This window comes from Schistocerca nitens, chromosome 1, assembly GCF_023898315.1.
Source record: "Schistocerca nitens isolate TAMUIC-IGC-003100 chromosome 1, iqSchNite1.1, whole genome shotgun sequence".
Classification (NCBI taxonomy): domain Eukaryota; kingdom Metazoa; phylum Arthropoda; class Insecta; order Orthoptera; family Acrididae; genus Schistocerca; species Schistocerca nitens.
The window spans coordinates 184243700-184315788 of NC_064614.1; positions in this window are offsets into that span (position 1 = coordinate 184243700).

Here is a 72089-nt window from a genome sequence, read left to right on the forward strand (position 1 = left end):
CACGTGTGCATGTCCATTCAGTGTCTTCTCTGAGTTTTGAAGAATCGCCACCTGTGTCTTTTTTTAACTTTCTGGTGACTTTTTTTAACTGTCCTCCATGAATGTCTCCGTGTTAGTCTATATTTTTACCTCCATTTTCTACCATTATTCTGTTCTAAGTTCCCCTTTATCGCCTTATGTATGTACCATTTTATTCTTCTTTTAAGTTCATGTCACTCGGCTGAAGAGCGGCGGATTGTGACGCTGACAGCCCTCCCCCTGCCCATATGGGGCAGGGGAATGAAATCACAATAAAGAAAAGAAAAGTGTGCTCGCCAGTACTACTACAGTGGCACTCACCTGAAGATGGCCAGAAGACTCTACACCGAAATATCGTGGCAGGACGTTACTGATATCCGGCAGTTCTCCCATGTTTTTATGGAACAATCAGTACGCCAGGAAAGCTTTAAACATCACATGTTGCAGTTAACTTCTGCTGCTTTCACGCCCCTCATTGTTCCATGGCGCTCTCTTCTGCAGTGCTTGTCTTGCTTCATGGTCATCGATGAATTGTAGCATGCCCTGCCACGTCACCTTATGAGATGACTGAATCCGATCCCATGGACAGCCACGTCGATGTGGAGATAAGTTCAATGTCACGTCAACAAGACGCCGACAATGTCCCACGACTAGTAGGCCACTGCTCCTGGTAACCTCTAGCGCTGGCAGAAGACAATGTGCTTTTCTCCTACTCCTTACTGCCTACTTCCGATCTTTCTGATGACTTGTTTCCTACACCGTCGTCTTGGGCAGACGATGATGACGCAAAACGCATGTAGTCATCACGCCATGCAAGGACCCAGCAACACCCCACAACTTGTCCTCCAATGCCGCCAGTGACCTCCGGCGCTGCCTATTGGTAATGTTCACTCACAAGCACTTGGTTGCGTCCCGTAATCAAACGTCGCCACGGCGCTACGTCTGCAAACATACCTTCACAGATGCCTCTTGCGAGACTTACACCTTACCCACACTGATGTTAAATGCAAGATGGACCCGAATAGAACCGTGGTGCAAAATTTCAGTTCCACGACACAATTATTTTTATTGTTCCTTCTTACTGCTTAACCATCTTTTACATTACCAGTTTTTCCATACCCATGTCGCTAAAGATTTAGAGCATCACGTACCACCCTGTATCGTTGAAGACTTATTGTATGTCGATAAAAATTTTCAAAATAACTAAATTGCTGACGTTTCGACCGACTTGTTGCAGTCCACTTCCACGCAGTTGACTGCTGTGTGCTGGTGAATGTCTTCAATTATGTATTGTATTTTTCGATCATCTGGCGGCTACCTACGCCACATATGTGAGATGTCTTTGAACAGTCTGAAGAGTCTGTTATGGGGGGGTGACTGTACGTTGCGCTGTTGTCTGTGCTACCCTGCTGGGTGATTGGAAGGCAACTCTAGTAGCCTAGGTTATTGGTGAGAGTTAGCATATTGGCTCTATGTTGCCTGTGCCACTCTGGTAAGTGATTGGTGAGCAACCTCTCGTTAGTGATTATAAGACAATAGCAAATCGGCAGCTTCTATCCAAGGGATTGTGTTTTCCTGCTGCGAGGCGTCAAGGCCGCACGGCAGTTCCCTCGCGGCCGCCGTTTACACTGACAAAGCCGGGCCAAGTTGCGCCGTCGGCCTACGAACTTATATCTTTCACAGTATTCTGACTTTTCTCACGCTTTGCAACTGCTATTAAGGGTAACGTCAGAACTGCCTCTCTTCTCTTCCTAGACGCAAACTGATCGTCGCCTAACAGATTCTCAACTGCCTTTTACATTTTTCGCAGTACACAGCTCATGAGACTACATTCCCTCTAGAGCCTCGAAAGAAGCTCACACAATCACTATTCTTGCAGCTCTTAATAGTAGTGACGGTGCTCGGTAACTACTGGGAAGAATGACGAACGAGATGCTTTTATGACGTTCGTTTTTTTGCTATCACCGAATCCTATGTCAAATTATCTTGGTCTCGTTGCCTTTACTCTCAGTCCTGCTAAATATCGGCATCTCTTCATATTTGTCTTAGACTTTAACACTTAATTCTCAGAACCATTGCAAAAATACTCGTTCACTTCCATACTTAATGGTTTCTGTAGCAGTCTGTAACACCAGGCTCTTTTTATTTGCACAAATATCTGAGTTTCGCAGCAAAAAGGTTGTACCCACAGGAGAAGTTAAAAGGCAAAATCAGCTTACAGCCGCGTAAGTAACTTCAGGCTTTGGGGAAAATGTAGAACGAATGGAGGTATCCCAATCTTCAAACATTCCCTGACATTTGCAAATCTTTCCATCCGTATTACTTCAAACATCATATTCATTCTGTTTTTTTTTTCTGCCTCTGCTATTCTGATCGCCATGGCACCCCCCTCCACCCCCCCCCCCTCTCTTCGCTTATAATTCTCCTTTAAGCACAAATTCAACTTTTCTTGCTCCTTTTTCTGGTAAAGTCTACCTGAATATATATCCTGACTCTTTACTTTCAGCACTTGTTCATTCCACTCTTATCTGTACACTTAATTTCCTACTTTTTGATATCTTAAAATTTAAAATATTTCTAGATTCATTACCTGGGTTTCCAATGAGACACGTTTCAGTTCCGTAGGCTATTATGCAGCATACTAGACATACCATTTCAGAGTCTTCTTCTTGAATTTCATACCATTAGGCAGTACTAGAAGAATTTTGTTTTTGAGAACAACTTTCACCTCCAGCGCCTACTTGCTTCACATACACTACTTACTTCCACTCTCTCCTGTAAGCTTGCTTCGCAGATAGAATAATTCTTTCAGTTCTCCACTAGTCTGTCATCCTTAATTTTGGTATTAAACCAGTCATTCTCTTTCTGTTGTGTCTCATATTGCGCGTTTGTATGCTGGCTGCTCTTTCAGTGGATCTTTTAAGTTTTCCTTCGGTCTGGCCAGAAGGGCTTTGTCGCCTGAGAAACTTAATCATTTGTTACCCCTGCTCATTCAGTTCTCTCTCTTGCTTCTAGGACGTACAAGCTGAATAAAAGTTGTAAAAACTGCTCCCCTGCCTGACGCTTTTCCTAACATGAACTTGCCTTTTCTAATCATCCACATTTTTACTCGCACGTGACTTTTGCATTTGAACATAATTGATCTGCCTTTGTACTTCAGTACCAATGTACTAAGGAGTGTGGGCGTTCTGCTATGTAGTTAGGTTAGGTTAGATGAAGGTTAAACTGACTTTTCTACAGTCAGGCCTCCACTAGTAAGCGCAGTGTCCGGATTGCTACCTTATGAGCATGAATCGACGTAGCCGATGCAGCTGTGCTTACTGAGAGAGTGACGTTGTGCTGCTAAACGTTTCTTACTCGGTAATTTATGGACTAGGCACGACAGTGTTGATGACCACTTCTCAAGCAAATAACCTTAGCGATACCGTATTGTCAGCCTGTTGGAAGCTGTATAGCCCTTCCAAACGCTTTCCAACGAAGTAAGTTACATGCAATTACGTACGTGTTCTACATTGTTAATGATGTCATCGAGTGTACCTTGTAATCCCACCTTCCTCCCTCCCCATATACTGTACAAAAGTGCTCACTCAGTTGGAGGAGTGAAAAGAGTTTGTTACACTACATGCTAAGTGGCTATAGAACTGAACGGTTTGCCTAAGTCAGCCTGTGCATTTCATCTTATAATTGCAGGGAGACACATTTAACAATTGTTCTAAAATTATTAAAGTCGATTTAAGTATAATTTTAGTTCACCGAGAGCAATTTTATGGGCCTTGCTGAGTCTCTGTCAGTCCAACATCGCTCGTTCATCATAGCCGCATGAGGCAATTTCTTTCATCTACAGGGTGAACATTAATAAAACAAACTGCAGGGACATACTCCTAACTGGAAATGGAAGAGAAAAGGTCCTACAAACGTGTGTCCGGAAACGGGGCGTAAGGAAATAAAAATTATGCTGAATGGAGAAATACTAGAACAGGTGCAAAAGTTTAAGTATCTTGGAAGCAGGATATACACCGACTGGAAGCGCACCACAGAAATTAAAACAAGGATAGCAATGGCAAAAGAGGCATTTTATAGCAATAGGAGAATTTTCTGCAGCGGTCTGGACAGAGAACTCAGGAAGAGACTCATAAAATGTCTTTCATGGAGTGTTCTATGTGGCGCTGAAACATGGACTATGAGGAAGTAAGACACAGAAAGGCTGGAGGCTTTTGAGATCTGGACATGGCGGAGGATGGAAAGAATAAGTTGAATGGACAGAGTAAGAAATGAAGAGGAACTGAGAAGAGTGGGACAGAAAAGACAGTTACTAGACGTAATAAAGAGAAGAAAAAGAAATTGGATTGGCCATCTATTAAGAAAGATTGACTGACTGATAAAAACAGTTTTAGAAGGTTATGTAGAAGGGAAAAGGGAGCGAGGAAGGAAGAGATTGGAGATACTGGATGACATGATGGACGGTACAACACAGAACAGCCTTAAGAAGGAAGCAATGGATCACAGAAAATGGAGAGGCAAAGGACCTGCTAATATAGCAGATAACTGATGATGAAACTTTGGAGAGAGAGAAAAATTGAATATAAACGGAAGAGGCAGTGAGGTGTCTTGCACGTTTAAAAACAAAATCAAATATTCAGAGACAGCGTTTAAATAAACCTTAGTGAAAAGGTAGGTGATGTAGTTTCTCGCACCTCTTGAGAGCTTTGCTCACTAACAGTTACAGTTAAGTGAACTTCTGGCGTAGTCTTGAAATACAAAATAAGTGGGTTTCCACATTTAATCACACCGATGTTTCCGCGGCAGAGTGTGCAGATTTCTGGCAGGTTTACATATTTCAGTGGCAGCCTGGTGGTGAACACGATCCGTCCCACTGTGCATGTCGCTATTATTTATTTTTCAGCGCCCTCGTCCCTCGGGCCGTGATCTATATTTAATGAGCGTCTGTACTGCGGCTGCCTTACACAGGCGGTGGAAAAAGCGGCAGCAGGGCCCTGGGGGCGACGCCTGCCGACGACCGGAAGCAGAACGGCCGCCGCGACAATGCACAGTGGTTTAGGGGGAAGCGTCGGTGGCGGCGTCGAGGGCACGGTGGGTGGGCAGGAGGGTGGTGGGGGCGTTCGGAACGGGCGGTAGCGCCAAGAAAATAACGCACCAAGGCCGGTGGTGGCAGGCGCCTGCAGGTGCTCCTCAAGGCTTTCTTTTTGCGTCTCGGTCCCCTCACAGCAACCCCAACACACACACACACACACACACACACAGGGCGAGAGATAGAGAGAGAGAGAGAGAGAGAGATTTTCGTACAGGTAGGCAAGTGGAATCGGCATTGAAGCGAAAAGAAAAGAAAGGGCATCAAGAAGAGACAAAGTGAAAGGAAATAAGTCGTGTGATGGAAATGGGTTACGGGAAGTGGGCGTTTATATCAGTAGTTAGAGATATTTGTTGGAAAGTAAAGTTTCTGAGGGGAACTATAGGAGCTATCTTTACCTGAAACGACAGTGAAGCAATCAAGGAGTATAGATATGGGCCTATTGTATCTAGTGCATATTGCAAGAGTACCTCTCCATATTATGTTGATACACCGTTTATTTTTTTTTATTTTTATTTTTTTTATCAGTCTACTGACTGGTTTGATGCGGCCTGCCACGAATTCCTTTCCTGCGCTAACCTCTTCATCTCAGAGTAGCACTTGCAACCTACGTCCTCAATTATTTGCTTGACGTATTCCAATCTCTGTCTTCCTCTACAGTTTTTGCCCTCTACAGCTCCCTCTAGTACCATGGAAGTCATTCCATCATGTCTTAGCAGATGTCCTATCATCCTGTCCCTTCTGCTTATCAGTGTTTTCCACATATTCCTTTCCTCTCCGATTCTGCGTAGAACCTCCTCATTCCTTACCTTATCAGTCCACCTAATTTTCAACATTCTAGCACCACATCTCAAATGCTTCGATTCTCTTCTTTTCCGGTTTTCCCACAGTCCATGTTTCACTACCATACAATGCTGTACTCCAGACGTACATCCTCAGAAATTTCTTCCTCAAATTAAGGCCAGTATTTGATATTAGTAGACTTCTCTTGGCCAGAAATGCCTTTTTTGCCATAGCGAGTCTGCTTTTGATGTCCTCCTTGCTCCGTCCGTCATTGGTTATTTTACTGCCTAGGTAGCAGAATTCCTTAACTTCATTGACTTCGTGACCATCAATCCTGATGTTAAGTTTCTCGCTGTTCTCATTTCTACCACTTCTCATTACCTTCGTCTTTCTCCGATTTACTCTCGAACCATACTGTGTACTCATTAGACTGTTCATTCCGTTCAGCAGATCATTTCATTCTTCTTCACTTTCACTCAGGATAGCAATGTCATCAGCGAATCGCATGATTGATATCCTTTCACCTTGTATTTTAATTCCACTCCAGAACCTTTCCTTTATTTCCATCATTGCTTCCTCGATGTACAGATTGAAGAGTAGGGGCGAAAGGCTACAGCCTTGTCTTACATCCTTCGCAATACGAGCACTTCGTTCTTGATCGTCCACTCTTATTATTCCCTCTTGGTTGTTGTACATATTGTATATGACCCGTCTCTCCCTGTAGCTTACCCCTACTTTTTTCAGAATCTCGAACAGCTTGCACCATTTTATATTATCGAACGCTTTTTCCAGGTCGACAAATCCTATGAAAGTGTCTTGACTTTTCTTTAGCCTTGCTTCCATTTTTAGCCGTAACGTCAGAATTGCCTCTCTCGTCCCTTTACTTTTCCTAAAGCCAAACTGATCGTCACTTAGCGCATTCTCAATTTTCTTTTCCATTCTTCTGCATATTATTCTTGTAAGCAGCTTCGATGCATGACCTGTTAAGCTGATTGTGCGATAATTCTCGCACTTGTCAGCTCTTGCCGTCTTCGGAATTGTGTGGATGATGCTTTTCCGAAAGTCAGATGGTATGTCGCCAGTCTCATATATTCTACACACCAACGTGAATAGTCGTTTTGTTGCCACTTCCCCTAGAGATTTTAGAAATTTTGATGGAATGTTATCTATCCCTTCTCCCTTATTTGATCTTAAGTCTGCCAAAGCTATCTTAAATTCTGATTCTAATACCGTATATCCTGTTTCTTCTAAATCGACTCCTGTTTCTTCTTCTATCACATCCGCCAAATCTTCAACCTCATAGAGGCTTTCAATGTATTCTTTCCACCTATCTGCTCTCTCCTCTGCATTTAACAGTGGAATTCCCGTTGCACTCTTAATGTTACCACCGTTGCTTTTAATGTCACCAAAGGTTGTTTTGACTTTCCTGTATGCTGAGTCTGTCCTTCCGACAATCATATCTTTTTCGATGTCTTCACATTTTTCCTGCTGCCATTTCGTCTTCGCTTCCCTGCACTTCCTATTTATTTCATTCCTCAGCGACTTGTATTTCTGTATTCGTGATTTTCCCGGAACATGTTTGTACTTCCTCCTTTCATCAATCAACTGAAGTATTTCTTCTGTTACCCATGGTTTCTTCGCAGCTACCTTCTTTGTACCTATGTTTTCCTTCCCAACTTCTGTGATGGCCCTTTTTAGAGATGTCCATTCCGCTTCAACTGTACTGCCTACTGCGCTATTCCTTATTGCTGTATCTATAGCGTTAGAGAACTTCAAACGTATCTCGTCATTCCTTAGTACTTCCGTATCCCACTTCTTTGCGTATTGATTCTTCCTGACTAATGTCTTGAACTTCAGCCTACTCTTCATCACTACTATATTGTGATTTGAGTCTATATCTGCTCCTGGGTACGCCTTACAATCCAGTATCTGATTTCGGAATCTCTATTTGACCATGATGTAATCAAACTGAAATCTTCCCGTATCTCCCGGCCTTTTCCAAGTATACCTCCTCCTCTTGTGATTCTTGAACAGGGTATTCGCTATTACTAGCTGAAACTTGTTACAGAACTCAATTAGTCTTTCTCCTCTTTCATTCCTTGTCCCAAGCCCATATTCTCCTGTAAACTTTTCTTCTACTCCTTCCCCTACAACTGCATTCCAGTCGCCCATGACTATGATTTTCGTCCCCCTTTACATACTGCATTACCCTTTCAATATCCTCATACTCTTTCTCTATCTGTTCATCTTCAGCTTGCGACGTCGGCATGTATACCTGAACTATCATTGTCAGTGTTGGTCTGCTGTCGATTCTGATTAGAACAACCCGGTCACTAAACTGTTTACAGTAACACACCCTCTGCCCTACCTTCCTATTCATAACGAATCCTACACCTGTTATACCATTTTCTGCTGCTGCTGATATTACCCGATTCTCATCTGACCAGAAATCCTTTTCTTCCTCCCACTTCACTTCACTGACCCCTACTATATCTAGATTGAGCCTTTGCATTTCCCTTTTAAGATTTTCTAGTTTCCCTACCACGTTCAAGCTTCTGACATTCCACGCCCCGACTCGTAGAACGTTATCCTTTCGTTGATTATTCAATCTTTTTCTCATGGTAACCTCCCCCTTGGCAGTCCCCTCCCGGAGATCCGAATGGGGGACTATTCCGGAATCTTTTGCCAATGGAGAGATCATCATGACACTTCTTTAATTACAGGCCACATGTCCTGTGGATACACGTTACGTGTCTTTAATGCAGTGGTTTCCATTGCCTTCTGCATCCTCATGTCGTTGATCATTGCTGATTCTTCTGCCTTTAGGGGCAATTTCCCACCCCTAGGACAAGAGAGTGCCCTGAACCTCTATCCGCTCCTCCGCCCTCTTTGACAAGGCCGTTGGTAGAAGTAGTCTGACTTCTTATGCCGGAAGTCTTCGGCCGCCAATGCTGATTATTTATCAGAATTTAGGCAGTGTCGGGGATCGAATCCGGGACCGAAACGTTTCGATTATGAATCAAAGACGCTACCCCTAGACCACGGGTGCACTTGATAAACCGTTATATAATGCTAAAAAAGAATAATTTTCCCATGAAACCTCAAATTTAATACATGATTTCTCTGAGAATCATTAATTATTTTGAAACTGGCAGATTAAAACTGTGTGCCTGACCGAGACTCGGAACTCGGGACCTTTGCCTTTCGCGGGCAAGTGTTCTACCGACTGAGCTACCCAAGCACGACTCACGCCCCGTCCTCACAGCTCGTCTGCTACCTTCTGCTCGTCTGCTAACTTCACAGAAGCCCTCCTACGATCCTTGCAGGACTAGCACTCCTTGAAGAAAGGATATTGTGGAGACATGGCTTAGGCACAGCCTGGGGCATGTTTCTAGAATGAAATTTTCACTTCATAGCGGAGTGTGCGCTGATATGAAGTTTCCTGGCAGATTGAAACTGTGTGCCGGACAGAGACTCGAACTCGGGACCTTTGCCTTTCGCGGGCAAGTGCTCTACCAACTGAGCTACCCAAGCACGACTCACGCCAAATACTCGCAGCTTTACTTCTGCCAGTACCTCGTGTCCTACCTTCCAAACTTTACAGAAATTATTTTCTTTTCCTGTTTCTTTTCTTTTTTAATTTCAACCTAGGATTAATAAATACATTTGACCAGCTCAGCCGGCTGGAATGGCCGAGCGGTTCTAGGCTCTTCAGTCTGGAACCGAGAGACCGCTACGGTCGCAGGTTCGAATCCTGCGTCGGGCATGGATGTGTGTGATGTCCTTAGGTTACTTAGGTTTAAGTAGTTCTAAGTTCTGGGGGCTGATGACCTCAGCAGTCAAGTCCCATAGTGCTCAGAGCCATTTGAACCATCTGATCAGCTCATTTTTATATTTGCTGGAATGAGACAAAGTTCATTTCAGTTTCGCTAATGCTGTTATTGATATGAAGCCAGTCCACCATTAAACCTGTAGAAGACACACATCGCTGTGGGACAGGGCGCAGTGAAAGAGTTTAAATTATGGAAGATTTCCATGACGTTGGAATAATTCATATAAAGTGAGTCCAGAGTACAAGGTCCACCCCGATAGCTGAGTGGTCAGCGGGGCGGTCTGTCACGCCAAGGTGCCTGGTTCGATTCCCAGCTGGGTCGGAGATTTTCTCCGCTTAGGGACTGGGTGTGGTGTCGTCCCCATTATCATTCCATCATCATCATTGGAAGGCAACGAGAAACAACCACTGGAATCACTTCCCGAGACGCTCATGCGGCGGACCTCTCAGACGAGGCTTCCCCCATGACCAGACCTGTTGTAAGGCAGAACACAAAGTTAGTTAGAGTACAAGCAATTGAAAGTAACAAAAAAGAAGCTAATTTTTCATCTCAGAACAACACGAAAAACTGTTTTTTTATTTTTTATTATTTTTTGTCTTTGGTTCATATTTCAGTCTGTAAGTTCAACTACAATCCTTTCACCTTTCACCTTACACAGTGCAGTAATTTCTTAGTGACGTGATAGAACTAACAACTCCAATCTCTAACTAGTATTTGTTAACTAGGTTATATGTTGGGTACATTTCTTCTTCTGTTTATACTATCATCTCGGAAAACAAGCAACAAATTTCAGTTTTCCTGGTCTGTTAGGGACACAAATGGGCAGGAAGACAAACCATTAAGTGGAATATTATGGAAAGGGTGAAAATGAAGTGAGAGGGAGAGGACTGAAATAACAGTGACGATGTTTAGGAGATAATATAGTATGTAGAGAGGAGAAAATGGAAGAAGGAGAAAGGGGAAGAAGAAAGGGAGTGAAAAGGAGTGTGATAGGAGGAATATAGAAAGTAGGAGGAGTGTTGGAAGTATGACTATGTGACATTATGGGAGACCAAGGACAGAGTGAGAGGAATGCGAAAAAGGCAGAGAAAAGAATTGGAAGTAGTGTGGGAGAGTGAGGGAGACAGGGTGAATATAGCTGTCACCTTGTACATAGGAGTAATTGTGCAACGTTTCAGCAACATTAACAAAGAAACAAGTGCTGTGGGCACAAATATTAAGTGTGATATAAAAACGGATATTGGTTTTACTATACTACAAACTGGAAGAAACTTCTGACAAGTTTTTTAATGGTACAAAGTATCAGTAGTATAGGTCTGTGACTCCAAGGTCTGTTCGCATTCTTGCCAGATATCACCATGTAATATTGACAGATTACCCTTCAACCCCATCACCACCACCTATCTCATATCATAGTCCATATGAACGGGGTATATACTGGCGAGGAAATTTAAAAATTAGCAGGAAATTCAAACTAGCCAGTTGTGTTAAATGTAAAATGAGACGAAATACTAAAATCTATGATAGTGGATCAAGCTCAATTGGCCTAACAAGTATAATACCAGAGGTGACGATCCAACATGGAGATCTGAGCATATGAGGACAGCCTCTGTAACATCAGAATCCAAGGTGGAGATACAAGACAGTGGACTTAGGGATGCAAGGACAGCCTGTATTTTTACCAATTCAGTTTCTCTGAGTATAGAATCTAAGATGGCGGACATCAACTATGAGGATAGCCTGTGTGATTGTCAGTTCAAAATCGAGGAAAATTACTATAATCAATCGTTTTGACACTCCTATAACATTGCAGTTCACCTGCACTAAGAATACATTTGCCGTCAGTTTAAACCTTAAGCGTACCTGGAACATCGAATGGTTACAGTTATACATATACACCTGGAAAGTAGAATGGCCAAATGGCTAAGAGCTTTCATTTATGCCTGGCTAGCAGGAAAGCCTGATGGCTGGGTGCGGCGTGAGATAAACATGCAGAATGGAATAGTGAGATGCTGTTGTCAGCATTCAACATTCCTGCCAATGCCTTCATTAACTGCTCTTCTTTGTAATGTCAAAAGGTGCTACAGCTTTCACTTGTTCCTGGTTTCTTTCTGTTTACGACACAATCAAATAGCTACAGTTTAATTTCCTAATATAATAAGACAAATGATTCTAACATATATAATCTGAAGAACATATGTTATCCTAATGAACTGACATATCAGAAGCTACAAAGGCGAATAGTGCACCAAAATACTTGGCGTTTTCATCAACGCTCTTGGCCACACAGAAAAGAAAGCGACATGCATGGTCAAGTATCTGAAATTTGATTCCCTAATCTAGAGGATACACATGATAGAAATATGTATAATGTGAAAGGTATGAAGTATCCAGCAGTGCTGACATATCAGATGTTTCAAAAGGTGAACAGTAAAGCAAAATATTTTCAGTTTCTCCGAAATTCTCATATCTGTGTGGAAGAGAAAACTGATTGTACAGTCAAGTAGCTGTAATTTTATTTACTACTTCATAAAAATGTCAAAGGGCACGAGTTATTACACAGATCTGACGTATCAGATGTTCCAAAGGCGAACAATGCAGCAAAAAACTTGCAGTTTCTCAGCAAAACTCGCTGCCATGTCGAACGGACGACAGAGTTTTGGACATCTTCCCAAGGAACTGTTCAGTTTGAAACTTGATATCTTGAAACACACTGGTCTGATATTAATGGGTTTTCAGTAGGTTTCAAGTAAGTATTTTGTTAATGTAAATCTCAAGTTACAGAATTTCCCAATCACATTTAGAAAAGTTCTTGTCATTGTTCTAAACAAACTTGGTCTCAACACAGGGCAAACGTGTACTATAAAGACCAACTTCTAGAGAGGCACAGTTAAGACACTTATATATAGCTTTCGGCCTGGGCCTTTATAAGTGAAACACACACACACACACACACACACACACACACACACTCATGCACACACACAATCAACTCCAACATCTCAGGCCAGAATGCAACATCACGTGGGAGGCCAGAATGCAACATCACGTGGGATGCAAGTAGCAATCTGAAAGGGGCAGGGAAGCTGAAGGGATAGTACTCTTTGGTGGAATGTGCAGGGATTAGGCAGCCAACAAGCGCAGCATAAGGAGGTTGTGGGGCAGAGAGGTGGGGAGAAATGGAACAAAAAATGACTGGGGAAACATGGGCAAATGTGTTGGCGGAGGGCTGGAAATAAACAGGTTAGGAGATGAGAATGGGGAGGAGATATGGCAGAGGAAACTGTTGGCTGTAGTATGTAGGGCTAGTGTGTTACCATAGATTGAGGTCAGGATAATTACAGAAAGCAGATAATGTGTTGTACAGATAACACATTCTCTCATCCCAGAATTATCCTGGCCTCAATCTACAATAACATACTGTCCCCACATCCTCCACCCCAAATTTTCCGCCTCCTCTGTCGTATTATCTTCTCCCCACACTGAACTCCCACCTGGTTTATTTGCAGTACTCTGCCAACATATCTGTCTGTGTTTCTCCACTCTTCTCATTTTTTGCTCTTTGTTTTCCCCACATCCACGCCTCACTACCTCCTGATGCTGTGTCTGTTGGCAGTCTAGTCCCTGCACACTCCACCAGGCAGCGTTCATCTCTCTCAACATCTGTACACTACCATCCCTTCCCCTTCCCCTTCCCCATCCCCTTCGGATTGCTTCTTGCATCTCGTGTGATGCTGCATTCTGACCTGAGATGCTGGAGCTGATGGTCGTGTGTGTGTGTGTGTGTGTGTGTGTGTGTGTGTGTGTGTGTGTGTGTGTGTATGTCTTTAACTGATGAATGTTGTGGCCAAAAGCTATAGTGTCTTTATGTTGTGCCTGTCTGCAACTTGGCATGTCTTCTTTACAGTAAGTAGCAATCTGTCCTTTCCTACATTGTTGATATTCCTACCTGGAGGTTCCATTGTTTGATTATAACAGAAATAATTCTCCTCACTGGGTAGTTGCAATTGCGTAAGGTCATTTCGTAAAAAGAAGAAACTGCACAATTGCTGATTATTCCACAATCTTTCATTGTGTTCACGACCGGTATTGGAACATTCCAAGTTTAATCATATGGTGTAAAAAATGAATGTCATACTCGCCCAAATATTTCCATGGAGCTGATGATTCTGTGTCAAAAGGATAAAAGGACAAAAATTCCATAAAAACTGCTCCCCAGTTCTGCGTGACCTGGTTGCGCAGCATGGGGTTTTTGTGGAATTTGTCATGTTTATCCTTACATCACGTTTATCCTCATAACGTGTCAGGAGATGTAAATGAAAAACCCATGTATTTGAACCTGGGGAAATTCAGCAAATTTGCTGGTTTTTGGAACATTAAAATATGCCTAATGTAGTTAGATTGCCGTTATAGGCGCTTCAGTCCGGGACCGCGCTGCTGCTACAAGCGCAGGTTCGAATCCTGCCTCGGGCATGGATGTGTGTGATGTCCTTAGGTTAATTAGATTTAAGTAGTTCTAAGTGTAGGGGACTGATGACCTCAGACGTTAAGTCCCATAGTGCTTAGAGCAATTTGAACCATTTTTTTTGTAGTTAGATTTATATGTGTGATTCCACTGTGAGACTAATAAATATAGTGTATTGATAATGCACAGACAAGTAATCTAGTTGTGACAACCAGACGGATTCACATCACTTTAAATTTAGAATAAGGGAAGTTTCTCATCACCTCAACCTAAGGAGAAAAGTTTTCTTGATTTCAAAACTTAGGGTGTCAATCATTGAGGCTGTGACATCTGATGATTGGTGGAAATTGTTTAAACATGCAGGGTGCAATGTTTCAGACAAAGAACAGGCATGCTATTAGTACAACTTAAGAATAACGTCATAGAAGTGAGGAGAAGCATTATTTTTGTTAATGTCCTCCCGTTCTAAAATTAGAACAAATGACCTGTCTACCATACAAGCTGTCCTCTTATGTCTAGGTCGACCATCTTCGCGCCATTCTAGATTCTGACGTGGTACTGGCTCTGCTCATACGTCCATGTCACCTTCAAGGATTACCATCTTGAACAATTCTGGAAGATCTGCCATCGTGGATTTTTGTATTTTCTGCTATTTTACACATATTAGAATTGGCTATATTGAACCAGCCGCCTAATTTTGAATTTCCCATCATTTTCACGTCGTGAAATTGCCCTATGGTGTCAGAAGGGTGGGAGAAATAGGAGACATCTGGCAAGGTTGCATGGCGACATCATTGGTGACATTATCAGGAATCTGGGAACAATGCAGATTGCCTCGGGGTCACACAGCTATAATGCTAGTATCTACCAGCTCACTCAATTCATCAATGGATGGCTTTATTAGATCTGTCTTTGTAGAACACCGTTCTCTTAACTATGAAAACTTACAAAATGGAAAACTGGAGCAGCGACTCTATAGTCAGGGCGCTTTTCAATAGTTGACATGGGGATGAATCCTGTTGCTTTCGCTTAATGTGCAGATACAAGATGTTGCTATGGATATGTCATAGTCATTCTACAGAAATTTAATTTTCACTTTTCCTTCTGGCTGTACTATTGTGTAGAGAATGTTGCAAACACCAGGTGGCATTATTTCCTAGAATGTTCAACGCAGTGGAGTCTGAGTTTCATATTTACTATGGCTCATTCATTTCATACTTTGATTACAACGTAAAACTTTCATATGGATCAAATAGATGTTTATGTACACAAATGGCTTTCAATGTCTCCACAAGTGATGTTTTTGATCACATCAGTGTGACCCAACACCAACTGCATTTCAATACTGAACGAGATCTCATTCAGTTCTTACGCACTACCACAGAAGTATGACCAGCACTGCCCCTCGCACCTCTTGAATAAATGAGACTACTACACATTTTTGGCAGCCATTCAAACGCCCACCGTACAACCATTCGTTTAATAAATAAAGTCTTTGTTTCATATGGAATTTATTAACATCTTTTTCCATTGGCCCTGTCTTTGGTCATTGCAATCTTTCTTTCACACAACATGCAATTATGGCTTTGACACTCAGGTGTAGGTACATCCACATATGACATTCCTCCTTGTTTACTACTGTTTCCACAGTAATCGCATTCACAGCTGCCCAACTGTTCTCACCTCGTGGTTAAGTTTTTAGCGTTGCTGTCTCTAGACCTGGGGTACCGAGTTCGATTCCTGGCTGGGTCTAGAATTTTATCCACTCAGGAACTGGTTTTATGTTGGAATCATCCAAAATTCATCAGGTCACCTAAGTGGCGCTAGGTGGAAAGAGTTACACTATGCGGCCTGAGATGAGGTCTCCCGGCCAATAATTCCATACTTTCATTTCTCACCCTCTGGCGCCGAATCCAGATGAGATTCCGGTTGAACGGTACGGATCAGTATAGCTAACAGACTCTCAAGAGGCCATACCACGTCACTTCACGACTGACATTATCACGAATGATGGTGCTACATGCTACAGCGTAGAGGTAGGGGAACCTGTGGCAGAATGGGGTACTAAATGTTCAAAAGTCATTTTGAGATACAATAAACTTATAATAAGCTGTTAAATTGGTTCAGACCTCTTTATTACAATATTAGCTTACAAAATATTACACCATATCAACATCTAACTACGTAGCTTCCCATATACTGAAAACTTTGAGAAATGGTAATTTTTTCCATTTTTCCCCATTGGCGAGGCAAAATGGGGAATAGTATAGAATAGACAAAAATTAATCATAAAATCCTAACAGTTTATATATATTTCACGTACAAAAATTAGTTACAAATGGTATATAAACTATAAAGATTCATGTTTCGCATCATGTGCATACAAGGACAACCTCGTCTTAACTTTCGACCCCCACAGATGAATTGTAAGCCCACTTGAGGAGTATGCTACATCTGAGTCAACCTTCTTCAGAGTAGTCGAAAGTAGTGAAGACATTCAGCGGCATCTTATAATTTACCACAATCATTGGAGAAACTCGACTACTTTAGTTTGTAGTATGTTTTGGAATTGGGAGAATTCTTCTTAGTTGTTTTCAGTGCGAAGTGGCTTTACGTTTTTTGCTTACATCAGACTTTTTCTGGACTTCTGGACTAATTCAAGACGCGATTTAGTACCATGGTGCTATGTTTTCTTCTTTAGTTTTCCTTCCTCAGCATTAGTTACCTCGGTCGTACAATGAGAAGAGTTCAAAATAGCTGTTTTGGCTCTATTTTGTTTTTTTTGGACTAATGTTTTCTTTAATGGTTGCAACTCAACATCAGTGGTTCACGATGGTAGGAAATCTTCGCTTTTAGAAACATTCTTGTCAGCAGACAAAATTCTAGCTTTTCGAAAGCCATTAACAACGTGTACCCCATTCTGCCACAAGATCACAATTTCAGATTACGTAACATCCAGTGAACAACATGAGAAATAATTAATATTTGATATACTTAAAAATTAATTTGAGCATACAATCAAGACTGTGGCAGTTTAGGTGTAACAAACATATGTTTCTTACATACGAGGCATTAATGCCAGAATATTGCAGAAACGTGTAGTGAAAATGTATAGACACGGAACAAGCGAGACTACAGTACGTAATTGCTTCGATGCATTGTTAGATACTTCGCCTCAACCCTTGGACACAGTTCTAACAACATCAGCGAGTTGGTAGCACCTACAAGGTAAGAAACACCACTTTCCCTTTCTGCCTCATTACCATATTCTGCCACATGCTCCCCCTACTTTGTTGTTCGCGTGTGGGCGATGTAACGAAGTAGTATTGGGTAACGTACAACCCTTCTGCTTGGTAATGTAAGACGTTATATTTTGTGTCGTAGCTCTCACCGTACTGAGTTTCTTTTCACCTCCGTATCTCTGTAAGTGACTCGTGTTTTGGCAATCAGTGTACATTCACTCCGATATACCGCTGCAGTGCAGCGCCGGAAGCAGCGGTCCCTTAAGACGCTCGACTTACAATGAGCTCTCGGCGAGCTGTTAACGCCGTGGAGGGTCGGTGCTTCAGCGCGCGCAGGACTTGTGACATCCACCAAGTTTGGCGAACTCCTAAGACTCAGCGGCGCTCTCCCGGAATCGCTTCGATTCTATTAGAATTGAGCGTCGTCCCGTGGAAACTCTCGTAATTACGTTAATGCAGTTGCCAGCTCTCAGCTCACAGTTTTCGGGAGGTCTACACAGCGGAGCGACTGGTGCGGTATAGAATTTCGCCGTAAGAAAGGAGGGTATGAGTACATTGATCGTGGGCCTACCCTCTCAGCTTAACCGTTTCCATAACTTGCACTTTAGCAGAAATGTTCTAATCTAATTTCCGAAATAATATGCTTTCTAGTGCGACGTAAGTGCACTGGATGAAAATATGTGGGAACCCACTCTAGAATTTGTAATGTATCACCTTTTTCGCCTGTATGGGTTTTGTTATTTTAAATTGGTTCATGAAAGAAAAAGTTATCGAAGAAAATACAGAATACACTGCACTTCAGAAAATAACCATGTAATCATAAAATTACCGTTAGCTTTGTTACCCGTTTCTTAGGAGCATATTTTTGTTTTTTTTTTTTCGTAAAAGTTTACTTTCATTCTCGACTAAGAAGCAGTATCAGACTAAGCAGTCGTCGCTGTAAAGCAACGAGTTTAGCGAAAAAACCCTGCTCTCGATTATCTTTTGTGGCTATGGCTCTGAGCACTATGGGACTTAGCATCTGTGGTCATCAGTCCCCTAGAACTTAGAACTACTTAAACCTAACTAACCTAAGGACATCACACACATCCATGCCCGAGGCAGGATTCGTACCTGCGACCGTAGCAGTCGCGCGGTTCCGGACTGAGCGCCTAGAACCGCGAGGCCACCACGGCCGGCGATTATCGTTAGTGCAAATGGTTAGTTTTACATGATAATAATTATCACAATCGGACATTGCATAAAACATAGGTAGCAGGTTCGAATCACAAATATTGAGAAGGGAAAGCAATAACGCACTTCTGCCGAACTGACTTCTTCCAATTAATTTACAGCCCAAAATTTATATAAAACAAACTTCATTTACACGGGAATGCATGGTTTCGTACGATGCTACCAAAATAAAGAGGAAATAATTCAAACAGCATTATTATTTAACAAAGAGTGCTAGTTATCGAAAAGATACAACCTCATATCACCGATGCTACAAGAAGAAGGAAAAGTGGAATATAAATTCTAATAGTTTAGCAAAAAAGGATCGTAAATCTTTGTCACACATAATTCAAATACAACGATGATGATTCTCTGATACATAAGAGCAGAGATGACAAGTTCTGTCAGGGTGGCTGCTTGAAATGAGTTGTGTTGTTATATAGCCTGCTTGAATGCCACAGACAACATCTGTCATAGGACGTGAGAAGTCAATGAATATTACTTCATCCACTTCTCTCAGGAGTTTGAATCCTCGACGTACAAGAATACAGTTACGTAACCACTGAAAATAAACATGAAGTATTTCTGTTGAAACAGTTGTCTTCTTGTAGAACTATAATGGTTTATTGAAGCAGTTAAAAAAAAAGCATGGTGACGAATGATTCGTCATGACATTAACGCAAGAGATTTAAGGGCTACAGATTCGCAAGAAAATACAGTTCAAATGATGAGTTCCTTAAGTATCGTTCTTGGCAAGTTAGTTTAACAAAACCTGTTGCTCAGTATGTGTGGCATTTAGCAAATGTTTCAAAAAATTCTGTATGTGTAATTTATACTCATTTCAACATTCTGGTTCCAGAAGTCAATACAGACACATACAGTATATGGGTGACGGTCGTCGGCTTTTGTTCTTTTTGCTGATGATACAAGTATAGTAATCACACCCAAGAAGCAAGCACCAGCTGAGGAAATTGCAAATAATGTCTTTCAGGAAATTATTAAGTGGTTCTCTGCAAACGGACTCTGACTAAATTTTGAGGAAACACAGTTTATACAATTCTGTACAGTAAATGGCATAACACTATTGATAAATATATACTATGAACGCAAATCTGTTGCTAAGGTAGAATACTCAAAATTTCTGGGTGTGTGCATTGATGAGAAATTGAATTAGAAGAAACACATCGATGATCTGCTGAAACGGTTAGTTCAGCTACTTATGCTATTAGGGTTATTGCTAATTTTGGTGATAATGATATCAGTAAATTAGCCTACTATGCCTAATTTCATTCATTGCTTTCATATGGCATCATATTTTGGGGCAATTCATCATTAAGACAGAAAGTATTCATTTCGCAAAAGCGTGTAATCAGAATAGTAGCTGGAGCCCACCCAAGATCACCTTGCAGACATTTATTTAAGGAACTCGGGATATTCATAGTACCTTCGAAATACATACATTAACTTATGAAATTTGTCATTGATAACCCATCCCAGTTCGAAAATAACAGCGAAGTGCATAGCTACAACAATCGACAAAAGGATGATATTCACTATTGTGGATTAAATCTCACTTTGGCACAGAAAGGGGCGAATTATGTTGGCCCAAAAATCTTTGGTCATTTGCCAAATAGTATTAAAAGTCTGACAGATAGCCAACCAACATTTAAAAGCAAATTAAAAGAATTTCTGAATGATAACTCCTTCTACTCAATAGAGGAATTCTTAGATATGAAGCAGTAACTGTAAAAAATTAATTAATTAATTAATTAATTATTTCGTGTAAAGAAAACTTACGTTAAAGTGACACGTTCCACATCATTACGAAATGTCGTATTCATGATCTATGGAGTAAGGATTAATGTATGTATGTACGTATGCACAAGGAACCATCGTGGAGGACAGGATCCAGACAGTCAGGATGATGACCAGAATTGCGGGCAGGATGCCTCAGCGTAGTTTGGTTACACCCCAAACAGGCATCAGGTAGTCCATCGTAATCAGGTTACATGTAAGAGGTCTACAAAAAATTCACGAACCACAAGTAACATTTCAGCGTAGTTTGGTTACACCCCAAACACGCATCAGGTAGTCCATCGTAATCAGGTTACATGTAAGAGGTCTACAAAAAATTCGGGAACCACAAGTAACATTTCAGCGTAGTTTGGTTACACCCCAAACAGGCATCAGGTAGTCCATCGTAATCAGGTTACATGTAAGAGGTCTACAAAAAATTCAGGAACCACAAGTAACATTTCAGCGTAGTTTGGTTACACCCCAAACAGGCATCAGGTAGTCCATCGTAATCAGGTTACATGTAAGAGGTCTACAAAAAATTCAGGAACCACAAGTAACATTTCAGCGTAGTTTGGTTACACCCCAAACAGGCATCAGGTAGTCCATCGTAATCAGGTTACATGTAAGAGGTCTACAAAAAATTCAGGAACCACAAGTAACATTTCACATAAGTAAGAATAACAGAAACTTAAATACATGTAATGAATCCCTTGTGTAGCCTTGGAGGGGGGGAGGGGGGGGGCGGTACCCTATATACTTGGTCTTTACATCGTTGCTTTGCATCCGTAGCAACACAGCTTCAATTGTCAATTATTGCTTTCAGCCACGAGAGACGTTTAGTAACAGTCTTATAAAATTAATGTCCACAACATGCACCGAAACTTGGGTCTGTTGGACAAACTTTCATCTGCATTTACCCTATAGTTCAAGCCAATAATGAGCGTGCACACAGAACTTCACGTCGACAGCCAAGATTTTGTCGAGTCAGACACGAGTACAGTACAGTAATCGTTACGTGTTCACGCAGCTACATAGTGAGCTCCAGTGAAGATAAATCTTTCTCACCACATTCATAGAGGATTTTAATCTTCGACATAGCACCATGAGACTAAAAACAGATTGCTGATCTCTACTCAGGTGAGTGCAAAATTTTCACTAGAGTTTTTGTTGGTGTTCAAGTCTGGTTGTCTATTTCAACATGGCTAGCACCATATTTTGTTTACCAATGTCTTACAACTTCACCGCTCACTCACAAGTGCAAAAACATTTTTAAAATCGATTTCACTGGATGTTAGTCTTTCATTACTTCTTACGAGCACTTATGTTAATGTCACCCCCACGGATAGCAAGTACGGCATTTAAAGGATAAATACAGACATATTACAGTTAGAAAGTTACGCATAATCAATACGAATAAATAAGTTTCCTTGGAAAAGCATACTTCCTTGAGACTTTGGAGTGAGATAGTTAAGCATCGATATTCTTTAGTATATCACCATTCGTGTGAAAGGGTACAGTACCGTCCGACATTGAAAATTGGTACAACATTCTTCGTTATTCTTGTCAGAACAACATATTTTTTGTAATAATAACTCAATTTCACTTAATACACCGAAGCCAGATATCAGTGTAGGAAAGTAGGACAATTTATTTATTTAATCGATCACATGTGCACTCCCAAAAAATAAATCCCTACATCCAATTTGGTGAGATCTCTGAAATGAATGAATGTATGGTCGTCTGCTAACCGCAGATAGTGAATGTGCAATATATGATCATTTTTGAGACAGTCCTTTGGTCACCTTTGGTGGAACCAAAGAGATGAAATTTACCTGAGCTTTGAGCACCTGAAATGTGGCTGGCCAATACGGTAGCATGGTGCTCTCCCACCTCGGCGGAGGTGCGAGATGAGCTGAAGAACGGCCATGTTTCAGCACTCTGGCGCTGGATCTTGTGTTCGTAAGACCTGTCTTAGGTGTGCTCCATAAAGACAAAAGAGTGGAGAGAATGCTATGCATATGAAATACTTAAGAGTAGTTTGGAATAATTATTTCTCTATTTCAGGAACTTTTGGGGGGAGAATTAAATGACATGCAGGTAATATTAAATGGATCGTAGTAATCCTTGGAGGTGACCAACAGTCACAATGAAACCACGTGTAGCAATAAGTTGAAATACTTCCGAGTGCTAAAGTTCAGCTGAATTACTGGCGTATGTACTATAAGTTGGAAATATTTAAGAAATGGGGTGTGCAGGACTTGAAATTAGAGACGAGCACTTCCACGTGGTGAGTACTGTATGAGTCTCAATCTGTGTATGAGACAAAGGATAAAGAGATGTACTCATCCAAGGTATCAGTTGTGGACTTGCGTGTGTGACGAATATGATCTTAATATTACTTTGCGTGTTATGTTTCTATGTGATGCTTCATTCAAACTCTAATAGAGAGAAGCAAGGTGAGTCAGCCGTCTATCCAGCAACGCCACTTGGCTTGCATTGCACAGGAACACGTGCATATATCCTCCAGAGTTAGTAGGAGGAAAGAAAAGTTACGAAGTGGGGCAGTGTCGTGTGAAACTGGGATGAATATTAATTGAAGTGGGGAAGCAGAAAGTGAAGTGATTCTAACGTTGTGACTATTTTTTGTGATTGTATTCTGTGATGCCAGTGTGATGTATTTCATGTAATTTAATTATGTGTGATTTGCATGGGAGAATAGCAAGATAGGTTCAGAGGCAGTGGGTTATGCATGTTCCTTTTAGTACCGCTCGGTCTGGAGGAAATTTTCGTGATGATTGGTGTGAGAGTCTAAGTGTGAGATATAGCAAAAGATCCACCATCCTATCTGTGATTACTGGGTCGTTGTCGATCACAGGACATTGAACGAAGTTACTCTGGAACCTGTTACCCTGTCAGACCATCAAAATTATTTTACTTGGTTTTCTGGTGTCTCCTCTTACACTGTTTCAGATCTCAACCAGGCATGTTATCAGATCCCGTTAACCGAAGATCGCAAACACGTCATCGCCTTCTGCTCCGATTGCCGACTGATACCTTTGCGAATTCAGTCGTGCCCACTTACGGATACACACCACAGCCCCAGTGTTATCTCGGTTACCAGAGTATGTGGTTGGAGAAAAAAATGGTTCAAATGGCTCTGAGCACTATGCGACTTAACTGCTGTGGTCATCAGTCGCCTAGAACATAGAACTAATTAAACCTAACTAACCTAAGGACATCACACTCAGCTCCAAACTGTAGCGCCTAGAACCGCTCGGCCACAACGGTCGACTGTGGTTCGAGAACTTAATTTTATGTGTCTCCTTAAGAGCCTTGATGATGTAGCTGTTTATAGTCCGACTCCGTTCAACCTTTTGGTGTGTAACATTAGTATTGGTAAAATCTCTAAGGTACGTATCCGTGAGGTCAAAGAGCTGTTCGCCTGGCTTCTCCAACCCACTGGGGAAGGGGTGGGAAGAGTTTACGTGGGGAGGTTGAGCCATTGTGGCTCTATGGTTATCGATTGTTCACCTAGTTATCAATTGTTTACCTAAGTGCATGTTTTGTCCACGAGAGGGTGGTAGATGGATGTTGGCGCCCTCTGGTGGCGATTGGGGAGAAGCTAAAAGTTAGGCCCACTCGCGAAGAAGTGGAGAGACGGCAATCTGTAGGGAGGGCAATCGGATCGCTCCGTGGTTGAGGAAGAAGAAAGAGAAAAAGGGTAGCTTTTGTAGTTGGCACCTTACCTCACTGAAGGACTGCTGTTGATTTGAATAAGGTTGACACATGTGGAGCCGAACTGACACATTTAGATGACGGTTACTGCTTCTGTTTCTAGTGTCTCTCTAATATAATGATAACATTTTGAATAGACCGTTAGATGAATGTTGCGACAGGTAAAGGAAGCGATTGATCCATTAGCCTGTTCAAGAGCAGAGACATGAAATGATTTGTTCCGCTATTGAATTTCTTCTTGTCATATGGTGCCCCTTATGTGCTACATCTTACAAATTTGTTCCTTAAAGAGTTTTTTTTTCCAAAGACTTGATTTAGTCTTTTGCATGTTATTCACCGGGAAGCAGGTGATATGTTTTTTAATCTGTTTCTCCAGCTCAGAAGCTTAAAATATTTGGCTATTGTCCCTTGTGGACAGTTGTCGTATGTAACGTTTATTATAATAATTAAGTGATATATACATTCAGTTACTCCAAGCTCATGTCTTGGCATTCGTGTGGCTCTGCAGTAAGGCATGATAATAATCAAATCTGGTCAATTATGTGTTATAATTTGTGCTATACTAGATCAAGCAGTCTCACCTGGTGTTGTATTTAAGTTATTCCGTTGGCCTAAGCGTCAGAGGAGACCTCGTTATTAATTATAATGTGGTTCTTGTGTTTTGACGTGTAAGCACATATTGCTTCTCAACTTTCGGTTTGAATTTGCGATCTAAGTCAGTGGGTCAGGGTGGCCGAAAGCGTTGAATCCTACGATAAATTGTCAACTTGGTTCTTCTTCGTTACATCTGATCTTTGTATGCGATTTTAACCTTTTTATTTAAGTCTACTGATATATGATTTATATGCCAGGTAGGCTCCGCACGAGTTGATCCTAGCCGGACTCGTGGTTGCGCATCGCGTGACCAACTTTCTCTACGCATTTCCTTTCCCGTCAGGTCTTTCTGTGGGCGCCCGAACGAAATTTCACTGCGACGCGGAAGAGTTGTGGCCGCGCTAGAGGTTCCACGATCTTGTGTTCGGTCGCGGAACTCGGGATTAAGCCACGCCGTATCGTCCGGCAGTTCCAATATAGAAATCAGTTACCAGTTCCCCTCCAGATATTTTGGCACGAAATTCCAAGCACCCCAGGATTCTGCTAGTCTTAATATTTCAAGAGATCAGTTAATAGAGTGGCTATTAGGTTTATACCTTTATTGGGGCCACTATTTACCTTGTTCTTCCTGTAAGTCAAAATTCCCTTTCTGAGAGCTGTACTGACGAACCTATTATCCCATTCATTAATGACAATGTAGTACTCATGTACTGCTGGTAGTTAGTATACCGGGAATTGTTCCGCCTCCCTGCTTATGCTATCCTAACTGTAGACCCCGCCTTGTTCTCTAATGGGGAGGAAGCCATAAAGTCACTTTTTTATGATAGAAACTCTTCTAGCTTCTTACTAAAGATTTAATTAATATTTTAATTGTAGTTAAAGAACCGGATTCATTTTCATTAGGATTTAAGCGCCGTCCATGTTTACTGATTGTTTCATAACTTACGGCAAGCAAGATCAATGTTCATGTTTGTTAATACTGTAGAATGATATTTTCACTCTGCAGCGGAATGTGCGCTGATATGAAACTTATGGGCAGATTAAAACTATGTGCCGGACCAAGACTCGAATTCGGGACCTTTGCCTTCCGCGGGCAAGTGCTCTACCATCTGAGCTACTGAGGCGTAGCGCCATATACCGATCCTGCCTTGGAGGCGGTTAAGTGGGAGATGTGTCTCAGAGCTAGATAGTGACAGATGGTGACGCGAGACTGGACGCGCACGTAGTTTATGTATCAGCCGATAGACGACAATATTGGATAGGGGACTGTGATTTAGTTTCGATTGTGTCCACTAGAGTGCACTACAGTAATAGAATGTTATTCATAAACTGTTCTAGTATTTTCATAAAGTGTTATTATGTCTTTTTGTGTATTTAAAATGTTGAAAATGTGTTTTAGCCGTATGAATGATGCGTGAGTGTGGTTTAAGGTTAATATGAAGATAATTGTTTAACGACTTATGTAGTGGGATTTAGTGTGCGAATGTTTAACGAGTTATGTAGTGGGATTTAGTGTGGGAACATTTCGAAGAAGTATGGATGTGGACAATGGGGGTTTTTGTAGAATAGATTTGTAAAGTAGGTTTATGGTAAAGGGAAAGTTAATTCAGGTATAAATAACAATAGTAAATAACTTTATGCATAAACAAAATTTAAGCATATTAGATAATTACGTCGGTAAAAAGTGCAGTTGTTAGCAGTGTTTCATACATAAAAAGTGTTATAAAGTGACGACATAATTATTCCGATGGGTGTGTAGAAATTTCGGAATTTTTAAGTGAATTTTGTGACGAGAAAATACATAAATTCCTCGTGGCGTATTGAGCAGGTCGGTGGCTAAAAACTGTGACTGCATTAGGCACCGACAGACTTAATATTTGTCGAACATTCTCAATCATAAACAATCCTTATTTCTGTAGCTATTACGTTTTCGGGAAATGCAACACCATAAACTTGCTAACGTGAGTGAAAGGTGTTGTGAGTGACTGTGTCAAGACTAGCACGGGCTTGGCAGTGATACTCGTTCTCCTAAGTTTCAGAATATATTAATTCAGGACAAAATTTCCAACCTTTCATTTCGTGTGAAAACTTTCTCCCGAAACGTAGATTAGTGACTTTAATTGCAGCCTGGTTCACGTCGAAGTACAGTAGTTTTCGCCCGGCTTCCCCACTGATGATCTGCTGAGACTATGTTCACAGGTAGGTGCAGGTTCGTTACAAAGTGACGGAAGGAACGCGCCGCCGCACTACCTAAGCACGACTCACGCCCCGTCCTCACAGCTTTACTTCTGCTAGTATCTCGTCTCCTCCCTTCCAAACCATATAGAAGCTCTCCTGCGAACTAGCACTCATGAAAGAATGGATATCCTTTCTTTCAGGAGTGCTAGTTCTGCAAGGTTCGCAGGAGAGCTTCTGTAAAGTTTGTAAGGTAGGAGACGAGGTACTGGCAGAAATAAAGCTGTGAGGACGGGGCGTGAGTGGTGCTTGGGTAGCTCACATGGTAGAGCACTTGCCCGCGAAAGGCAAAGGTCCCGAATTCGAGTCTCGGTCCGGCACACAGTTTTAATCTGCCAGGAAGTTTCAATACTGTATAATTTTTTGATGACCATTTTGTCAAAGACATTTAGTCACTGAATAAATTGCTATATTTAATGGCCATTAAAATTGTGTAATGAATATGTGAATGAAGGATTGTAAATCCCTCGCCCAGTGCTTCCCAAAATTCCTGATACTTTCCGTTCATGAAGACTACATATTGGAGGAATATCAAACGTTACTGTTTCTGGTAATTCAGTCCTCAATCATCTATCCCGATTGAGCGGAGGGAGAACGTACAATCTGGAAAAATGGCTCTGAGCACTATGGGACTCAACTGCTGTGGTCATAAGTCCCCTAGAACTTAGAACTACTTAAACCTAACTAACCTAAGGACAGCACACAACACCCAGCCATCACGAGGCAGAGAAAATCCCTGACCCCGCCGGGAATCGAACCCGGGAACCCGGGCGTGGGAAGCGAGAACGCTACCGCACGACCACGAGATGCGGGCTCTGGAAAAATTGTGTATTTTAGACATAGCTCTCAGTTAGACTTCCTGCCTCGGATCAAAACACACATCTTATTTCTTATCACTAGAGCTGTAAGGTAGGAAATTTTGAATATTTTGTTTCATTTGCGTTACATTATTAATTTTTATGCTATAATTCCAGTTTGTATACTTAATATTCGTGGTAACTTATGCTGTAGGTTGATTTTATAAACTTAACTACAATGCAGTAATTAATCTCACAAAAATCAAAATTCATCGCTGAGAGTTATGGGAAAATGAATCATTGGTTTTGGCTCCCACTGATGGCCGGAACTTGAAATAAATACCGACAGACGTAATTTAATGAATTATTTTCTTTGACTACCTGTTCCATTGCCTCTTTGCCCCCATCTTTTGGCCTGTAATATTATAGGGATCACTAACTGACTACCGTAAATTTCTGAAACTTCTCTGTAGACATGGACTCTACATCTTTACACCGCTAGACAAAACGGAACTACAGAAACCTGAAGGCCGATATTCTTGTAGACAAAATGGCGCCTGGAAGATAACAGTCAAATGTTTCATCAACACAGTATGTCTCGGTTTAATACTTTGATTGTGTATAGGATGGAAGATTAGAGTTTAACGCCCAGTCATCATCGACGTCATTAAAGACAGAGCACAAAATCATAACAGATCAGATGGGAGAGGAAATAGGTCGTGAGACTTTTGATATTTTCTAGCTCAGCAGGTGTTGATTGTTCCGTGTCTGCCTTCAGGTAGACTGGTCACCACTTACTGGAAAACGCTTAGTTGTTTATTGTGGAAGTACAGCCATGGTACCGCACTCAACTCCAATCCTGGCCTCGGGAGCTTCAATTCCAGGAAATCTTTGTATACTGGGAACACAGTAACTGCAGCGGCGCACCCAAGGAATCGCCCTCAAGAGCCAACACAAGACTGAGTAGAGACACTCGGCATTGTACAAAGAGAGGGACTTGGAAGCTCCATTGCGCATGCCTCCTGGCGGCTTTGCCCTCTCCTTGGCTTTCCGTTGGAAGCTGGTGCGCACCGCTCAGCTGATCTCTAGTGATCTGCACAGATACTTGTTAGTTCCAACTGTTGAAACTCTGAGTGGATTGCCTGGCTTGGCGTATGTAGCAGCTGATGACGCCACAGATTTTATTTGATTTAGTTAGTAACCTGCTACTAGTTGTTGTATTTGACAGACTCTGTTGGTGGCCTAGGGCGAAACCGTTACATGTGGAGCTATTCGTATTTGGTGTATTTTACAAAGTTGAAACGTCACAGCTTTAGGATAAAAGCAGGGCATTCATTACATATCTAGAAAACAGGAAACTGGAGGTTTTCTGCAGTGTCAACGAGCGGAAAACAGGTATTTGAATATGACTGTCATGCTGGAATGTGGGAAGGGGGAGGAGATGTTACAGAGTTGTATTCTCGGTTGTTACGCTGTTTTTGTGTACATTGGAACGTATTATAGCACGCTATTCATTTTTTTCTGTTTGCAGACGATACAAGAGTTCATGTGATAAATGTGGAGAGTAATGCAAGCGGTTTAGAAAGCGAGATATTACATAACATTTGTTCGTGGCCTACAGATTGCGGAGTAAATTCGTGAACTTCGTTCAGGCCATTGTTCAAGCATGTCGGAATTTTTAGACTCTGCTATCTTTGACATACACTCCCCAGCCAGGCTTGCAGTTAATCATATGGAATCACTGAACAGGAACCAGCGTCTTAACGATGTCGAGGGGTGCCTTAAAAATCTAACGCACTGCCACCAGGGCAATGAATATCTGAGTTTGTTCGTGTCTGATGAGCGAAACTAGTCAAATAAACCAATTAGTTAGCGACCTGTGACGCTTTGCCAATGAATTAATTACAAGACTTGTTGTATCCTCTACAGGCAATGCCAGTGTCTGCTCTTTTCTTTATTTCTATCTTTCCTCTAATTAATCGTTTATTTAATTTATTTGAAAGAGAATAAAACAAGCGAACACGAGAAAGCTTTTCAAGACGAAATGTGATTTAATCACTGTGAGGGACAGAGAGAACCGATGTACATAACTTATAGAATATAAAGCAGTCTTCCCTTTCATTTTGTGACTGGTTTCACTGTATTCTACCACGTGTCAGACTTATTTAATGTAAAACAGTCTCTCGTGGCAAATTTTTGTCTTTTATGACTGATTTCAGGCTATTAGATCATTATCAAATGTGTCTGTCATTCTAAACAAGTGTGTGTGATGTTGATCTAATTGCCTGAAACGAGTCATAAAACGCAGGAAAAGTTTTGCGATCAAAGACTATTTCGCATACAACAAGCTTCACATGTGATAGATTACATCGAAACCGCTCACAAAATGAAGCTAAGACAACATTATATTCTATAAGTTTTGTACATCGGTTCTGTCTGCCCTCAAATCTCCATGTAATACGTTTGCCATTTTAAACCAGCGTATCTGATGATGATCGAATATTTCGAAACCAGTCATAAGGAAGAAAATTTAGACTCTTACATTCAGCATAAACCTGCCTGTTTGAATTTTACTGTCTCAGAATTGACATTCAAGTGCTCTGGAATTGAACTGAAAACCAAAACTGCCGAACGGTGCATATCTTTGCAATCAGTGCTTAAAGATACGTTTACAAATGCAAAAACGTTTAATCGTCTGGTCTTTACTGGTCTTATTAGTCAGTTTGTAGGTGACCTGTGTCGGTTCATCGGTGCGTTAATTAGAAATGAAGGTGCTACTCTTGGTCGAGGACTCATATTTGGACCTTTATTCGTACATTTGGTGCTACAAAGGCCGAATAGTAAGCTGGTAACTGTAACATAATACGATTGTTAATAGTTCCGTGTTTCGTTACTTTTCAGTAACGCTGAATCTTTGAAGCTAAATGCCTCATTCTAAATTACTCTCTGCTATATAGACAATTAATGGGCACCAATGGCTCTCGTTCAATCGTTTTGAAGTGTGATTAAGGAACTGTTAACTCACTTAGCGTCAATACGATGCTAAGCATCAGTACAGGGTAATTAAAGGCGAAGCTTCTTCTAGTAGAACGGAACATACACTATGTGATCAAAAGTATCGTTACACCTGAGTGCAAATGACTTACAAGTTCATGGCTCCCGCCTTCGGTAATGCTGGAACTGAGTATAGCCTTGGCCAACCCTTAGCTTTGAGCACAGCTTCCACTCCCGCAGGCATAAGTACAATTAGGTGCTGGAGGGTTTTTTGGGGAATGGCAGCCCATTCTTCATGGAGTGCTGCAGTGAGGAGAGGTATCGATGTCGGTTAGTGAACCCTGGCACGAAGTCGGCATTCCAAAACATCCCAAAGGTGTTCTATAGGATTCAAGTCAGGACTCTGTGCAGGACAGTCCATTACAGGGGCGTTTTTGTCGATTAACCACTCCGCCACAGACCGTGCATTATGAACAGGTGGTCGATCGTATTGAAAGATGCAATCACCATCCCCTAATTGCTATTCAACAGTGAGAAGCAACAAGGTGCTTAGAACATCATTGTAGGGCTGTGCTGTGATACTGCCACGCAAAACAACAAGGGGTGCAAGCCCCCTCCATGAAAGACACGACCACACCACAACACCTCCGCCTCCGAATTTTACTGTTAGCACTACACATGGTGGCAGATGACGTTCACCGGGCTTTCGCCATACGCGCACCCTCCCATTGGATCGCCACATTGTGTACCGTCATTCGTCACTCCACACAACGCTTTTCCACTGTCCAATCGTCCAGTGTTTACGCTGCTTACACCAAGCATTTACGTGCGTGATGTGTGGCTTTTGAGCAGTCCCTCGACCATGAAATCGAAGTTTTCTCACCTTCCACTTAACTGTCATAGTACTTGGAGTGGATCCTGATATAGTTTGAAATTCCTGTGTGATGGTCTGTCAACAGACGAGGTCGGCCTGTACGCTTTTCTGCTGTACGTGTCCCATCACGTTTCCACTTCACTATCACATCGGAAACAGTAGACCTAGGGATGTTTAGGAGTGTGGAAATCTCGCGTACAGACGCATGACACAAGTGACACCCAGTCACCTGACCACATTCGAAGTCTGTGAGTTCCGCGGAGCTCCCCATTCTGCTCTCTCACGATGTCTAATGACTACTGAGATCGCTGATATTGAGTACCTAGCAGTAGTCGGCGTCACAAGTCCCCTAACACGAAAAGCGTATGTTTTGGGGGTGTCCGGATACTTTTGATCACATAGTGTATATGGAGACCGGGTGTGGACTACGAACTCATTCCTTCACAACAGAGCGACGAGGCAAACACAGCAAAAGTTGTATTCATTTTTTGAAATGCAGTACGCTGCTAGGTCCATGTGGTGACGTAATATTAAACGCTCTTATCTGGCGAAATATGGGGCCTTTTGGCTGTCTGAAAAACTTCTGATGGCAATTGCTCTTAATGTATTTCTAAGGCACTCCTTTGAACGCCTTGCGTCGTATGATTTATTCATAGAATGCTGGAACAACTTTCTACGCCGAGAAAGAATTTTAATATTCCATTAAAAATGGAGCTGGTATTGGATAATCAATATTTGTACTCTGTGAGATATAGATCACCCCGTAACAGAAGAAGGAAACAGTTTTCGTACTTTCTTATGTATATTTATTATTCATTATGAACTTTGACTCGTAGTCATTGCAGTAGCAGTACCGAACTGCATGCTTTCAACTGTAGCGAATGTAAATGACTCAAATGGTTATGTATCTTTATGAGGGTGCTCGCTCAACAGCTGTATTTTCAACGCCATTACTGATGGCGGTGGAGCCGACTTTAATTTAACATGAAACCAAATACTGTCAAGATAGGTATTTAGAAAAGATATTATTTTCTCGTTGCCTACGTTTTCCATAAATGGAATCGTACATAACATAAAATTAAAATAGTTATTGTAAAAATTACTGTGACAATGTATTGTAAAATTAAGGAAACGAAAGCTGAAAGCCTAAACCAATAAATTATGAACGTTTGGTCATCTACAAAGTACTTGGACTAGCCAGTCAATATCTGAATACTGAAACACCACTCTCAATAACTTTAGGACAGACATTACACAACATCTTTTAGTTCACTGTGGAACCCTCTCACTCTGATCAATATGAAAAATTACGGTATCTCAGTGGCAGTTGAATTGTAATAAGGGCTGGTTTACGAACGTACAAACTAACAACTCTGGAAAAGAGTACTAGTTTCTATTAATATTGTAGTCTTTCACATGGATACCCTATTTTTGTGTGACGATGGTACTGTAAGCCAAAAATTGGTTGAGAAGAGGAAAAAGCGGCCCAACATCACAAGTTTTTATTTTAACTGCTAAACAGGAAATCTAGTTAAGTTTCATTTTCATTCGTACAAAGAAAATAACTGAATTAAACACTGCTCTCGCACGCGTACTGAAATACAAAATGATACTCCAGAACGGAACGTAACAAAAGAGGACATTAATCACGCACCATTTATGAGGTTGCAAATCCAGAAGGACTTTCGCGAAGTAAGGGCTTTTCAGCGTGATTATGTAACTCAGAATGTAGTGTGTACACTGCAATTAAAATGCAATGCCTGAGTGTTGTCTCCACACAGTGGCCACATTAATTAGTTTACTGCAAGACAATTTAGAAATACTACATTCACGAGCTGCTCATGCAACAGCTGGTTCCGGAGTTGCAAACCATAACTGTTACTTAACATAAATTACTTTATCCATTTATGATAAATACGCTTGTTACATCAGGCCATTTGCCAGTGACAACCACGCAAGAGGGAAAACTTGTTACTCTGTAATGTAAGTGAATCTGCAGTAGAATAGAAGGTTGCAAATGTACTACAACCAGAATTACATGGCGCTCTGCGATTCAGAAGAGGAATGCTTCTGTAACATCATACGTAAACCACTAATATATGAAATGCAAATCTACAAAGATCTCAGTACTGCCTAGAGTGCGCAAATCACCTTTATTACAAAACGGCTAAAGCAAGCACCCAGTAACGAGATAAAAAAAAATGATTTTCAGTATTCCATACCATCATTGATCGGATTAAAATATTTAAACGCTATCACGATCTACTCATTAAGCCCTGTATCCTGTTTGCAGTCAGCCGGCCGGAGTGGCCGAGCGGTTCTAGGCGCTACAGTCCGGAACCGCGCTACTGCTACGGTCGCAGGTTCGAATCCTACCTCGGACATGGATGTGCGTGGTGTCCTTAGGTTAGTTAGGTTTAAGTAGTTCTACGTTCTAGGGAACTGATGACCTCAGCAGTTAAGTCCCATAGTGCTCAGAGCCATTTGAACCTGTTTGGAGTCATTTCTGGTCCAGTGTTAATAAAAAAAAGTTAACTTACGTATGCAGTTCCGTGTATAAAACCTTCGTGTTAGAGACGTGCCCTTCGGGAAACTTCTACTGCAAGTGAATAAACACATTCTAAATATGAAACTGCCTTTACGCTTAGGATATACTGAAATTGGGTCATAAAATAACCTTCGGAGGAATTCCGAGACTTTTATTTCTTAGTGTACTTTATGTTGCGATATTTTATTTCTTCATGTACTTTATATTACCGATTCTGCTGAAGTTGCAGTTACTGCTGCAGACTATGGACGCTGTAGAGGCAGACCACTGCGTCCGAATTCCAGGAGCTAGTGTCGAACACCTCCCATGCCAAATTCTCTGATGACGGCGTCGGAGTGCACACTTCAGACATCAAGTTACAAAGGTACCGAGCAGAGACTTCTCTGCATGAAGTCTGTTGGGTACCAGCGAAGAGTCTCTGACGCTAGTGAAACATTATCAACCATGTTTACAGTCGTCTTGTTCCACACTGACCTCGTAGCCGATGCCTCATTCAGCTGCATGTTGGATTCCCGCAGACGGCTGTCGAGTCAGCTACTCGTCAGCAGACCCAGGTGAAGGGTGAGTGAGCTCGCGCTGTGGCGCGCAGCCGGCACGGCTATGATCCAGCACCAATGGTCTCGTACTACCTGCTGCAGAGTGCTCTATCTCACTCCGAATTCTATGTTGACCCTTGACGACCCATCCGCGATGTGGTGTTGTCGGAAGTCGTACTCCTTCCTACCAGGAAGGTACGTTTCAGCATCCGGAGGGACCTAAACGTTGGACAGGGGCGTCGACCCCATGAGAATCTGCTGCCAATTTCCGCGCTGAAGTTCAGTGCTGTCAGCAGTCCACGATGTGGTGTTGTCGGAAAACGGTCGGCTTGTCTGTTAGCTTAGGTAAGCGGCGAACAGTACGAAGTTCAACACGCGCAGACCTTTATCTCAGTTGCATCTTAGGCTGGTTCATAGTTTGTATCTAGGACGCAGATTCGCCACAGTATCGTAAATATTGAATAGAGTGCTGTTGCTGTGAACGCAATCGACCACAATGATAAAAGCATTCAGAACTGGAGAGCTCAAGTTTTAAAGAGAACTGTTGTTGTTGTTGTTGTGGTCTTCAGTCCTGAGACTGGTTTGATGCAGCTCTCCATGCTACTCTATCCTGTGCAAGCTTCTTCATCTCCCAGTACCTACTCCAACCTACATCTTTCTGAATCTGCTTGGTGTATTCATCTCTTGGTCTCCCTCTACGATTTTTACCCTCCGCGCTGCCCTCCAATACTAATTTGGTCATCCCTTGATGCCTCAGAACATGTCCTACCAACCGTTCCCTTCTTCTAGTCAAGTTGTGCCACAAGCTTCTCTCCTCCCCAATCCTATTCAACACCTCCTCGTTAGTTATGTGATCTACCCATCTAATTTTCAGCATTCTTCTGTAGCACCACATTTCGAAAGCTTCTATTCTCTTCTTGTCCAAACTATTTATCGTCCATGTTTCACTTCCATACATGGCTACACTCCATACAAATACTTTCAGAAACGACTTCCTGACACTTAAATCTATACTCAATGTTAAAAAATTTCTCTTCTTCACAAACACTTTCCTCCCCATTGCCAGTCTACATTTTATATCCTCTCTACTTCGACCATCATCAGTTATTTTGCTCCCCAAATAGCCAAACTCCTTTACTACTTTAAGTGTCTCATTTCCTAATCTAATACCCTCAGCATCACCCGACTTAATTCGACTACATTCCATTATCGTCGATTTACTTTTGTTGATGTTCATCTTATATCCTCATTTCAAGACGCTATCCATTCTGTTCAACTGCTCTTCCAAGTCCTTTGCTGTGTCTGACAGAATTACAATGTCATCGGCCAACCTCAAAGTTTTTATTTCTTCTCCAAGGATTTTAATACCTACTCCGAATTTTTCTTTTGTTTCCTTCACTGCTTCCTCTACATATTGAATAACTTCGGGGAGAGGCTACAACCCTGTCTCACTCCCATCCCAACCACTGCTTCCCTTTCATGCCCCTCAACTCTTATAGCTGCCATTTGGTTTCTATACAAATTGTAAATAGCCTTTCGCTCCCTATATTTTACCCCTGCCACCTTCAGAATTTGGAAAAGAGTATTCCAGTCAACATTGTCAAAAGCTTTCTCTGAGTCTACACATGCTAGAAACGTAGGTTTGCCTTTCCTTAATCTAGCTTCTAAGATAAGCCGTAGGGTCAGTATTGCCTCACATGTTCCAGTATTTCTACGGAATCCAAACTGATCTTCCCCAAGGTCGGCTTTTACTAGTTTTTCCATTCGTCTGTAAAGAATTCGTGTTAGTATTTTGTAGCCGTGACTTATTAAACTGATAGTTCGGTAATTTTCACGTATGTCAACACCTGCTTTCTTTGGGATTGGAATTATTATATTCTTCTTGAAGTCTGACGTTATTTCGCCTGTCTCATACATCTTGCTCACCAGATGGTAGAGTTTTGTCAGGACTGGCTCTCCCAAGGCCGTCAGTAGTTCTAATGGAATGTTGTCTACTCCCGGGGCCTTGTTTCGACTTAGGTCCTTCAGTGCTCTGTCAGACTCCTCACGCAGTATCATATCTCCCATTTCATCTTCATCTACATTCTCTTCCATTTCCATAATATTGTCCTCAAGTACATCGCCCTTGTATAGACCCTCTATATTCTCCTTCCACCTTTCTGCTTTCCCTTCTTTGCTTAGAACTGGGTTTCCATCTGAGCTCTTGATATTCATACAAGTTTCTCTCTTTTCTCCAAAGGTCTCTTTAATTTTCCTGTAGGCAGTATCTATCTGACCCCTAGTGAGATAAGCCTCTACATCCTTACATTTATCCTCTAGGCATCCCTGCTTAGCCATTTTGCACTTCCTGTCGATCTCATTTTTGAGACGTTTGTATTCCTTTTTGCCTGCTTCATTTACTGCATTTTTATATTTTCTCCTTTCATCAATTAAATTCGATATTTCTTCTGTTACCCAAGGATTTCTACTAGCCTTCGTCTTTTTACCTACTTGATCCTCGGCTGCCTTTACTACTTCATCCCTCAAAGCTACCCATTCTTCTTGTACTGTATTTCTTTCCTCCATTCCTGCCATTTGTTCCCTTACGCTCTCCCTGAAACTCTCTACAACCTCTGGTTATTTCAGTTTATCCCGGTCCCATCTCCTTAAATTCCCACCTTTTTGCAGTTTCTTCAGTTTCAATCTGCAGTTCATAACCAATAGATTGTGGTCAGAGTCCACATATGCCCCTGGAAATGTCTTACAATTTAAAACCTGGTTCCGAAATCTCTGTCTTACCATTACATAATCTATCTGAAATCTGCCAGTATCTCCAGGCTTCTTCCGTGTATACAACCTTCTTTTATGATTCTTGAACCAAGTGTTAGCATTGATTAAGTTGTGCTCTGTGCAAACTTCTACCAGGCGGCTTCCTCTTTCATTTCTTAGCCCCAATCCATATTCACCTACTACGTTTCCTTCTCTCCCTTTTCCTACTACCGAATTCCAGTCACCCATGACTATTAAATTTTCGTCTCCCCTAACTATCTGAATAAATTCTTTTATTTCATCATACATTTCTTCAATTTCTTCGTCATCTGCAGAGCTAGTTGGCATATAAACTTGTACTACTGTAGTAGGCGTGGGCTTCCTGTCTATCTTGGCCACAATAATGCGTTCACTATGCTGTTTGTAGTAGCTTACCCACATTCTTATTTTTTTATTCATTATTAAACCTACTCCTGCATTACCCCTATTTGACTTCGTATTTATAACCCTGTATTCGCCTGAGCAAATGTCTTGTTCCTCCTGCCACCGAACTTTACTAATTCCCACTATATCTAACTTTAACCTATCCATTTCCCTTTTTGAATTTTCTAACCTACCTTCCCGATTAAGGGATCTGACATTCCACGCTCCGATCCGTAGAACGCCAGTTTTCTTTCTCCTGATAACGACGTCCTCCTGAGTAGTCCCCGCCCAGAGATCGGAATGGGGGACTATTTTACCTCCGGAATATTTTACCCAAGAGGACATCATCATCATTTAACCATACAGTAAAGCTGCATGCCCTAGGGAAAAATTACAGGTGTAGTTTCCCCTAACTTTCAGCCATTCACAGTAGCATCACAATATGGCCGTTTTGCTTAGTGTTACAAGGCCAGATCAGTCAATCATCCAGACTGTTGCCCCAGGAACTACTGAAAAGGCTGCTGCCCCTCTTCAGGAACCACGCGTTTGTCTGGCCTCTCAACAGATACACCTCCGTTGTGGTTGCACCTACGGTACGGCTATTTGTATCGGTGAGGCACGCAAGCCTCCCCACCAACGGCAAGGTCCATGGTTCATGAGGAGAACTAACGTGAGGTTATGACGCGATGCTCGGTTCGAAATGGCCGCATGTGTCCTTGAAATGCTATATTCGCTTAGCAGGCTCTTAACTGCTGTGTAGGTTCTCTGATACTGGTTCTCATGAAGTAGGTATAGTTTCTTTCGACATCTCTTACGAACTAACGAATGTGCGTGTCACGTTTCCATTGGTTTCCTATCCCGTGCTGTGTTCTGCTGAGCTCGCCCTCTCTGCCTCGGCGCGGTGTTATAAAATGCCGTGCCGCGTGGGGGTAGCCGCGTGGTCTATGGCGTGTTATCACTGTTCGCGCGACTGCCCCCGTCGGAGGTTCGAGTCCTCCCTCGGGCATGTATGTGTGTGGGTGTTGTCTTTAGTGTAAGTTTGTTTAATTTAGATGAAGTAGTATGTAAGCCTAAGGACCGATGACCTCAGCAGTTTGGTCCCATAGGAACTTACTACACATTTCCACATACACATAAAGGGTTGACGCCACATCCACTTGTAACATACTGCTCTGTACGTAAAAAACAGTATTTCATTTGAGTCCATAGACGTATCACGACACTGCACTGAACAGATATTTGAAAGTTGTGCAGCATTAGTAGAATTTAGTGAAACTAAACTTCTAATTGCTGTTGTTTATAGGTCCCCTAACTCCGACTTCAGAGCATTTTTGCTTAAGCTAGAGGGGGTTCTTGATTCACTTTGTAGGAAGTACCAGAAAATAGTTGTATGTGGTGACTTCAATATTAATTTTGTACATTATTGTGTAAGAAAAAGGATGTTGGTAGACCTCCTAAATTCATATGATCTGATGCAAACTGTGTTTTTTTCCAACTTGGGTGCAGGAGAACAGTAGCACAATCATAGACAATATTTTTATTCATTCTTCATTACTAGATGGGCATTCTGTTAGTAAATGGGTGAATGGCCTTTCAGACCACGATGCACAAATTTTAACACTAAAAGGTTTTTGTACTCAAACCAATGTCGTATTTAATTACAAACTACGTAGGAAAGTTAATCCAACAGCAATAGAAAGTTTTTTTAAAACTTGTCAAGGAACAAGAGTGGCAAGATGTTTATAGTGCCGATAATATAGATGATAAATACAATGCTTTCCATAACACATTTGTCATGCTCTTTGAGAGTTGCTTTGCATTAGAACATTCTAAACGGGGTACTAGCAGTAACGGACAGCCCAGTTGGCTGACTAGTGGGAAAAGGATATCATGTAGAACAAAGTGGGAATTATATCAAAATGTTAGAAGTAGTCACAATCAAGGTACAGTAGCCCATTACAGACAGTATTGTAACGTGCTTAAAAATGTTATTAGCAAGGCAAAAAGTATGTGGTATGCAAATAGAATAGCTAATTCACAGGATAAAATTAAAGCCATATGGTCAGTTGTGAAGGAAGTGTCTGGTCAGCAGCACACGATTAATGATATAAAGTCGGTTCGCAGTAATAATATTTCAGTTACTGATAAATCAGATGTATGTGCAGTATTTAACAATCATTTTCTGAGCATTGCTGGTGAATTAAATAAAAATTTAGTTTCTACAGGAAATCATATAAATTTATTAGCAAATGCCTTTCCGAGATTGACGTCTGAAATACTCCTCTGTGATACAGAAAAGAGGGAGATTGAGTCAATAATTAAATAACTAAAGACTAAGGACTCTCGTGGTTATGATGGAGTGTCTAGTAGAATATTAAAGTACTGTGCTGCATATGTTAGCCGCGTATTTAGCCATATTTGTAATTTTTCCTTTAGGAATGGTCAGTTTCCTGAGCGATTAAAGTACTCAGTAGTAAAGCCGCTTTATAAAAAGGGAGCAAGGGATAATGTAGATAATTTTAGACCTATTTCTGTGCCATCAGTGTTTGCAAAAGTTATCGAAAAGGCTGTGTATGTAAGGTTAATTGATCATTTTATATCACACGATTTGCTATCAAATGTACAGTTCGGCTTTAGAAGTTATTTGACAACTGAAAATGCTATATTCTCTTGTCTCTGTGAGATACTGGGTGGGCTAAACAAAAAGTTTCGAACGCTTGGCGTATTTTTTGATTTAACAAAGGCATTTGACTGTGTTGATCTCACAATATTGCTCCAGAAGTTGGACCATTACGGAATAAGGGGAGTAGCTCACAATTGGTTCACCTCTTACTTTAGCAACAGGCAGCCAAAGCTCATTATTCACAATGTTGATAACGGCTGTGATGTGGGATCTGAGTGGGGTACTGTCAAGTAGGGGGTGCCCCAGGGATCAGTGTTGGGGCCGCTCCTGTTCCTTATTTATATAAATGATATGCCCTCTAGTATTATGGGTAACTCTAAAATATTTCTGTTTGCTGATGACACTAGCTTGGTAGTAAAGGATGTTGTGTGCAACATTGACTCGGTTTCAAGTAGTGCAGTACATGACCTCAGTTCATGGCTTGTAGAAAATAAACTAAAGTTAAATCACAGTAAGACTCAGTTTTTACAATTTCTAACACACAATTCAACAAAACCTGACGTTTTAATCTCACAGAACGGGCATATGATTAGTGAAACTAAACAGTTCAAATTCCTAGGTGTTCAGATGGATAGTGCGCTGTCGTGGAAAGCCCACGTTCAGGATCTTGTTCAAAGACTTAATACTGCCATTTTCACTATTCGAACGGTATCGAAAATGAGTGATACTTCCACAGGTAAATTAGTCTACTTTGTTTATTTTCATTCACTTATGTCATATGGTATTATGTTTTGGGGTAACTCTTCCCATTCTAGAAGGATATTTTTGGCTCAGAAACGGGCGGTTCGGGCAATAAGTGGTGTGAGTTCACGAACCTCTTGTCGACCTCTGTTCACGAGTCTGGGTATTTTGACATTGGCCTCTCAATATGTATATTCCTTATAGTCGTTTCTTGTTACCAATATTAGTTTATTTCAAACAATAAGCAGCTTTCACTCGGTCAATACTCGGCAGAAATCAAACCTCCATTTGGATCGTACTTCCTCAACTCTTGTGCAAAAAGGTGTGCAGTATACTGCTGCATCCATTTTCAATAAGCTGCCACTCGAATTCAAAAATCTAAGCAGTAATCCACGCGCTTTCAAATCGAAACTGAAGAGTTTCCTCATGGGTCACTCCTTCTATTCTGAAGGAGTTCCTTGAAAAATTAAGCTGATTCTCATTGTATAGGTGATAGCTTTTGCTTAAACTTATGGTCTGATTTTCTTGCAGGTTCATGAACATTTATTTTTATCTGTTATTACTTTTATGTTGTAGGTTCATGTACTGACACGTTCCATGACCTTGGAGATTTGCTCCTCAATTTGGTCCTACGCAACTTGACGTGTAAACAAATAAATAAATAAATTTCCTCGTTCTGTCTCTGCCCCTGGCGGGGTCACACTTTGCTTGTGGCAAGATGAATGGCTTTCAGTAAGATTTTATAATTTACAACTTCTTTCATTTAATCTCTTTCATCTAACAATAGTGTTACATTCAAATTCCTAAACGGACAGAACAGTCCATTATTGTTTACGTTCAGTTTCTCTATTACCTGTTAGATATGGTTCAAATGGCTCTGAGCACTATGGGACTTAACATCTGAGGTCATCAGTCCCCTAGAACTTAGAAATACTTAAACCTAACTAACCTAAGGACATCACACACATCCATGCCCGAAGCAGGATTCGAACCTGTGACCGTAGCGGTAGCGCGGTTCCAGACTGTAGCGCCTATAACCGCGCGGTCACACCGGCCGGCGTCAAAACAAAGATTGCCATAAACTTGAGGTACGGTGCCTAGTAAAGGAAAAAAAAAACAGGTATGAAGATCGTGTAGGCAACGCCAGGGAGACCCAACAGGCCAAGAGCGTTGATCACGTCTTGATAGGTCACTTTCGACGCAGTGGAAGGAATATCACTATTGATAATTGCTTCACTAGCTATGAACTTGATCAAGAGCTAGAGAAAGATAACCTCACCCTTTTTGGAACGCTCCATTTTAACGAGCGAAAATATCAAAAGAAATGCGGCTATTAACGGCTAGACAAGTTTTCCAGTGTCTTCGGAACCACCTGTTGGTATCATATTTTCTAAGTAAAAATAAAGTAGTCATTCTACTGTCCATGCTACATGGAACATTCTACAGCAATCCAGTTGAGAAGCCAGAGATTATTTTGTTCTGCAGCAGCACAAAGTACGGTGTAGGTACTGTTGATATGATGGTAAGGCAGTATTCAACTAATCACTCTACGAGCAGAACACCACTTACTGTTTCTTATGACATGATAGATACGGCAGGCATCAATGTCCATATACTGTACAGCACTTTTCAGCAAGACAGTGCGCCATGTCACAATGCCAGAAGTGCAATGGAGTAGTTCGAGGAAAACATTGGCGAGCTCTAATTGACGTAGTGGCCCCTGCAACTCGCCACATATGAGCACGATCGAACACATCTTGGATATGTTTGAAGGAGGCGTCAGAGCTCATCTCGGGACCAATGACCTTTGCAGTCTGGTCCCTTCAACCACACAAACCAACACACAGCTCATCGCCCCCCTCCCCGAAATTTACGGGAATTACGTGGTTTTTGTGGGTGCAGGTGTAGTGACAAGTCCCTCTAGTGACCTGCCAAAGCCTCATTGCTTCCATGCCACGAGGCATTGCCGCAGTTATCCGTGCCGAAAGTGGACACACCAGATAATAGGTAGATAGTCATAATGTTCTGGGTCATCAATGTATGGGAGGTTTATGGGAAGAAAAAAGGAAGAGACAGAAGAAATACCAAAAAAAGATTTTGTTTTAGAGCTCTCCTTAAGTGGGAATTAACGATGATAATAACTATAATAACATTAATAATAAGCCTTAAGTGTTCCATTTCACTTTTCAGAAGGCTTTCGTACATTGTGTTTGTATTTGGCATTTGTGTACAATTTTGAATTAATAGGTTTTATTCGTATTTCATATCGCTGGATAATAGGGGCAAGGTGCGGCGCATTAGTGGAGCGAGCAGGGCCTGGTGCACCTGACCAACGACATCGGCGCGTCGAAGGCCATTACGACCCCAGGCCGCTTCGGCGTTTTCTACAGAACTTACGTAAATGGTTATGGATGGAAAATTCCATTGTTAAGGGAACTTTGATTTTGTCAGACAAAACTTTTTGAATTATTCTTTGTCGAATCTCTACTAAAAAGACATCCCGTGCGTAATAAAAAATTGCGTGGAATATATTCGTCATGGCAATGTAGTGCTATGTTTGAATTTGTTTAAAGCGATCTGTCATCAAGCCACCGAGGGTGGCTGTATATTCTGTCTAATTTACAATGCCGACTGAAACTCGTCGACCTGATTCTTTTGGGAGAAGCGTGAATGTGGCTGTTTTATTACACGGAAGGAGATCAGATCTCTCACCGCTGGGAAGTTTATGGATTATTCTTATTTTTAACGTCGAACCTGCACCAAGCTTAATTGACACCCAAGCCGAAATTCTAAGTCCGGAGCACCACATACGTGAGTTCAGGTCCTCGACACGACCGAGAGTCAACGCTTCGTCACCACACATTGTGAACACTTTACTCTTCAGTGATATTTGGTGAGCTTCCTTGACTCCTTAACGTCTATTTAATTCTACCGTTGCTTAAATTTATGGCTGTTGTGAATAACGCCTCTTCCACTGATAAATTACGTAACTCACATTTGAATTCAAAAATGGTCCAAATGGCTGTAAGCTGCATGGGACCTAACACCTGAGGTCATCAGTCCCCTAGACTTAGAACTACTTAAACCTAACTAACCTAAGGACATCACACACATCCATCCCTAGGCAGGATTCGAACCTGCGACCGTAGCAGCAGCGCGGTTCCGGACTGAAGAGCCTAGAACTGCTCGGCCACAGTGGCCGGCATTCGAACTCGATTGAAACAGGGTCTATTAATATGAGTCAACTCTCAATCGCATAAACATTTCAAAGTACACTTTAGTTGCTAATACTGTATGCTACTAATGAATCTATAAACGGGAAATGCGAAACAGTCTATCGTCTTAACTCGTCTCTGTCTCACAGAAGTCACTCGCCGAGCTAACTTCTCACAACCACTTTAAACGTCAGCGACTGCGTTAAATTCATGACGTGCAAGGGTACCGTGCTCTTACAACCTTAAACGCGAATACACACTTAAAAATGGGACAGACAGTCTCAGGAACCGTACCACAAAAGATATTGTGATTCCAAACGAATCATGTCATCCATGAACCTATGAAGACTTCACGTTCAGAAGTTTTGTATACAGGGCAAAAATGTGGCAATGGGCGAAGCAGACAGTGTCAATAGGCTAAATACTAATTAGCATGTAGCTGTTGTAATATCTCAGTCTTATTTTGCGCCAACAACGTAGCAAGGCCTACATCGATGCATAATATTATGCAGGGTGTAATGGGTGCAAACGCTACTGTTGAGTGAGGACGGTGTACTGACTGTGCAAAAACTAACAATTATGGCTGTTACAAGTCATATATTTTTTAGACTTGGTAGTACTTCCAAGTACATGAGTCAAGAGTAAGCCATTAATTATTAATTTCCCACGGGCAGCAGTTTAGGTGTTGAAGTGCGGACGTATGAACGCAAAACAAGTAGTCTATACTGTCAGGGGCTATTCACTTAATGCTGCCGTTACGATCGTGGAGAAAAATCAGGTAGTAAATTATGTGATGTGTTTGCGGGAAGACAGTTGGACGCGGAGGAAATACACCCTGTACAGATGTCGTCACCTATGATACGTATGGCAAAGTCTTATTTTACTCTCTCTATGGTTCTTTTGTCTCCTTCTTTTCGAAGACGGAGACAATACCAGACAAGTTCATTTACAGTTTATCATTACGAGGTGACAGACGTTCTTTCGTAACCACGTCAGACATTTACTGAAAACGGTCATTATATAGTGCGTAATTAGAATCAAAAGAATGTGGCGTTATTACGTACAGTAAATACGAATAAGTACTAAAAGAGTGCATACTCGGAACGTTTATGAATGATAAATTAGAAATAAAACTACAAAAAACAAGATAATTGAAACATGTATTTTATTAATATAGAAGATTCTTTATGAAACCAGAAACGCAGTTACACAGGGTACATAAAACTTACAACTTTTGTGATACCCTTGTCACATATAGTACGCGAAACGGTTGTTAGTGAAAGTATTCTTTATGTGGCGTTAAGACCAAAGACATTAAACGCGAGAAAATTAAATCTCTAAACGAATTTGATAAAATACTGTATGTGGTGGCAGTTTCGACGGACTGGTCGCGCTGTGCTTATCCAAGCACGGTCAAACGTTAAGCGGAATAAAGAACACAGTTTCCAAATCTCGATTATGAACGATGAAGTGAAGTCGAAATGAACTAACCTGTCCGCATTTCTCGCAGGAGACAGTTTCCTAAATAATGTTAACGGCTACAAAGTAATACACAGAATAATCTGTTTAACAAACTAGAGGTTTCTATCACTTTCCAACGTTTATAAATGTAAGTTACACCTATAGGTGGGTCGTATTGATTGAATTCGTTGTTTTTCTTGTTTTACCGTCTCTTGTACTTGTTGTGTGTAAACTACGGTATGCAGTCAAGGTCTTGTCCTATGGAGGTAACTGAAACCAGCAAATTTTCATTATTGAATTAAACTAATATTTGTTGCACGATCGTTACATGTACACCTTAATGCCAGGTGTCGCTCTGGTGTTGACTTTTAGAATGGTTTCTCAACAGCTACAAGGAGAATGCCAGGACTAAGAAGAATAAACGCATCCACAATCAAAACAACCGTATTAATTCGTGACATCAACCAAACAAAATCGTATATTGTAAAATATTTGTACGAAATTAGTAATGGCTTAAACACTTTCCAGTGTATCTCAAACGGAACATTTATTTAACTTACAATACTATACTTGACATAAATGTATCTGAATATAATATGATAAACTGAGTATTCTCTTTATGATGAAATGCATAAAGTGCACCTTTCCTATGTGTTTATGTACTTCGTTCACGGTTTTATGCGTAGTAATTGTTGTTGTTGTAGTAGTAGTAGTAGTAGTAGCTTTATTCATCTGTAGATCTCTTTTTACAAGCGTATAGGACATGTCAAAGCATTTACAAGTTTAGACCAATTTAAAATATGCTAATTCGTATACACACACACTTACAGAATTCTCGTTAGCGACAATCATTAGATTTACTCCTTATTTACAATACTTGTTTACAATAACTTATTAAATAATGTAATGCCACACTGTTCACTCGTATTTCACAATCCGTCACTGCACACACTATACACACATTGTTTCATAACACTACGCTCACTACTCACATGAACACACACACACACACACACACACACACACACACACACACACACACACACACTGCTGATCTCTGGGCTATTTTCTGTACCGCAACATCCCATTTGTATGATTAAGTGAGACATTGACTCAGAAAGAGGTAGAGGTGTTAGTATTGTGCTATGTACAGCTTGGCGGTACGTTTTTCTAGGAAAGGAAAAAATAAGGAAAAGAACATAGTGTAATGGTATTATGTGGAATGTTGGATGTTTTATAATCATTATTATTATTTATTTGTATAACTTTTTTTACCAAACCCCGACTCTGTTTTATCTAAGTAATCTTTCAATGTATAAAATATATTGCATATCAGGTACTTTTTAGCTTCCTTTTTATATAAGTGTATTTTTGCAATTTCTTTAATGTGTTTTGGTAATTTATTGTACAGTTTTATCCCTTGGTAGAAAATGCTGTTTTGAGTTATATGTTTATTTTTTCTTGGTAAATGTAAGTTGAGTCTAGCTCTTGTTCCATGGTCATAGACAGAGCTGTTTGTGCAGCAATTACCAACGTTATTTTTGATGTGTTCAACTGACTGATTAATGTATTCAATGGAGCAGTTAAATCCTCAGTGGTTTGAACAGATCTTTACAATGATCTCGACTACTATTTTTGGTTATTATCCTTATGGCTCTTTTTTGGAGTTTGAAAATTGTGTTCATATTTTGTGCATTTCTTCCCCAAAAATGAATGCCATTGCTAAGAATTGAGTGTACATATGAATAGTATGTAACTAAAAGACACTGCATGTTACACACCGATGATAGGATTCTAAAGGCATAACATGCTGATGACATTCTGTTTGCAAGTGCCTTTGTGTGTTCACACTACTTCAACTAAGAATCAATATTTGTTCCTAGAAAGTTTTCATTTGTTGCACAGTTTATAGAGGTGCCATCTACATTTAATTTAACATTGTCATTTTCCCACTTCAAACTGAAATTCATGGCATTAGTTTTCTTTATTTTCAGTGTAACTTTATTGCTCTTTGACCAATCGTAAACTTCCTGAGAGAGGTCATTTGCTTTCTCAACAAGGAGTTATCTTGTTTTCTCAGTGACTATAATATTGGTGTCATCAGCGAAGAGAATTTTTTCGCCATTGGGAAAGTCATTGGTGCACGAGTATATCAGGAATAGTATTGGCCTTAGTATGCCCCCTTGCGGAACCCCTATATTAATGTATTTTGGTTCTATTAAGTATTTTACTAAATGTTTAGATCTATTTGAAGTATATGTTATCCCTACTCTTTGTAACCTATCTTCTAGGTACGATCGGAACCAATCTTTAGCCACCCCTCTTACCCCTAATGCTTCTACGAGTAATTTATTAATTGCTTTTGACCAAACTGGTTTTAAACAAAATGCGTGCTGCGCAAAAATATTCTCTATAGTGATGTGTTTAGAGAGAAATATTTTCATTCATATCTGAACAATCTTTTAGCAAAACTGTGAAGAACTGATATTTTAGTTTTGTGTAAATCTACAATGAATTAGCGGTGCTACAATTTTAATGTAAACATTCCCCTCGTAATGGCTGCCTTTCCTCATAGGCATTGTATGTTTTCAGTTCATGTTTGTTAAATAGCGCTCTAAAAACCTCATCTTCTCTATTAGAAGACTGAATATAACGGTAACAGACAATACGCTTTAAGATGGAAAAATATAGCTAACGTCACTTCTGTGTAACGAATGTTTAGAGTTTTACAATCTTTATGAGTTCTACTTACGTATTTAATATCTCTGCCATACTAATGAAAATATTGTTAAGCATCAAAACTATGCAGTAAAAATAGGCAGAACTGTTTCATAACTTAATAAGTTTAACCTACCTTGGGGCTAACGGAGTACCTCCTCCAACATAGGAAGATTCATATCGATACGTTGTGTTATACATGTTGGTGCTGTCACCTACGATATTCAGAGTGAAGATTTACATTTTGTGTGTACTTTTGTCTCCCTCTTTTAGCATACAATAGAGAAGTTCAGTTCCAGTTTATCATTACGACCAGACAGACTCTGTTTGGTAACTGGCTCCGCCATTGAAATTGGAAATTTGTGTTAAGGTCTTATGGGACGAAACTGCTAGGGTCTTGTGTCCCTAAGCTTACGCACTATTTAATCTAACTTACGATAGGGAGGGAGGACTCGAACGTCCGACGGGGACAGCCGAGCGTGCCGTGACAAGGCGCCTGAGACCGCACGGCTACACCTCGCGGCGCCATTGATTGATATCAGCTATTTCGCACAGTGTAATTAGCATCAGAAGAATATAGAGTAATTATCTATAACATATATCAAAAAGTTGTAAAGAGTGCATACTTTCAACGTGTGTGAATGGTAATTTAAATATATATTTCATGTCCTTTCTGCTTTCTTCTTTACTTCCTTAATCGAGAAAATTCTTTGTCTACCCAGAATCCCAGCTATAGTAGACTTATAAAAGATTTTGTTATTTTGTGATATCCCTTGTCCCATAATGCTGACGACAATATTGTTCATTATTTGAAGTACTCCTTGTGTGGGACTAAAACAAAAGACTTTCAACCAATGGAGATGAACTCTTGAAATGAATCTCATAAAAAGGAAGAACGCATATTACACTGGACGGTTTTTAGGTTAGAGGGTCTCGTGGAAAACACAAAATGGGCTTCAGTCTCAAAGGGTACAGAGGTGCAGAGCTTCAAGAGCTAACAGAAAGCACTGATACTCAAATCGTTATACTAAATCCGGAGATAAGTTCAACCGAAATTTTCGCGAAGAACCTAACGGTGTTCTGAAAGGATAGGCTAAACACAGTTGGCGGTGGCGTGTTTGTTGCTGTTAGAAGTAGTTTACCTTGTCGCGAAACTGAAATAGATAGTTCCTATGAGTCAGTATGGGCAGAGGTCATTCTTGGCAACCGAAATCGAATAATAATTGGATCCCTTTACCGACCTCCCAATTCAGATGACACAATTGCTGAAAGGTTCAAAGAAAACTTGAGTTTGATTTCAAACGCGTTCCCGACTCATACAATTATGAAATGAAATGATCGTATGGCATCGTTTGCCGGGAGGCCCCATCCGGGGAAGTTCGGTCGCCAAGTGCAATTTTTATTTCAGTCGACGCCACATTGGGCGACTTGCTCGCCGGTGACGAGGATGAAACGAGGACAAGACAACACCCAGTCCACGAGCGGAGAAAATCCTTAGCCCGGCCGGGAATCCAACCTGGGCCAACTTGCATGGGAGGCGAGCACGTTACCACCCAGTTAAGGAGGCGGACTCATCCAATTGCAGTTGGTGGTGACTTAAATTTATCCTCGATATGTTGGCAAAATACATGTTTAAATCCGGCGGTACGCATAAAACATCATCCGAAATTGTACTAAACGCATTCTCTGATAATTATTTCGTGCACTTAGTTCATGAGCCCACACGAATAGTTAACGGCTGTGAAAACAAACTTGACCCCATAGCAACAAATAAATGTAGACTAGACGTGACTTGAATTCAAAGAAACAGTGTCGGCAGCAATTGAGGGATTTATACCACATAAATTAACAAGGGACGGAGATGATCCTCCCTGGTGCACAAAATGGGTGAGAACTTTGATGCAGAAACAAAACATAATAAATTTAAACGGATGCAAAATTTCCAATACTGGCGATATTTTACAGAAGCGCGAATTTCAATGCGAGATGCTTATAATTTTTCCACAAGAAACTTTCTCTCCAGACCTGGCAGAAAATTCAAAGAAATTCTGGTCATATGTGAACTATGTTATCGGCAAGACACAATCAATGCCTTCTCTGTGAGACAGAATTGGAAATACTATCGACGACAGTGCTACCAAAGCAGAATTACTAAACACAACCTCCCGAAATTCCTTCACCAAAGAAGACGACGTAAATAGCCCAGAATTCTAGCCAAGAACAGCTGCCAACCTGAGTAACATAGAAGTAGCTATTCTCGTAATAATGAAGCAACTTAAACCACGTAACAAAAGCGTCTTCCGGTGCAAACTGTATATCAGTTAGGTTCCTTTCAAAGTATCCTGATATAATAGCTGTATTTTTAAGAACGTTCGCTCGACGAAAGATCCGAACCTAAAGACTGGAAAGTTGCAAACTAATATTCAAGAAAGGTAGTAGGAGTAATGCACCAAATTATAGGCCCTTATCATTAACGTCAATGTGCAGCAGGATTTTGGAATTTATATTGTGTTCGAGCATTGTGAATTACCTCGAACAAAACGGTCTAAGGACACACAATCAACGCGGATTTAGGAAACATTAGTCTTGTGAAACACAACTAGCTGTTTACTCACACAAAGCGTTGAGTGCTATTGACAAGGGATTTCAGATTGATTCCGTATTTATAGATTTCCAGAAGGCTTTTGACACGTCTTTTGGCGTGGATCTAAACGGTTAAGTCCAAAATGTGAAACAGTCAGCACTTTGTTGTAAACAAGATAAACTCTGCGTAAGCTCCTCTACCTGTGTGACTGGTTCCCTGTAGGGCTGCCATGTGTGTTGTGTGGGTTCCGTCGACTGTGGACATGTATTGCGGAGCACCGAGGTACAAATCGGTGTCAGCCATCCCGATTTAAATTTTCCATAGTTTCCCTAAATAATTTCAATATTAGTACGACGTTTGCTTATGGAGGAAAAGGCCGCTTCCATTTAACTTTTGACTTGTTGCTAATAATCTCGATGGAGACGAGACTTTAAACGTGAACCTTCAGTTTCTCGTGACGAAATGATGAAGACAACAGCCTGTCATATTTTAACTGTGTGAAAAAGCAAAAACAGAAACAAACAAAAAACAAACAAAATTAAACGGGCAGACTATTAGAAGTGATCATAATATGCGAAACATTTTGTGATATGTAACTAAGATGCTGTAAATGTTCTGAAGTCTCAAACTTACCTACATTACCAAAAACAGTCTTTCTTAGAACTTTTAACTGTGTTTCAATTTACAAGAAGCCCAGGAAGTATCATTACTTGCGTCAAGCGCCGACAGTCGTCCAAGGAGCACTAAATCTGCCCTGGCTAGAGAGCGTATATAGATGGCACTTCTCCATGTTATGTTGTCCCTGATTGGCGTGGGGTGCAGTTCACTATGTTTTTATCTGTGCTGTTTTTCTTTAGGCTATTAAACTTGCCACAATTTACAGACTGTTTTAAAGCTCCAGATACACGTTATGTGATTTACTATTGTTATATGGAAAAATGATACGTCTCCCCTCACTAAATCATGTCTTCTGTAATTCCGCTCTGAGTAATTTAACATCGATAAACACGAGTGCTGCGAGGCGCACCTGTGCCGAGGATTTGCTAATCAAATTTCCACAGCCGGTTTTGTTGGGTAGACTGTAACTGAAGGTGGTTTGCCAATTATAGCCTGTATGTCTTGCATAATTGCAAACGGTTTAAACTCATATGCTGTTCTTCCACTCATAGATGTAAAAGCTGGAGTGAAAATGGCTTCCTACTTCCAGTATTTTCAGCAAATAAAAGCGCAAACAGTGGGAAATGATAGTTAATAGGGAAGACGGAAACCTTGGGGCCTCCATTACAGCAAGAAAGTTATTGTGATTCTTCAGTTTCTACCGGCGTATTTGATAATCAAAATATCCACGGCTGTACTGCCGATCTACAGTGTCCAACGAGCACACTATTTCGCCGATCATACATGTCGCCATCATCAGGTGAACTGACGGACTGAGCTCCTGTGAACGTGCCGGCACGGAGATCCGTACGCTATGGCTGCTCAAAGGGAACTGGGTTCGGTAGCGGCGGCGGCCGATTTAAATACCCTCCGCCCGCGGCGCGCTCCTTCCGCCGTCCGCGCCCCGCGCCACGGTCGCGCGGTGGAACAGATTGCAACGGCGTCTGAGATGACGTCGGTGCGATGGCTCTGTCCGCCGTGGTCGTCACAACTATACGTTTGCTCGATTTACTCTTGATTAACCCAATCGCTGGTTCCCAAGCCTTGCAAAGATTATAGCCACAGTCACGGTTTATGAGGTCGTCATTGGTGAGAATTTCGAAGGCCTCTCTAACAACGCTGTCCCAGTATCTCGACGTCTGTACCAGAATCCTCGTGCGTTCATACTCCATAGCGTGATTTTCCGACAAACAATGTTCAGCGACCGCCGACTTGCTCGGATACATCAGTCGAGTGTGCTTCTGGTGTTCACGGCATCGATCCTCGACGGTACGCATCGTCAGACCAATATAAGACTTGCCACATTGACATGGAATCTGGTACACACCGGCCTTCCTCAAACCGAGGTCATCTTTGGCGCTCCCCACCAGTGCACAAGTTTTACAATGTTTCACAATTCACCAGACGATCGACTCTCTTCGAAGCGTCGCAGTACTATAACACTGCCCGAGAGCTTTTCATCGACAGCATTCTCCTGGAGAGTGTACATTTACACATAGCATTTTAGAGTTTCTTCCCTCTTTCATCCAAGCAGTGAGTGAGCGAAGATAGGTATCTGCCTCTGCACGCGCTGTATCATACACTACTGGCCATTAAATTTGCTACACCACGAAGATGACGTGCTACAGACGAGAAATTTAACCGTCAGGAAGAAGATGCTGTGATATGCAAATGATTAGCTTTTCGGAGCATTCACACGAGGTTGGCGCCGGTCTACAACGTGCTGACATGAGGAAACTTTCCAACCCATTTCTCATACACAAACAGCAGTTGACCGGCGTTGCCTGGTGAAACGTTGTTGTGATGCCCCGTGTAAGGAGGAGATATGCGTACCATCAAGTTTCCGACTTAGATAAAGGTCGGATTGTAGCCTATCGCGAGTGCAGTTTATCGTATTGAGACATTGCTGCTCGCGTTGGTAGAGATCCAATGACTGTTAGCAGAATATAGAATCGGTGGGTTCAGGAGGGTAATACGGAACGCCGTGCTGGATCCCAACGGCCTCGTATCACTGGCAGTCGAGATGACAGCCATCTTATCCGCATGGTTGTAACGGATCGTGCAGCCACGTCTCGATCCCTGAGTCAACAGATGGGGACGTTTGCAAGACAACAACCATCTGCACGAACAGTTCGACGACTTTTGCAGCAGCATGGACTATCAGCTCGGAGACCATGGCTGCGGTTACCCTTGACGTTGCATCACAGACAGGAGCGCCTGCGAAGGTGTACTCAACGACGAACCTGGGTGCAAGATGGCAAAACGTCATTTTCTCGGATGAATCCAGGTTCTGTTTACAGCATCATGATGGTCGCATCCGTGCTTGGTGACATCGCTGTGAACGCACATTGGAAGCGTGTATTCGTCATCGCCATACTGGCCTAACCGAGCGAGGTGGCGCAGTGGTTAGCACACTGGACTCGCATTCGGAAGGATGACGGTTCAATCCCGCGTCCGGCCATCCTGATTTAGGTTTTCCGTGATTTCCCTAAATCGCTCCAGGCAAATGCCGGGATGGTTCCTTAGAAAGGGCACGGCCGACTTCCTTACCCGTCCTTCCCTAATCCGACGAGACCGATGACCTCGCTGTTTGGTCTCTTCCCCCAAACAATCCAATCCATACTGGCCTATCACCTGGTGTGATGGTATGGGGTGCTATTGGTTACACGTCTCGGTCGAGTCTTGTTCGCATTGAGGGCACTTTGAACAGTGGACGTTACATTTCAGATATGTTACGACCCGTGGCTATACCCTTCATCTGATCGCTGCGAAACCCTACATTTCAGCAGGATAATGCACGACCGCATGTTGCAGGTCCTGTACGGGCCTTTTTGGATACAGAAAATGTTCGACTGCTGCCCTGGCCAGCACATTCTCCAGATCTCTCTCCAATTGAAAACGTCTGTTCAATGGTGGCCGAGCAACTGGCTCCTCACAATAAGCCAGTCACTACCCTTGATGAGCTGTGGTATCGTGTTGAAGCTGCATGGGCAGCTGTACCTGTACACTCCACAAAGCTCTGTTTGACTGAATGCCCAGGCGTATCAAGGCCGTTATTACGGCCAGAGGTGGTTGTTCTGGGTACTGATTTCTCAGTATCCATGCGCCCAAATTGCGTGGAAATGTAATCACATGTCAGTTCTTATATAATATATTTGTCCTATTAATACCCGTATATCATCTGCATTTCTTCTTGGTGTAGCAATTTTAATGGCCAGTAGTGTATTATTACGATGCGATACACAGTAGTGGCTGCATAATTGTCACACACTGTTCTTCGAATACTTGCCCTGTCAATTGACCCAACAGAGTTTTGCGATAAATACATCGTCTTCCTTCCAAGTATTACCACTGAAGTTCCCCGAACATTTCTCTCTCTCCTGTGGGCTGTATCGACCTTTAATGGCACCAGAAACGCATCTCTTCATTTTCTTGATATCTGTTGCCATGGACGGCCGGTGTGACCGTGCGGTTCTAGGCGCTTCAGTCTGGAACCGCGTGACCGCTACGGTCGCAGGTTCGAATCCTGCCTCGGGCATGGATGTGTGTGATGTCCTTAGGTCAGTTAGGTTTAAGTACTTCTAAGTTCTAGGGGACTGATGACCACAGATGTTAAGTCCCATAGTGCTCAGTGCTATTTGAACCTTTTGTTGCCATGTCTACTTGACAAAGACTTCAAACAAGCGAAAACTACTCTAGAATCGCTCACAGTATCATCTTGTACAGATGTCCTTTACACGTACATCACATTTTCCTGACACAGGTACTGATTTTACGTGACCGTCGCACCTTGCATCGCTTCTTACAGCAACCAATAAATTCTTACACAACGTGACGTGCTCAAGAGGTTGTAACACCATAGCTCTAATGCTCTTCTGATTTATTTTGCTTTTTGTTTTATTTAATGTTACATCGTTGAGCTTCTGTAAATGTTGTTTCATTGAATCAATAACACAAAATTGTATACTCCTTTCTTTGTAAAAACTTTGATGTCTTGGTCTGACTCTATGTAATGTAGTGTATCTGTCATTTAAATTCTTTGTCCCATTTGGAGGGAACAAGACTTACTGTATATGATTGTAATTTCTGTGTGAAGAACTTTTGTAGAAATACCAATGTAAATGTTCTGTTTTAATTAATATGCTTGGCTGTTGTTATGTGATTGCTGAGCCTCACTTAGGGTTCTTAGTTACTTTGTACGTAGAAGGTGTTGTGGTTAACCTCAGGAACGGAACTGTGTAGCGCGCCCAAATTGTGGTTGGCCTAGGTAGAAAAGGTGCAACCAAGAGTCAGACGGGGACGAGCTACCAAACTATCAACTGCTCATGCAAAAGTTGTGTATTGCCTGGTTCCGAGGGAGGCTTTTCCTGGCGCTTTCCAATGCCTCGGATGGATGGATAAAGAGCTGGAACTATTCTGGAATTGGTATCTATCGTCGCCACCAAGGAATGACACAGTCCAGCAATTCTACCTACAGATCCACCTACCAACATGCAATCGCCACCAATTTGCGCAATCACGCAATCACTCTGATGGAACACTATAGTAGTGTACAGTGTACAGTGAAGGATCAGCTCATTGGATGTTTTAGAGTGCGCAGATATAAGGTAGCTTATACTCGAACTCTTATACCTACCTTGGTTTTTTATCCCTAGTCACATTACCACTTAGAGTCTTTCCCATGCTTAAGTGATTACCGAGTGTCCTTCATTGGAAGCATATTAAAATTAATATGGCAATAGAGTGTGCTAAATTTAATATTGTTTGTTGAAAGGATCTTACAAATATCTCAACTTTGTATTTCAATGCAGTAAAAGTTCAGAAGTGCAACTGTTAAAAGTTATAAGTTCATGCTTGTCAACGGCTTGTTTCTTTAGTGTATTGAAAGTGTGTTTAGTATGCTCTGCTACAGTGGTCAAGATTAAGGGTCCCCCTCCATTGAAAGAAGTTCAAAAGTACAAAGTTACTTAATTTTAGCAAGTTTCAATTACTCTTGCTATTCAAGTGAAATTCTGTACAATATTGGCTTCCTTTTGTGTATTAATAGTGCATAATAATGGCGTAACAGTACCAACAGTCTGTCTATTGTGCTCATGCTAGATAATGATTAATAGAAAGACCACTGTTTATGAAAACAATAATTTCTTTATTCTAAAGACCGTGAGAAGTAACCTGTTAGCGAATTCCATTTAATTTTCATTCTAAGTAGAAAAGGGTTTAGTAGTGAAAGGCTTAATCTACGCATCGAAACTAAATTTGCTGTGGACCATATCCATATTTCATATCAGATATGAATTTGTTTTTCAAAGTAATATTAAACCTATGTCCAATTAACGATTCTACAGTGAATATTAATAGTAACGTTATTGAGACCATTCAGTTTGACTAAGTCCTCAAGGTAATAGTGTGTAACGTTATAAGGTTATATTTGTGCAAATAGTTTGACTGATCTGGTAGCTCCAACCTTACCGTGAACACACTGTATTCAGGTGCCAGAGTTCATTGCACTCGCGTGTGGCAAAGTATAGGTTGTGTTTGTCCGTTAAAGTTACTCATGCTTATTTTCTTGAACAAGAATGTCAATCATTCTCTTGCCTAATTAGGCTGGTGACCGTTTTCCTTATTCTTTGAACCGTGTAGATAGGTAAAATATTGTGTGTTGTTGTTGTTGTTGTTGTTGTTGTCTTCAGTCCTGAGACTGGTTTGATGCAGCTCTCCATGCTACTCTATCCTGTGCAAGCTTCTTCATCTCCCCGTACTTACTGCAACCTACATCCTTCTGAATCTGCTTAGTGTATTCATCTCTTGGTCTTCCTCTGCGATTTTTACCCTCCACGCTGCCCTCCAATGCTAAATTTTTGATCCCTTGATGCTTCACAACATGTCATACCAACCGGTCCCTTCTTCTTGTCAAGTTGTGCCACAAACTCCTCTTCTCCCCAATTCTATTCAATACCTCCTCATTAGTTATGTGATCTACCCATCTAATCTTCAGCATTTTTTGTAGCACCACATTTCGAAAGCTTCTATTCTCTTCTTGTCCAAACCATTTATCGTCCATGTTTCACTTCCATACATGGCTACACTCCATACAAGTACTTTCAGAAACGACTTCCTGACACATCAATCTATACTCAATGTTAACAAATTTCTCTTCTTCAGAAACGCTTTCCTTGCTATTGCCAGTCTACATTTTATATCCTCTCTACTTCGACCATCATCAGTTATTTTGCTCCCCAAATAGCAAAACTCGTTTACTACTTTAAGTGTCTCATTTCCTAATCTAATACCCTCAGCATCACCCGACTTAATTCGACTACATTCCATTATCCTCGTTTTGCTTTGTTGATTTTCATCTTATATCTTCCTATCAAGACACTGTCCATTCCGTTCAACAGGTCTTCCAAGTCCTTTGCTGTCTCTGACAGAATTACAATGTCATCGGCGAACCTCAAAGTTTTTATTTCTTCGCCAAGGATTTTAATACCTACTCCAAATTTTTCTTTTGTTTCCTTTACTGCTTGCTCAATATACAGATTGAATAACATCAGTGAGAGGCTACAACCCTGTCTCACTCCCTTCCCGACCACTGCTTCACTTTCATGTCCCTCGATTCTTATAACTGCCATCTGGTTTCTGTACAAATTGTAAATAGCCTTTCGCTCCCTGTATTTTACCCATGCCACCTTTAGAATTTGAAAGAGAGTATTCCAGTCAACATTGTCAAAAGCTTTCTCTAAGTCTACAAATGCTAGAAACGTAGGTTTGCCTTTCCTTAATATATTTTCTAAGATAAGTCGTGGAGTCAGTACTGCCTCACGTGTTCCAACATTTCTGCGGAATCCAAACTGATCTTCCCGAGGTCGGCTTCTACTAGTTTTTCCATTCGCGTTAGTATTTTTCAGCTGTGACTTATTAAACTGATAGTTCGCTAATTTTCACATCTGTCAACACCTGCTTTCTTTGGGATTGGAATTATTATATTCTTCTTGAAGTCTGAGGGTATTTCGCCTGTCTCATACATCTTGCTCACCATATGGTAGAGTTTAGTCAGGACTGTCTCTCCCAAGGCCGTCAGTAGTTCTAATGGAATGTTGTCTACTCACGGGGCCTTGTTTCGACTCAGGTCTTTCAGTGCTCTGTCAAACTCTTCACGCAGTATCATATCTCCCATTTCATCTTCATCTACATCCTCTTCCATTTCCATAATGTTGCCCTCAAGTACATCGCCCTTGTATAGACCCTCTATATACTCCTTCCACCTTTCTGCTTTCCCCTCTTTGCTTAGAACTGGGTTTCCATCTGAGCTCTTGATATTCGTACAAGTGGCTCTCTTTTCTCCAAAGGTCACTTTAATTTTCCTGTGGGCAGTATCTATCTTGCCCCTAGTGAGATAAGCCTCTACATCCTTACATTTGTCTTCTAGCCATCCCTGCTTACCCATTTTGCACTTCCTGTCGATCTCATTTTTGAGACGTTTGTATTCCTTTTTCCCTGCTTCATTTACTGCGTTTTTATATTTTCTCCTATCATCAATTAAATTCAATATTTCTTCTGTTACCCAAGGATTTCTACTAGCCCTCGTCTTTTACCTACTTGATCCTCTGCTGCCTTCACTATTTCATCCCTTAGAGCCACCCATTCTTCTTCTACTGTATTGCGTTCCCCCATTCCTGTCAATTGTTCCCTTATGCTCTTCCTGAAACTCTGTGCAACCTCTGGTTCTTTCAGTTTATCCAGGTCCCATTTCCTTAAATTCCCACCTTTTTGCAGTTTCTTCAGTTTTAATCTACAGTTCATAACCAATAGATTGTGGTCAGAGTCCACATCTGCCCCTGGAAATGTCTTTCAATTTAAAACCTGGTTCCTAAATCTCTGTCTTACCATTATATAATCTATCTGATACCTTGTAGTATCTCCAGGATTCTTCCGTGTATACAACCTTCTTTTATGATTCTTGAACCAAGTGTTAACTATGATTAAGTCATGCTCTGTGCAAAATTCTACCAGACGGCTTCCTCTTTCATTTCTTCCCCCCAATCCATGTTCACCTACTATGTTTCCTTCTTCTCTTCCTTTTCCTACTCTTGAATTCCAGTCACCCATGACTATTAAATTTTCGTCTCCCTTCACTACCTCAATAATTTCTTTTATCTCATCATACATTTCATCAATTTCTTCATCATCTGCAGAGCTAGTTGGCATATAAACTTGTACTACTGTAGTAGGCATGGGCTTCGTGTCTATCTTGGCCACAATAATGCGTTCACTATGCTGTTGGTAGTAGCTTACCCGCACTCCTATTTTTTTATTCATTATTAAACCTACTGCTGCATTACGCCTATTTGATTCTGTATTTATAACCCTGTATTGACCTGACCAAAAGTCTTGTTCCTCCTGCCATCGAACTTCACTAATTCCCACTATATCTAACTTCAACCTAACCATTTCCCTTTTTAAATTTTCTAACCTACCTGCCCGACTAAGGGATCTGACATTCCACGCTCCGATCGGTAGGACGCCAGTTTTCTTTCTCCTGTTAACGACGTCCTCTTGAGTAGTCCCCGCCCGGAGATCCGAATGGGGGACTATTTTACCTCCGTAATATTTTACCCAAGAGGACGACATCATCATTTAAACATGTCCTCGGGAAAAATTACGGCTGTAGTTTCCCCCTGCTTTCAGCCGTTCGCAGTACCAGCACAGGAAGGTCGTTTTGGTTAGTGTTGCAAGGCCAGTTCAGTCAATCATCCAGACTGTTGCCCCTGCAACTACTGAAAAGGCTGCTGCCCCTCTTCAGGAACCACACATTTGTCTGGCCTCTCAAAAGATACCCCTCCGTTGTGGTTGCACCTACGGTACGGCCATCTGTATCGCTGAGGCACGCAAGCCTACCCACCAACGGAGTGATTACGTAATTCTGACTTTCACTTCCGATAAGCCACCTCCGTTAGGTACAACACAGTCAACACAACAAAATTCCTCTCAGACGTTAACACTGCTCTGTTGCTTTATACCATAATTACTTTAACAAGCTAGTTTTTATTTCACGACCTGCCTCCAACTTTGAGGTTATGGTATAGCTGTAGTGGACAAAAGTGTTATACGTGGCTTTTCCGTGACTGGACTCTTTGTTCTGTTGTGGCATAGCACGTAATAAACCAAATCTGGTATTTGATTACACAAGCTACGTAAATGCAGTTGCAGTGTTATAAGGTTCAACTCTAATCTTGTAATCAGATACTACCTGATTATTTCTGCTCTTTACACGAGTTATGTAACATTTATTCATATTATAAGAAAGTTGCTATTCACAACACCAAGTTCGAATGTTGACACAGTGTTTCTGCAGTTCTTTTGTTATTTGAGTTGTCCGTCTTCTGAGTGGTTTGATAATGCCTACCACGAATTCCTCTCCTGTGCCAACCTTTTCTTCTCAGAGGTCCGCTTGCAGCGTACATCCTCAATTATTTATTGACATTTCGCATATGGTCAAGATTGCTAGAGTCTGACATGAATGATGATGATAAAGAGTATCAAAGATGCGAGCGGCAGCAGACAGGCAGACCTAGACGTGCCTTTCGTTAAGTTCGTTTCTCGAGGAGGGTGTGCCGCACAGGAAGTCGAGGACGCTGCCGAGCCTGCACTGACGTCACGCCGAGTTTCCGCCCCTATACGTCAAGCGCGCAGCACTAAAAGCGATCCGCAATCGCGTTACAAATGGCGACCAGCGGCCGGAACGAGCCACCGGCGGAAACAGATCGCCGGAGCCACCGCGGCCGGGGAGGGGGAGGAGGACGGCCTGATTAGGTCCCTAATCGAAGTCTGCCCCCCTGCCCAGCTGGCTGCTCTATATACCGATACGGCTAATGGAGTTGCGATCGGGCCGTGCGCCACGGGGCAGATAAAAGGCTTCCTACCGGCCTCCGCAGGGCCGCGTGGCAAAGTCGGACTTGGCAGCAGAGGCAGAAGGGCAGTTAATTATCTGACCCGTGCCCTGAGACGGACCACACGTCGTCTGCGAACTTCGATGACCCCTTGAGATTACCTGCGCTTGGTGCGAAATCTGGCAACATCTCTTACCTCCTTGCTTTCGCTGAGCAGTTTGGCGACAGATTCTACAGAGCTCACCCAAATCCCGTAAATTCCATTTGCAACTATCTCGTGAGCATTGGTTCCTGTTCTGGCAGGTTAGACGGTGACTGATGCAAGACGGCAGGCCCCTGGCCTCTTCATACACTTATAAACGGCCATCAAACCACCCTATCACGCATTTGTAAAATTTGAATATGCGTAGATGTAAGTTAATGTCATTTCCCTATCGTATTACACTGTAATGCAGAGTAGGTAATAGGATGCCGGCCGGTGTGGCCGTGCGGTTAAAGGCGCTTCAGTCTGGAACCGCGTGACCGCTACGGTCGCAGGTTCGAATCCTGCCTCGGGCATGGATGTGTGTGATGTCCTTAGGTTAGTTAGGTTTAATTAGTTCTAAGTTCTAGGCGACTGATGACCTCAGAAGTTAAGTCGCATAGTGCTCAGAGCCATTTGAACCATTTTTTTTGAGGTAACAGGATGGCATGTACGTTAACGGGAGTAGATATCACAATCTGTTCATTTCACGTTGGAGATGAGCAGAAACTGTTGGGATGAGCGGAGGCCAACTGCTCACAATAGCAGCGAAAGCTAATAATGTTGGTGATGGCGAGGGGGGGGGGGGGGTGTAGGAGGACTGAGGAGATATTCAGTTAGTGGGTATTGTAGAAAGACTGGGTATTGTAGAAAGATTCTCGACCCATGTCTGGCTGGTTCAAATGGCTCCCAGCACTATGGGACTTAACTGCTGAGGTCATCAGTTCCCTAGAACTTACAACTACTTAAACCTAACTAACCTAAGGACATCACACACATCCATGCCCGAGGCAGGATTCGAACCTGCGACCGTAGCGCATATAACCTTCATCATATCTAATAGGTAATACAGAAACTGAATGAACCGAAGCGGTCGCACGGTTCCAGACTGTAGCGCCTAGAACCGCTCGGCCATACCGGCCGGCATTTCTCATTTTATATCGGGTCTCAGGGACTAGTTCTCATACGTTAGCCTCATGTTTTGGGCAGGAACGCGCCAGCTCCACGCCCAGCTGTGCTACTACGTATTTCGGACTTTTCGGAGAAATAGTCGCCGAGCTCCACGGGATAGCAGACAGAATGGCGCCACATGTAGCAATCCAGTTATCATATTCCTTGGGCACCTATTGCTAGAAAGCTTCCCGCGCAAATTTTTCGTAGAGGCTATGATAGGCTCCCCTGTAATGTAAGCACACGTTTGCAGTCATCGGCGGGAATTCGCGCCTAGGCTGACGGAGTGTGGTGGTGGGAGTCTAGGTGAATTTTTTGCAAGGCCAGAACTGGCGAAAGTTCTATTTATCTGCGTCGACTGCCCGAGTTCTGGCGCAAGCAGAGAGGTCGCACTATGGGCGCCGGGAGGAAGAGCACTTGGTGAACTGGTTTCTGGCCGCCGCAGAAGTCGGTCGTGTACTTTGCGTCCTTTGCTGCTGAGTAATTTCAATTCCACAAGACTCAGAGTTTTTTCACGCTCGCCGTCATCAGCACGCCGTCCTGCGCCGTACTATCGCTAATATACGCAGCTCCGGCCTGTAGCGTTTCAGCCACCCAAAATTCGAACTGACGTTTCTCAGCGTTGACATCCGTAGGAACACCTTGGCTCCTTAGGTGACATAGAGGTACTGCATCCGCTTACCCACTTGTTTATCGATGTTGTACATTTCACCCATTTTCTTTGTTCCCCCTTCTCATAGCAGAGAAGCAGAGACGTTTCTACCAAGTTCTTGCCAACATCTCAACCAGATGGTGACTATTTTCATCTTTGATTTACGTAATTATTCATACTGCTCGTTGTACAAATTTATTTACCATTTAAAGAAAATAAATGTAATTTTTTACATCGGCATTTATCTGTCAGTCACACTCACCAGTATCATTTCCCATCAGCATTTTTGAAGGGGTACTTTGATCAATTAACTTGATGAATAAATTATATGAGAGGTTAGCCACCCGACCTATGATTTATACTGTTGTTGTTGTTCTTGTGGTCTTCAGTCCTGAGACTGGTTTGATGCAGCTCTCCATGCTACTCTATCCTGTGCAAGCTTCTTCATCTCCCAGTACTTACTGCAACCTACATCCTTCTGAATCTGCTTAGTCTATTCATCTCTTGGTCTCCCTCTACGATTTTTACCCTCCACGCTGCCCTCCAATGCTAAATTTGTGATCCCTTGATGCCTCAAAACATGTCCTACCAACCGATCCCATCTTCTAGTCAAGTTGTGCCACAACCTTCTCTTCTCACCAATCCTATTCAATACCTCCTCATTAGTTACGTGATCTACCCATCTAATCTTCAGCATTCTTCTGTAGCACCACATTTCGAAAGCTTCTATTCTCTTCTTGTCCAAACTAGTTATAGTCCATGTTTCACTTCCATACATGGCTACACTCCATACAAATACTTTCAGAAACGACTTCCTGACACATAAATCTATACTCGATGTTAACAATTTTCTCTTCCTCAGAAACGATTTCCTTGCCATTGCCAGTCTACATTTTATATCCTCTCTACTTCGACCATCATCAGTTATTTTACTCCCTAAATAGCAAAACTCCTTTACTACTTTAAGTGTCTCATTTCCTAATCTAATACCCTCAGCATCACCCGATTTAATTTGACTACATTCCATTATCCTCGTTTTGCTTTTGTTGATGTTCATCTTATATCCTCCTTTCAAGACACTGTCCATTCCGTTCAACAGCTCTTCCAAGTTCTTTGCTGTCTCTGACAGAATTACAGTGCCGTCGGCGAACCTCAAAGTTTTTACTTCTTCTCCATGAATTTTAATACCTACTCCGAATTTTTCTTTTGTTTCCTTTACTGCTTGCTCAATATACAGATTGAATAACATCGGGGAGAGGCTACAACCCTGTCTCACTCCTTTCCCAACCACTGCTTCCCTTTCATGCCCCTCGACTCTTATAACTGCCATCTGGTTTCTGTACAAATTGTAAATAGCCTTTCGCTCCCTGTATTTTACCCCTGCCACCTTCAGAATTTGAAAGAGAGTATTCCAGTTAACATTGTCAAAAGCTTTCTCTGAGTCTACAAATGCTAGAAACGTAGGTTTGTCTTTTCTTAATCTTTCTTCTAAGATAAGTCGTAAGGTTAGTATTGCCTCACGTGTTCCAACATTTCTACGGAATCCAAACTGATCTTCCCCGAGGTCCGCTTCTACCAGTTTTCCATTCGTCTGTAAAGAATTCGCGTTAGTATTTTGCAGCTGTGACTTATTAATCTGATAGTTCGGTAATTTTCACATCTGTCAACACCTGCTTTCTTTGGGATTGCAATTATTATATTCTTCTTGAAGTCTGAGGGTATTTCGCCTGTCTCATACATCTTGATCACCAGATGGTAGAGTTTTGTCATGACTGGCTCTCCAAAGGCCATTATAAGGCTGCGTTTTACACCTTGTGCAGGTTCAATATAAAACCTCTCGTGTGTGATTTTCATAACATCGTGATTCTCCCCCTCACTTGCATATCAGTTACGGGTCCCATGATAGTAAACATGCGGCTAGTTTCCATTGGCGTTTCTGTGCTCTTGATGCCGGTGGGAGGGGGGGGGGGGGTAGAGGGCTGCTGATGACACACATGTGGGGATACTACCGTGATGCGTGCTCTTCAGCACAAGTACTGAAGAACAGCTCGTGCTGGTGCTGGTTGACGAAAATATCAGAATGCAGTCGCTTACATTCCGGCAGTGATTCAGCTTCAGACTGTGCTGGCAGTTGGTGGGTTCAGTGTTGGCTTTCCCTAAAGACGGGGCCACTGCAAGGCCTAATTGTCTTTTGCTGAATTATGTTTCAGATACTGAAGATTTATGTGAATTAGATCTTGGAGGAGTGCTCTGATATTACTGTTAAGTAGTGTTTGAATGGGTGATCTTATATCTAATCTGTTGGCTTAGTCGATTGGCAGACTGTGTGGGCTATGTGTGGTCGAGCATTATCACATCACCTTCCTTTCGCAAGAATGGCGGAAGGACGGGTCTAACTACATTCTGTACATACCGAGCGCTGGATGTCGCTCCATCCAGAAACACCAAAGGTGAACGACAGTTCTACCTTAACGCACCCTATACCATAAGGCCTGGGTTGAAACCAGTGTGTCTTGGACGAATGCACACTACAGAGAAGTGCTCACGAGGTCTACGCTCTAAGCGCAAACGACCATCACATGCTTGCAGGCAGCATCTGCTTGCAACGCTGAATACGACGACGCGCCATGCCATCTTCCAAGTTGTCCTCTGACGCACTAGTCGAGCCGCGTCAATGCTAAGGTGTGAGTGCAAGACAAGCTAGAGGTGTGAGTGTCCATTTTTGTGTGTGTGTGTGTGATCAATCTTCTGACTGGTTTCATGCTGCCCGCCACGGATTTTTCTCCTGTGCCAACCTCTTCATCTCAGGGTAGCATTTGGAACCTACGTCCTCTATTATCTACTGTATTTATTCCGATCTCTGTCATCCTCTACAGTTTTTACCCTGTACAGCTCCCTCGTATCGTATCAGTCCACCAAATTTTTAACATTCGTCTGTAGTACCACATCTCAATTGCTTCGATTCCCTTCTGTTCCGGTTTTCCCACAGTCGAAGATTCACTACCATACCGTGCCACCGTGGTACAACAACCGAGTTAGAAAACTGCTACGGAAGCAAAGGGAACTTCACAGCAAACATAAACATAGCCAAAGCCTTGCAGACAAACAAAAATTATACGAAGCGAAATGTACTGTGAGGAGGGCTATGCGAGAGGCGTTCAACGAATTCGAAAGAAAAGTTCTATGTACTGACTTGGCAGAAAATCCTAAGAAAATTTGGTCTTATGTCAAAGCGGTAAGGGGATCAATACAGAATGTCCAGACACACTGTGACCAAAATGGTACTGAAACAGAGGATGACACACTAAAGGCCGGAATACTAAATGTCTTCTTCCAAAGCTGTTTCACAGAGGAAGACTGCACCGTAGTTCCTTCTCTAGATTGTCGGACAGATGACAAAATGGTAGATATCAAAATAGATGACAGAGGAATAGAAAAACAATTAAAATCGCTCAAAAGAGAAAAGGCCGCTGGACCTAATGGGATAGCAGTTCGATTTTACACAGAGTACCCGAAGGAACTTGACCCTTTCTTGCAGCGGTGTACCGTAGGTCTCTAGAAGAGCGTAGCGTTCCAAAGGATTGGAAAAGGACACAGGTCATCCCCGTTTTCAAGAAGGGACGTCGAACATGTGCATAAGTATAGACCTATATCTCTAACGTCTATCAGTTGTAGAATTTTGGAACACGTATTATGTTCGAGTATAATGACTTTTCTGGAGACTACAAATCTACTCTGTTGGAATCAGCATGGATTTCGAAAAAGACGATCGTGTGAACCCAGCTCGGGCTATTCGTCCACGAGACTCAGAGGACCATAGACACGGGTTCCCAGGTGGATGCCGTGTTTCTTGACTTCCGCAAGGCGTTCGATACAGTTCCCCACAGTCGTTTAATGAACAAAGTAAGAGCATATGGACTATCAGACCAACTGTGTGATTGGATTGAAGCGTTCCTAGATAACAGAACTCAGCATGTCATTCTCAATGGAGAGAAGTCTTCCGAAGTAAGAGTGATTTCAGGTGTGCCGCAGGGGAGTGTCGTAGGACCGTTGCTATTCACAATATATATATACATATATATATGACGTTGTGGATAGCATCGGAAGTTCACTGAGGCTTTTTGCGGATGATGCTGTAGTATATCGAGAGGTTGTAACACTGGAAAATTGTACTGAACTGCAGGAGGATCCGCAACGAATTGACACATGGTGCAGGGAATGGCAATTGAATCTCAATGTAGACAAGTGTGATGAGCTGCGAATGCACAGAAAGAAAGATCCCTGATCATTTAGCTACAATATAGCAGGTCAGCAACTGGAAGCAGTTAATTCCATAAATTACCTGGCAGTAGGCATCAGGAGTGATTTACAATGGAATGATCATATAAAATTAATCGTCGGTAACCCAGATGCCACAGTGAGATTCATTGGAAGAATCCTAAAGAAATGCAGTACACTTGTTCGCCCACTGCTTGAATACTGCTCACCGGTGTGGGGTCTGTACCAGATAGGGTTGATAGAAGAGATAGAGAAGATACAACGGAGAGCAGCGCGCTTAGTTGCAGGATCATTTAGTAATCGCGAAAGCGTTACGGAGATGATAGAAAAACTCAAGTGGAAGACTCTGCAAGAGAGACGCTCAGTAGCTCGGTAGGGCCTTTTGTTGAAATTTCGAGAACACACCTTCACCGAGGAGTCAAGCAGTATATTGCTCCCTCCTACGTATATCTCGCGAAGAGACCATGAGGATAAAATCAGAGCGATTAGAGGCCACACAGAGGCATACCGACAATCTTTGTTTCGACGAACAATACGAGACTGGAATAAAAGGTACTCAAGGTACCCTGCGCCACACACCGTCAGGTGGCTTTCGGAGTATGGGTGCAGATGTAGATGTAGATACAATGCTGTCCCCCGAACTTATATTTTCAAAATCTCTTCCTCAAACTAAGGCCTATGTTTGACACCAGTAGACTTCTCTTGGCCAGTAATGCCCTTTTTGCGAGTGCTAGTCTGCTTTTGATGTCCTCCTTGCTCCGTCCGTCATTGGTTGTTTTGCTGCCTAGGAAGCAGAATTCCTTAACTTCATCTACTTCGTGACCATCCTGATCTTGCGTTTCTCGCTGTTCTCATTGCTTTCGTGTTTCTTCGATTTACTCTCAGGTGTACATAGCACCCTTCTAATAACCTGTTCGCGGCAGTTTGTGTTGTCACGTACGGGCTCACAAGCCTCTTATCTGTGTCGAGGTAACTGTCCGATCTACCATTGCTGCGACGATCCTGGCTGACGTCTGGGCTGCGTGGACGTACAGATCCTCTTTTGCAGAAAAGAGAATGTTCACTTGACCACTGATATCTGCATAGTTGACAGTTGACCTAGCAACTTGTGTAGCAGTTCTCCGAAAGAAATACCTTGCCACTCGGAAGAACACTTTTAAATTCGCTCATTTGACGGTAGAGAGAACGAGTGCGTCTCCGTGGCTTGGTTGCCTGCTTTCTTCACACGTCTCCACCACACCGATCCTTCTGTCTGTGAGCATTCCCTGTTAAAGATGTCGCTCTTGTAGCTATGCCACTCCGCTATCTGTTGGCGGGTGATGCCAAGGTGTCATATGCCACCATCGGATCAAATTCGACGTTGTCTTTCCAGGTGTATGAATGTTTTTCCTGCAGTGTATTAATTAATATTAGCTTTTGTTGTTTTTGTGTCGGCTCATTTGTATTATATTGATGAGTTGTAACCTGAACTTATGCTCTGCTATCGTATTCCATTGCTGTCATGCGAGCTCGTACAGTTAAATAGATGTAAGCGTTTTAATTTTCCTTTTTTTCTACTGTTCTTATTAAGTTACACTAATTTCAGTGTTCAGGAGTTTTATCGGGTTATCATTTTGCATAATTTATGAAGATTTGTTGGACTTGAGTGCTCGGATTTCCTGTATTGTGTTATTAATAAATGTTTTCAAGCTTGATAGGCATTTACAACCCAACACCCACGCAGCAGTTACCATCCCCAATGTTTCCTGTGCCACAGTACTGACAACTCGTAGTCCATGGTAATTCTGTTCTATACTAGATTTTTCGGGAAAACAGCTGACGTGGGAGCCAAGAAAAGCAATTTCTAGCTCATTGAGGCATCAAATGTTTGACATTATTTAGCATGTACCTTATCACCTTCTCCTAATTAGTGGCTTCGAAGTTACCGAGAAATCTGTTGATTAAATAGTTTAAAGGATACGCCAGATGATCTTTATATTTCATTCATTTTTTTTATCTAATGTATTGTCCTTAATCAGTGTCCTGATGTCAGGGCCTTCGAAAATCCCTTCCTTCACCTTAACATCTGATCGCTGCGGTAAAGTAGCTGCCAGGTACTTGGAAGTGTCATCATCTGCTGCTAGAGAGTTAATAAATTATTTCATACTACTAAGCCTGATGTTTAGTGGCTGTAGAAATTTTTTTTCTTTTTTAATCCCCCAAAGATTCGAACAATAATAGTGCATTTTTCCCTCCAACTTCTTGCGTTGTACTTGCCCTGATTTCTGAGACCGCTGCTAGTCTTTTGCACGACTTTCCAAGCAAAGGTATTTGATATAGTCACTGTACTGACAACGGCTCGCGGAAGGTGATTCCAAAAACCCCGTAAAGGGTCCGCTCGTATTCTTTTGTAATTAAGTTAATTCGGAATTAAGGCTAAAGAATCGTACTTCACTTTTAAATGTATTAAATATCCAACAGGTTGGGAAGCACATTTATTTCCGTAATGTAGCAGGACAGCTTTGGGTTTCCTTAACGAATAATTACAAAGGCGCTCCAAGCTTTTGTTCCGTGCTGTATTTGCATCAAATCAAGAATCTTCGAAGCAGCACTCAAGGAAGTCGTGGCGGTAAAATTAACGAACGAATTCTTTATTTTTATTTCTGAACCAAGACGAAGAAGTTCCTGTGGCCACTAAGACCTATTCCTGCCGTCTAACGGCTGTCAGCTATGCCGCATCTTTTGAGATTAGCTCGTCAAATAATTCAGTTTCGACTGTGAAAAGAATTGTGGTTCACAACCATTCATGACTTCATAACGATCAGAATTGTCGTGGGTCTCACTCCCTAAGAAGTGGAAGCACATCATGGAGACTATCAGCCTGCAAAGAAAAGGGAATATCAGGTCGACGAGGAAGAGGGCCCAATGCAGATTCATTGTTAGCATAGCATATTTCCATTTTAGTTTTAAAGTGGCGATCTCGTACCCTGCACGAACAAAAGGAAAAGTGATCACTATGATTTCGACGCCACCTCCATATCATTTTCGCCCCAAAACGCAAAGATTTCACCTTAGACCAATTGTAGATTCCTTCCTTACAAGCTGAACACACTCGATGTGTGGTCTTCATTTTTCCTGATTGTCAATATTTACGCCAAAGTACGCAAAAACACGTCTTTGGAAAAAGTTCTGTAATTTTCTGCTCCCGGTTTTTCATTAAACGTTATTGAGGGACGTAACAGTAGTACCCAGGAGAATTAATAATATCTCCTGAATTCACAAAAATTGCAAAATCAGGCACCAGTCGATGTATCTACATCTACATACAGTAGATGGGGAAGGCTACCACACACAGATGGAGCGAGTCAAAATTCGCTGAATCCGGTGTTGGCGGCAGTCGAATTGAACGCTGCAAATGTCGGTTCTCGAAATTTGCTCAGTAATGTTTTGCGAATACATTGTATTGGAATACAGTGTCTTGCGTCACCCCTCCAGGGATCTCTATTTGAGTTCATGAAGCAGCTCTACAACACTATTTTTCATCGAACATTATTTTTCTTTTGCGTTATAGTCTTCTGACTGGTCTGATGCAACCCACCACGAATTCCTCTCCTGTGACAATCTCTTCAAAAGAGAGTACCAGTTGCAGTCTAAGTCCTCAGTTATTTGCTGGATGTAATCCAGTCATTGTCTTCCCCTACAACTTTTGGCCTCTACAGCTCCCTCTGCTACCATGGAAGTCATTCCCCGATGTCTTAACAGATGTCCTATAATCCTGTCCTCTCTCCTTGTCAGTGTTTCCCACATATTCCTTTCCTCTCCCATTATGCCCAGAACCTCTTCATTCCTTACCTTATCGGTCCATCTAATTTTCAACATTCGTCTGTAGCACAACATCTCAAATGCTCCGATTCTCTTCTGTTCCGATTCTCCTACAGTCCATGTTTCACTACCATACAATCCTGTGCTCCAAACGTACGTTCTCAGGAATTTCTTCCTCAAATTAAGGCCTATGTTTGATACTAATAGACTTCTCTTGACCAGAAATGCGCTTTTTGCCAGTGCTAGTCTGCTTTTCACGTCCTCCTTGCTCCGTCCATCATATCTAAGTAGCAGAATTCCTTAACTTCGTCTACGTCGTAATTTCCAATTCTGTAGTTAAGTTTCTTTCAGTTCTCA